Genomic DNA, 72,089 nt, shown 5'->3' with positions numbered 1-72,089 from the left:
GGGCAACCTTGCACACCACTGTTTTTTAGCCCGTCTGCACCATTGCAAAAAGAGTCCAGCCATATGCAAATCAGTCATGTACTGCCACCAATAGGTGAGCTGCTCCCCTTAATCCAAGACATGTGTTTTATCCTGGCAAGGAGACAGACATTTGTGCATTTCACTCATATTTAAACTGTTAAGTATGAACCAATATGCATTATTTTCACATGCTCTAATTCCCTGGTTCAGAAACTTTCTTAAACTTTACATTTTTAAGTTTAAGAAAGTTTCTAAACCAGGGAATTAGAGAATGTGAAAATATGAAAACTTGTTCATACTTAACAGTATAAACAAGAGTTAAATGTACAAATGTTTTCTCTCCAAGCCAGGATTAAAGATATACTAACCACTCCATTCAACAACAATTACCTATAAAGGACTAAAACAGGCACAAAATTAGAAGCGCGTGCCTGTCCATTACATAGGAAATAACTCATTAACCAAAATGGCCACAATGCGCAAAAACGTAGTGATGTCATTGTGCATCGCATCCACGGCATCGCGCTAAGATACGCAATGACGTTGTCGTGTACACGTCATTGCGTACTCGCTTAAATGCCCGCGAAATAAAAGTAATTTCCAGATCGCCGATGAACAGCAAAGGAGGCACATGTATCTCCCAAGGCTAAGGTAAGAGAGGTAATTTTTGGATAAAACAGTAATAGTTAAATGCAGAATTTCTTTGTTGAAAGACTATGGGCCTCATTACGAGGCTGGCGCTCCCGTAATGAAGGGTGCCGGTACGGGACCGGCACCCTTCATTAGGGGACGCCCTATTACGAGGTTCCCTTTGTGGGACCCGGTAAGGATGCCTGGTAAAACTAGGCGTCCTTAGCGGGTCCCGCAAGGGTACCAGGGAGCTAATAACGGGCCCGTTGTTAACGGGCTCGTTATTAGCTCCCTCCCCATTCTCATTGAGCCCTATGGGGGCTCAAATGGGAATGGGGATGGGTTTTTCCAATGAGGACTTTCCGGGTCCTCCAAGTTTGGAATAGTCCGGTAAGTCCTCATTGGAGGAACCTGGTACTGGAAACCGGTATGGAGGCAGCCATGCCCTTATTAAGGGCATCACTACCTCCATACTCGTAATGAGGCCCTATATGTTTAGTAACCATTCAAAGCTTTAAATATGAGCAGTATAATTAACTATTAAGAATATCAGTCTGAGGTTTCAGACTATCAATATATCAAGGATAATCAGAATATAAAAAATACAAGCATCAGCATCCCTCAATCCTTTCTAAAATATATATTAGTATATATGAACACTAACTAGATATAATAATACTTTACAAATCCATTATTGTCTGATTAATTTAAGGATCACAAACCAGCTGTCTACAAAAACTAACAGTCTGGAGTCAGAAGAAATACAAAGTTAATGTTTCTCAGAGGAACCTTCCTTCCAAAAATGTGTATGTAATATTGTTGATTTCAATTTGGTTTTTAGACTCTCTCCCGAAAATCCTTGTCACATACAAGGTCAAACATGTGTTAAGAGGAAGAAATACAGTAACTGCAATATAAATAGAAAAATTAAGCAAAGTGATGAATAACTTGTGCTAAATCAACAACAAAGAAAAAATAAAGTATTATTGAAACTTACAACTATTGTTTGGACAATATGTGTTCTTTCGACTATTGAAATTTACAACTATTGTTTGGACAATATGTGTTCTTTCTTTCGCAAGGGTACCAGGGAGCTAATAACGGGCCCGTTGTTAACGGGCTCGTTATTAGCTCCCTCCCCATTCTCATTGAGCCCTATGGGGGCTCAAATGGGAATGGGGATGGGTTTTTCCAATGAGGACTTTCCGGGTCCTCCAAGTTTGGAATAGTCCGGTAAGTCCTCATTGGAGGAACCTGGTACTGGAAACCGGTATGGAGGCAGCCATGCCCTTATTAAGGGCATCACTACCTCCATACTCGTAATGAGGCCCTATATGTTTAGTAACCATTCAAAGCTTTAAATATGAGCAGTATAATTAACTATTAAGAATATCAGTCTGAGGTTTCAGACTATCAATATATAAAGGATAATCAGAATATAAAAAATACAAGCATCAGCATCCCTCAATCCTTTCTAAAATATATATTAGTATATATGAACACTAACTAGATATAATAATACTTTACAAATCCATTATTGTCTGATTAATTTAAGGATCACAAACCAGCTGTCTACAAAAACTAACAGTCTGGAGTCAGAAGAAATACAAAGTTAATGTTTCTCAGAGGAACCTTCCTTCCAAAAATGTGTATGTAATATTGTTGATTTCAATTTGGTTTTTAGACTCTCTCCCGAAAATCCTTGTCACATACAAGGTCAAACATGTGTTAAGAGGAAGAAATACAGTAACTTGCAATATAAATAGAAAAATTAAGCAAAGTGATGAATAACTTGTGCTAAATCAACAACAAAGAAAAAATAAAGTATTATTGAAACTTACAACTATTGTTTGGACAATATGTGTTCTTTCTAATAACATTCACCCAAATTAAAAAAGGTTTCAAAATTTGGCGCATACCAAAAGATATCATTCGAGACAATACCGTTTACTTCAATATTGTTATGGTCACAATATAGATATCTGGTGTTGGCGACAATTATATAAAAAAGCAAAACGATTCACCCAGGACTAAAGCCTATCACTTTCCAATCTAAAAACCAGATTAATGGCCTATACCCAGGACAGTCAAGAGGTTTTAGAACTCCCGTAACCGTTAAGCCAGAGACCTGCTATTATAAAGGAGTGTGCTGTACAAAAATATTTATTTGGACACTTAGTCCAAACCAGAGAACCATAATAACTGGAGCAAGGTTTAATTGCCTTGCACTCAGAGCCATAACCTCTACATGGATGGGCAATATTAGCATAGACAAATCTTGCTTGGTGTGTCAAGTGCCTATAGAAGACTTGGTGCATCTTGTGTTTATTTGTCCCGCCTATGGCTACAGCAGAAAAACAACTCTGATTCCAATTTTAAGAGAGACTGAATTAAAACAGTATTGCCCCGCTCAAGTACACCTGCTCTCGGCTGACTCTCCAAATGTGGGCTGGGCACTTTTAACATATTTAACATGTGCCTGCTGTAGAAGGAAATTACTATTAGCACCTTAAAGAATTTATAGACAGACAAAATATTGCCGGTTATAATTGAACAGTGTTTTTATCATTATTTCTCTTGACATTTTTAAGATTTGTGTGTCATTGTATTAATGAATTCCTGTGTTTGTTTAGTATTAACCTGCTGTATATTATTATGGAAAGCCTGTTTGTATTTTCTGAAATAAACTTGAATTGATTGATTGATATTGTATACAATCTATCAGATCACAAGTCAACACATATCAGCATTAAACAAAGGAATTTCTTTTGAACCTAGGACACGTATATAAATCTGTTCAAATTTGTTCACAAATTGAAACGTAAGGAATTCTTTCACTACGAAGAAAATGTAATTGTCTATGAAGATTATCATCAGGACACATCTAGTCTAACCATGCAGGATTTTGAAGCCAAGAGTACTCTTATGCAATTGGAACTGGAAGAGGACATACCCCCAAGTAGAATAGCCAGAGACGTAGCCATCTATAAAGACAAACCAACAGATAAACTCTTCAAACCAGCCTCCACATATTTACTGCTTTTACCAACCGAGAACCATATAGATACCTTTTTGAAATAGCTACCCAAGACATAAGAACACAACTAAAGATACTAGCAAAAACAAATCCAACACCAGAAACCCAATCTCAGCTACCAGGAAAGACAAGCACTTAGAAAAATCACAACTACCAAAAATCTAGTAATCAAAGAAGCAGGCAACATGGTAGTGATGAAAATACTAGACTATATTAAAATGACTGAAGAACATCTCTCAATGCCAGGTTGTTACAGAAAAGTAGGCAACAAAACCTTGCGCGTTGCCAAAGAAAACCTAAACTACTAATAATTAAATGGTACCAACAAGATGTTCTGTCATGTCCCACCGTCCCCGCTGGTCCCTGTGGTGGCAGTGGAAGAGGGTCGGGATGGTGTCCCTTTACCCTACCAAGATGGCTTCCCAGAGCTTGTTCTGTGCTCCAGTCTTTCATGGGATTATGGGAAGTTTGTTCCCGCATCCGTTGCCAGGAACCCATTATCAAGCTGCTGGATCCCAGCAACGACGCGTTGCTACTCTTCTCTTAGCCACGCTCCGTAACTTCGTTGCTAGTCTCTTCAGTTTCTTTGTCCATGCTAAACCTCTCCCTGCTGTCCTAACACTTTTCTGCTCTCTATCTGACAGGATCTGTCTCTACCCGAGACAACTGCACTCGCTCTGACATCTCAGAATTATCTATGCTCCATTCAGTTACAGCGTTCTCAGTATGTAGAAACAGTTACACATTCTCATAGACGACTTTTACATGTTTGTCTTACCCGTGTACGAACATTATCACTGTCTTCTTTAACCATGTTTAGCCTCTACTGGCTGACACATCGTGGTATCCACGGCAATGCAGACCTGGAAGTCAGCTCTCGTGTCTGCAGAGCCATCAGCGCCGCGCACAGCTACAGTGTTTGTTTGAAGCTATCGGCAGGAAAGTATCCAGTGAGATACTCGTAGTACTCTACGACCTGTACTAATTCTGCTCTCTGCACCTCTCCTCTTATCTGATCCTCTCATCTTGCCATAGAAACCCACAGCTTGCTGTGGACCCTTCACCACCGCAGAATGGACTTCCCTCTCCACGTAACAGCACAAGCTCATACTGACAGTGTGGTGAGCACAATTCCTTTACGAGTTGGTGCATCTCTAGCGCTACTCTTTCTAAACTACCTCTGCTTTCATTGTTAGACCTGGAATACTGATTACACTTTATTAGCAACATTAGAATGAAAACGTTCCTCCAGCCCCTCTCACCTCCTGACAACCAGCTACCAGGAGAAGACATCAACTCCAGTAACCAGAACAGGGTTTTTTCCCCAGAGGCTTTTCCTGGAAACCCTATGCCTACACGATTGCATTCATTTCACCAGGTATAGTCACATATCTTCGACCACTGCTGCTTCTGTTTCAGGTGTGTGCCTTTTTGTTTTACACAGTCAATTCCGAAGTTGTAAGAATTTAATGCTAACATGTTCTTAATGAGGATGAAAGACAATATTTCATCTAATTCATCCCTAGAACTCCAACGTTATACTTTTTACCCAAACTACATAAACCTTTTGAAAAACATACTGCAGGTTAGATTCATAGTAAGTGGGAATTGGTCTATTACTGTCATTTCTCCAAATTCATAGATTCCTTTCTATATCCAACATTGCTCAAACTAGGCTCCTATGTTAGATATTCTATCCACATTTTTAGAAAATCAAAGAAATAGTTTGGAGAGAAAAATATTTCTCGGTCACACTTGACGTCAATGCTCTCTACACCTCAATAGATCACAACCTAGCTATGACAGCTGTCAAACATTATTTCAATTGAAAGCCAGTCAGATACTACGAACAGTGTAATATTTATATAGAAATATTGGTTTACCATGAAATGATAAAAATAAAAAATTCAAAAGGACAAATTACCAAATTTCTTTTTCTTCTAAGAATGCGGGGGGAACCCCTCTCAAACCCCTACCTTAACTAATACCCTACCCTTGCCCCACCCCACAGCTATTTTTTATTAAAAGCTACCCAAGATTTCGAAGAAAATAGGTAAAATAATTTGGTTATTTTTGTTCGTTTTTTTTGTTCAATCATTTATACGGATACCAGAAATGTTAGACTTTGTAGTCCAACAATTGTTTTCTTTACAATGGCCAACTGTACCAAAAATCTAAATCAGTAGCCATGGAGAGGCCACCAGGGGCGCGCAGATGGTGGAAGCCTAACTGTGAGGCTTGTGCGCCACTGTAATGAATTGGTTTGAGAGCCCCCAATTCCCCCCGGACCAGGTCGAGTGTTGAAGGAGGGTCGCTACCACTGCTGCACGCCCGGGAGCATTTTGGGGCCAATTGCTTTGGTAGCTCGGGAGTTCTGCTTGGTGTCGGGGCCTTGGAGGTGATGCCACCCCGCTCCCTCACTCCAAATTCTGTTGTGCCGGCTGGCACTTGAGCCTTGACATTGCCTTGGCCCGGAGACCTGAGTCACTTGTCAGCTGTCTGAACCCGTGGTGGAGAAGAGGAGCGGGCTGCAGCCTCTCGGCTCTGGCAGGCAGGTTGGAAGCCTGTTTTCCTCCTCTGCTGAGGAGTGGATTTGTTGTGCCCTGCCGAGGGGCGCAGAGGCAGCTGGGACCAGTGCCTTGCTCTGGAAAGGGCCTGGCATACACCTGGAGACTTGGAGGACTGTCTGGGGTGTGGACTGTGGGGTCAGAAGCCAGTAGGGTATTCCTTCTTTTGAGGGATGCTCCCTTGAGGTACTGGCGACAGAGAGGTGTGGGGGTGAGACCCCAGACTTAGACCCCCCTTGCACGCAAGGGGGAGTCTGCACCTGATTTGTTTGCAAGGTCGGTGGGGGCCTGGAGGAGTTGGGGATCACCGTCCCGGCAGGTGGGCTATGCCTCACGGCACGTTAGGGTGTAGCTTGGTTATTGGTTTGCGGTTGCTAAACGGGTGAAGGAGAATGGAACTTTGGCATCTGCTCAGCCCAGCCCTGTCCTCTAGGAGCTATCGAGTGGAATTGCATTTTACCACATGGATGAGTGGACCAGTGGGGGCACTCAGGGGTAAATCCGCTGTCAGAGATAATCTCCTTTCCAGGTGCACGAGGGATGGTAGTTCCAATTGGATGGATTGGAGACCCTCACTTGAGCTGTTCCATTTCATGTTCCATTTCATGTGCTCTAACCAGTTTCAGGAATCGAAGGAGGTGAATTACCTGGGCATTGCTGAGGCACCAGACGATATGGCCTCGACCAAGAAAGACATAGCCGCCCTGTTGGAAGAGATCACAGGGATTTGCCCCGACATAGGGGGTAAACTTGACAAGATGGACAAACGAATACATGATATTGATGACAGACTTCAAGGATTGGGGAACAATCAATCTTTACTGGACACAATGGAGGTGCATATTGATTTGTGGTTGTCGGAACTTGAGAGACGGGAATCAGAAATGACTTTAAAGATGGATGCTTTTGAGAACTGGGAGACAAGGAACAAACTGAAATTTTTTGGGTTTTAGGAGAAAGAAGGAGAAACAGAAAGGGACATAAAGAGAGTCCTCTATGAGGTGATAAAACTCCTGTTTGGTAATGACATGATTCCTGAACCCACGATTGACAGGGCACATAGTGCCCGGGGAGGGGCTAGGGGCCCCACATCTATTTTTGCTCGCTTTCATTATTTTGAGGAGAAAATGAAGATTCTTTATAAGGCACGGAGAGAGGGCCCCGTCATGCTTGCATCCTCCAAAATAGCAATCTTTCAAGACCTTTCCGCCTTCACATTAGAAAGACGGTGGATGTGCGCCTCCCTTACCCAATGGCTCAACAAAAAGAGAGTTTGCAATTGGTGAGGGTTCCCCTTGTCTATATCTTTCGAGTATGAAGGCCATAAATATGAATTGATTACAGAAGACGATATCCAGAGGGTCAAGAGTGAACTCATGGGTGCCTCCGGAGGCCCCATCTCAGGAGGGGAATGAGGCTGATGGAGACAGCTTCCAGAGGGTCAAAGAGAGCAGGTGCCGGCCTGTCCAAGGATCAAGAACATTTAAGAAATCGAACACTCCCCCAAGGGGGTATCTCTGATGCTTAATGTGTTGTGTGACTGCAACTGTGTACAATTTATCCTGAGTGCTTCTAACACCTCATTCGTTGTTGTCCATTTGGTAATTTTTGGGTTGTGGTGGCACCTCAGAGCGGGGCAGTAAGGTGACTAGCGGGGAACGAGTCTGTTGGTGAAGCATGGGGAACAGGAGCCATTTGACACCGGGAGTCGGGAGCACGAGTCGTAGTTGTGCTGGACCCAAACAAGGGTGGCGGGCAAAGGTGGAGGTTTTATGAAAAGTGTTGTTGATGATTATTTGGTTGCAGGGGGAGGGGGGCCTTATAGCAGTGGGACGTGTTGCAATTTCCCAGTGGCCGGGAGTGCTTGGTGGTTCGATCCTAGACCAGTGATGTTAACTGTGAGGGGCTGGATGCCACAGGGAGGGCGAATAGGTTGTAGTTTGGGGGCTTTGAGGGACAGGGGGGATGATGGGAACTGGTATAGGGAATTTGTTTCATGAGACATTTGTGATCTGGAAAGTTGATTCTGTTGAAGGTGCAATGTTTTGTGGACACAACTTTACTATGGCGATGCAGGATGTGAATAAGGTGGAAGGCAGGGCTGCCTGCTGGTTTGTGTGTTAAATGTGAAGGGGTTAAATTTACCGACCATATTATCATTTGTGGCTAGAGAATTTCAGACGGTGGGGATGCATGTCCTCTTTTTGCACGAAACAAGGTTTCTGTTATAATGTACTTGATGCATAGCTGTGAGCTGGCATGGAACACTATGACAGCCTGTGAAATGTTTGGATATGTGTCCAGCTCCAGAGTTCAATTGTAGTCAGTTGAGCCTGGGTGATGGGACCCAGCGGTCTTTCCTAGTTGTTCGCTTATGTAACTTACAATAACTTATTAATAAGCCTAAGAAGTCTACAGAAGCTGCTTTGTAACAATGGCGACAAGGATTTTCAAGAACCTATGCATAAAGATGAAGAAAGATGCGAGGGGGGAGCAGCAGAAGAAGGAGGGAGACCACTGCCCCCCAAACATCCAGAAGTAAGTCCCATAACCCAGGGGCCCACAGCACAGGGGATTAGGAAGAGAAGATTTGGGGAAGTTTAAGAAGTAAAGAAGAAGTTTTAGAAGTAAAGAAGTTAAGCCCCATAAGATAAGGAAGATAATGAAAACCCCAAAGCGCAGGATTCATAGGCATGAAGTGGGTCTGAAGAAGTAATAGTTGGGGAAAGCTGTGAAGCCTCAGGAAGCAAGTTCCAGTATGGGAGTGAATCCCCTCTTAAGACGCATGAAGTAGTAGTTGGGGAAGTTGCAGAAGAGTAACTCCTGAGAAGAACCATGTACTGGGATTTAAGTGCTGGCTATTAACGTTTGCGTGAGCAGAGTGAAGAAGGGGATAAAAAGTTCATGTTGATGCTGGTGGCTGAGCGCGCCGGAGACAGTGAGTGATGCTCACGTTGTTTTGGTAGTGACCCCAAGTGCCAGAGTGGTTGACCCCGAAGTTGGCAGCGGAGCCCTTTTTAAAAAAAGGGAAGAAGTGGGGCTCCAAGAGGCATCCAACGCAAGCACGGCCATATGCACGGTAGCTCGTTGTGAAGTCTAGAGAGAGCTATGAATAAAATGGAGTGGCCAGGGTGTATCTGAGCCTGAGCTTTGTGTATGATTTGTACAGCGTACAGAGATGAATGTTGGGATGGCAGAGCTCCATAAAGCCCTGATGTGTGTGAGCGTCTGATGACGTCACAAGCCCAAGCAGGGAGTTGGTGAAGTGTTGGAATGGACTCACTGTTCCTGATTCCAGCCGGTAACCGAAGGACGAAGTAGTGCGCTGCATGTGAATGAACATTTGAGCAAAGGACCTTGCTACGTGCATTGGCGTGCACAGGAAGGGGAGAGCCTATGGACACAGGAAGAGGAGAGCGGTTGAACGGGATGACAGATTGATGTGTGCGGTGCATCATTTTTACAATGACTGCTCTAATACGCTGCAGTGAAGGAAACTTGCCAATCTTTGTAAGGTATCGGGGTGCCGCGATTGCAGAGGAAACAAGTGAACATCATAGGAAGTTCATGGTGGCAGTGTGATTTCAAGTTGATTGCCACACGTTTTGGATTGCCAGGAGATAACGTTGGATGTTCAGGAGCAGACTCGTGTATCCTTTACTGTTTCTCATTTGGTTTGAACTATTAATGCGAGTATTGTAACAGATTAAGGATTAGTGTGCACAGGTGGTGCGAGAGAAGTGTATGTATGGATGGAAGTGTGCAGGAAGTGAGTTTGAGGTAGTAAATGTATTAGAGTTAACGCATTTGAGACTTTTTAGGTTAAGAAGGACGAATTTGGACTTCCTGAAAATGATCTCAATGTGCGTATGTGTTCAAGTTAGTGGCAAGGCGTGAGAGTGGCTAGAGTAATCCTTTTGAGGCATTTCAGGGCAAGTTGCAGCACAACATGGACTTATAGGAATGAATGGAAATATTTTCTCCTTACTCCACAAAGGCTGTATATTCAAATGTTATTATGGAGTTATGTCGTTAGACAGTGTGGGTGAGTGCCACAATGATATAGGGAGGTAACGCCTCCGAGTGTGGGTGGGTGAGTGCCACAATAGTGTAAGGGAGGTAGCGCCTCCGAGTGTTTGTGGGTGAGTGCCACAATAGGGTGTGGGAGGTAACGCCTTCGAGTGTGTGGGTGAGTGCCACAACAGTGTTACGGAGGTAACGCCTCCGAGTGTTTGTGGGTCAGTGCCACAACAGGCCACAACAGTGTTAGGGAGGTAACGCCTCTGAGTGTTTGTGGGTGAGTACCACAACAGTGTTAGCGAGGTAGCGCCTTCGAGTGTTTGTGGGTGAGTGCCACAACAGTTTAGGGAGGTAGCGCCTCTGAGGGTTTGTGGGTGAGTGCCACAATGTTGTAGGGAGGTAGCGCCTCCGAGTGTGTGTGGGTGAGTGCCACAAAGTGTAGGGAGGTAGTGCCTCTGAGTGTTTGTGGGTGAGTGCCGCAATAGTGTTAGGGAGGTTGTGCCTATGAGTGTTTTTGGGTGAGTGCCACAATAGGGTTAGGGAGGTAACGCCTCTGAGTGTGTGGTTGAGTGCCACAACAGTGTTAGCGGGGTAACGCCTCTGAGTGTTTGTGGGTGAGTGCCACAACAGTGTTAGGGAGGTAACGCCTCCGAGTGTTTGTGGGTGAGTGCCACAACAGTGTTAGGGAGGTAACGCCTCTGAGTGTTTGTGGGTGAGTGCCACAACAGTGTTAGGGAGGTAGCGCCTCCGAGTGTTTGTGGGTGACTGCCACAATGGTGTCAAGGAGGTATTGCCCCCAAGTGATGGTGGGTGAATGCCACATAGGGATTTTTCCCAGACATTTTAATGAGTTGCATCATCTCTAAATGATGCACCGTGTATTTCTTTGGAGTGAGTTTCTCCTTGTATGGATGTTCCTGTCTCGATGGTGCCATGCAAGGAGGGCTGTGTGTTGTGTGGAGGAGGTGGGTGGAGTGTGTTGGAGATCTCATGTTGGGCTTGTCATTGAAAAGGAAGGAGATGTATTGTAATGTACTTGATGCATAGTTGTGAGGAGTGAGTGTGTGGATATCTCATGTTGGGCTTGTCATCGGAAAGGGAGGAGATGTGTTGTAATGTACTTGATGCATAGTTGTGAGGTGTTAGTGTGTGGACATCTCATGTTTGGTTAGGTACAGGCCTGCATAGAACATCTTCAGCTAACTGGAGTCTGTGACAAACAGAAGGACCCATGCCAGACACTGGGCCTCATTACGACCCTGGCGGTAGCCATGCTGGTAAAAACGGCACGGCTGCCGCCAGTGTCTTGTTTTTTTCCGGCGCCTGGCAATGGGGAATTACTGGGGCATTACAGCCCTGGTGCCGGAATATATTACTCCCCATTCGCATTTGAATCCCCTGGGACTCAAATGGGAATGATGAGGATGGAAGCACCGACACTGTGTGCAACAGTGCTGGTGCTTCCGTCAAAGTCTGCTGGCTGGTGATGTACGCCCACCAGGTCAGACCTGGCATGCGGGATGGCACCCACCAGCAGAACTCGGAGTGTGCCTTTCCAGTAACAACGGTGGCAGTAGCTTACCGGCACCGTTGTTATTGCGACCGGCACACTCCTAATGAGGCCCCCTTTCCCCTAGATTAAGCACTGCACTAGAAGAAAGACTTTTACTCCCAGCAGATCTTACATATTGACAAATATCATGGTCTACTAAAGTCTCTGCACACAGGGAGTGCACAGTGTTCACTTCATCAACAAGAGATAAGGTCTGAGGTGTATTCAGTAAAGACTGCAAGGTTTTATTCTCCTCTTGTAAAGAAACAGATTTGTGTCTTAACTCCTCCAGCTTAGCTTTTAGCATGTCATGCATTAACTGTACATCATTATCAGTAGGCACAGTGAGAGGCATGGTAACATCAGGGCTGGATCCTGCACTAGCAATCTGGATGTGCACTGTTTGCACATTGTCATTCACTGGTTGCAGGTTCTGTGATTTCTTCTCTCTTTTACCAACTTGGTCTGTGTTTCCCTTAAGCAAACTATTAACATCAGACCTGTTGGCATTATGGACTACAGCATGCTGTTGTACAGAGGAGTATGCTACAGACAGGGTAGAAAACAGAAGTTATGCAAGGAACCCCTCCATTCTTTATATTTCTATCATGAAACTGTTCAATCTGAGGAGAAGCATAACTGGAAACATGGGGTTCAACAACAGAGGTGCTCTTGTGTAGTAAACCTAACAGTGTGTTGATTTCTACTGCTAAGGCTTGTGCCGATATAAAATCTGTATCGGAATAAAAGACAGAACTAGGATCTGGCAATGTAAAATCTGCCATTCTGTGGGAAAAATACTCTGCACCTAAATGCCCATTTGTGACAAGGAGTTCATTCATGTCAGAACAGGTGATTTGATTGTTGCCAGTAAATGTGGTGGAAACTTTCTGTACAAACTTGTTAGAGGCTTTCCTGCCTTTCATTCTTAAGTTTACCATATTCAATGGGAATAGCGCGCTGGTCATTCTGTCATGAGAGGACAAAGGCAGTGAATATGGCAATGGAAATGTGCACAAGATCACACAGTGAATAGCTTTGAGTCAAACCACATGGACACTAAAGCCCAGGATGTGCAAGTAGAGTGGGATAACAATACAAATATATGAAATGGGATGCTGGGTAAGCACCTGGACACTCCTTATAATTACAAAGAAAGTCAGCAAGCTCCTTACCCACAATTGCTGTTACAGGTACTGACAGCGCTAAGCCCACATACAGGGCAAGCAATGGCAGGATCTGGGAGCTAACACCTTTGACGGTATTGTGTAAGGTAACTTAAAGACAATACTCACAAGGACGAGAAATACCACCTGAAATGTCAGCTTAGCCCACAAACCCTGTTGATCAAACCGGGACCCAGAAAGGCTATAACAGCAATGGGAGGATAACTTAATACGCAAGACTCATAACAAGGGGACGTAGGACTAGTGATTACAGAATAGTGAGGAAAACATAGGCATTCACACAGGAGCTAGCTACAAAGTTACAACATTCACATCACACCTAATAATCAATAGGAAACAAATGGAGAAGTGCAAGGGAAAACCTGGAATAGATTTCAAGAGAAAGTAAAGGAACAGGAGCAGGGAAAACGAAATTACAAAGGCAAAACCTCCCCCTCCCCATCCAGGAAAAAAAAGGCAAAATGCTAAATCTAGAAACGAGGAGAGACTAAAGGATCAAGGTTTCACAGCAGAATAGGACAAAGTCAAAGAAATATAGAACACAGGCAAACTGGGCTGCACAAAAAAAGGAAAGCACTGGGAAGTGCTGCCTGCAAAACAGAGGAAGACAGAAAGGGAATCCAGGAAGCAGAAATCACTAATAAGCACATTAAATTCGAAATCCAGGGAAAAGGAACACGAAAAGAGAAACTAGGAACCAGACACTAAGCTAAGAGCCAGGAACAAGGGACCAGCCACAAACAGGACCACTGCGTCAATGACCAGCGCTGGACTGAAGCAAACTGAGGCTTTTAAAGCTGCTTAACGAGCACATGCCTCAGGTGTGCTGCTTGCTGCACCTGCCAGCCACAGGTGTTGCTTATCCTCCACCCAACCTTGTCCTGCAAGAGTGGAGATGAAGCAGTGGGCCAGGCATTCTGGGAAGCATAGTCTTTTGATTAAAGCAGCATGCAGGCTGCCAAAAACCTGGAATGGATCTGCAAGGGAAGTAGCATTGAAATAAGGATTTAGTGCTCCCAATTCACCAGAGCATTGTAGCATATGTTTCATCAGGAAGGTCCTGTAGGGAATAAAGCCCAAATCATGCCCCCAAGTGGTGGGAACGGGAGCGAAGGGAGTGAATCGTGACAGTGGCTCCCATCTGGTGAGAAGGGATGAATGGTCCAGATTTGTCACAGAAGGATGCAACAATCAAAAACAAAGTCAGTCCCAGCCATATGCACACATAAAGAAGGACAACAATGGATTGAATCAAAATCTAGAAGGTTTTCACAAATGTGGCAATTGCTAAATATACAGCTATGCAATGGATGCAATGGACAAAATTACCCAATTAATTAATGGGTTTGAGATACAAATCAAACAATTCATTAATTGCAAAACCAAACTTGTAATTTATGTGACTTAGTGCATATGTGGACTGTATTACTTAGGCAGCACAAAGAGAGAACTCAAGACAAGAATCATGGAGCATCTTTGAGCAATCGAGAATGCAGACACCAATTATCCATTTGCACAAAAATCATCAAATTGCCAACATTGATGTTATCCGCTTCTTTGGAATTCTGAAGATATTCCAACTTGTAAGAGGAGGAACTATTGAGCATCAATTAAGTCAAAAGGAGGACAGACTTATCTTTAAAACAAAAAAATTGATGTTTGTACATAACATTGATGATGAACTACAGGTGTTCCTTTGAAACAGAGCACAGACATGAACTGCATGAGTACCTGAAAAACAAATTAAAAACAGCAAGCAAATATTACCTGCCCACTATAAATTCATTCATATTTCAATATCACATGAATATCACATTTCATGATGCACTGTACACAACTAAGAATGTATCATAATAATTCATTCAAGTTGCAAATGTTGATCATCAAATGTAATTATGATCCAGATACAATGTTTCTTTCTGATGTTGTTTTGCTTAGCAAAACATACTTGAAAAGTAAAAATGAGCACTCAGTGTGGCCCAGATAATTCAGTGAGTCTAACCAGAAATATTGAGCATTCAGAAATTATTCCCCTGCACAGATACCAACTCAATGACAATGACTACTTGCATCTCAACTTGACAATAACTGATCTATTGTCAGTATCAAGTAAATATTATTGAAAAGATTACTATAATAATGATCACAGTAATTTACATCAGTAAGTCATTGTGTCATGATGTCATTACAGAAAGTTGTCATTAGAAAATGGCAACATTATGTTATGACATCATCATGGAACACCACCATAAAATGGTGAACACCCGCGCTTAGGGAAAAGAACAATCCAGTGAAATCGGTGAGCTAGGAACCACAGGATAGAACCAACTGGTTCTTCCAGGGTAAGAGATTTGAAACTTATTAGCCAATGCCTATCCTTTCTAAATATATAAGACCGCTATTCTTTAAACTTACCAAAACTAGTCTGTCTAGAACCTACAAGTAACACCTGATTTCCTACGACTTAAATAATAGGCAACAACCCTGTAAGGAAGGACGTGTGTGAAGACTAACAGATCTATAAACACCTACAATTAGAAACTATGTTTGTAACTTAAATACCTATGTCCATTTTATCATTTACTATGTTGCATCATAGAGGCATGATAATTGTAGCCTCACACAATATCTCTTCATCGCCGTAGATTAACCAGAGGATTCAAGTTAAAACGCACGCTTAAAATAAGCTTCCAAGCTACATCAGCCAACTTATATCAAGAAACTAATGACTCAGGATTGAGGGGAAGCTTGCCAGAAATGTGAGCACCAAATACATTATTATGCACATACAGTCATAATCATTTATCCAGCACAGGTATATGCTATGTTATCCCTGTTTAGGGCATTTCTCTTATTTACAGGGACTTTTTTTAAATCCATTGATCTAACCCGTCAGTTATTGATGGCTCTGAGACACTTTTAGTTAAATTGAATCTTGACCATAACACTTCTATCAGTACTTGCCTTTGCTACAGGCATCCCCCTGTTACACCTGACTTGGAAGAACAACTGCTGTACCTCCTCTCTGACAATATGAAAGCCAATTCCGGTTTTATTTTAGTGGAGGATTTTAATCACTGGCTTCACAATCAAGCCGACTCTCAAGCTGCATCACTGCTAATGCCTTGGAAGCAATCGGATTTCAGCATTATGTTAAAGTTGCAATCCATTGAGATGGTAACATTCTAGATTGTCTCCTTTCATATAATCTGAACATAGACACCATAAATATTACATCTTGCCCTTGGTCTGACAATTGATAAATTGCCTTGGAGATGCTATTATCATCTATACTGCAGCGAGTTGACATCAACCAGAGAATTGTAAAACAAGTGAGGAATTTGAAAAAGCTCACTCTGTCGGGCATAGAAGCGTTAGTTTTTCAAAGTCTTGGGAAAGTCCACATTATAAGACACTCTAATGACCTTCTGGGGGGCTTCCAACAAGGTTTGCATGAAGCAATTGATACTCTTGCTCCTATCCATTCAGAATTAATCAAAACTGATGCCAGTAAAAGTAGATGGTTCAGTGATGATGTTTTAAGTACTAGGAGGGATAAAAGGCGCTGGGAAAGAGCTTGGCACAAGAATCCTAGTACTGAGAATTTACGGGCATATATGAAATCTGTTAAAGATTATAAACAGACTATTTTATCCACCAAGCAAATAACTTAGAACCACAGAATATCGAACACGAAATCTAGTTCCAGGGAATCATTTGCTATCCTTAGGTTAAGGCACACCAGAAGGATCCTGTTGTCACCAACGCATGGTGCCAAGATATTCAGAATGAATTCAAGGAAAAAATTTCAAAACATCAACAGACAATTTCCTCTCTGAAGCATATGAGACCACCAAGTTACTGAAGATAACGTGCAAGACATTGGGCCTCATTAGGAACCTGGCAGAATACCATGGTGTAATTAGCACCATGGTCCATGACGGTAAGTTACCGACTCCGCCATGGAGAAAGGGGGAATTACCACCCCATTACAAGGTTGGCGGGGTGGTAATTCCCCCTTCCTCCATGGCCCTTCCCCATTCCCATTTTTGCCCCATAGGGCTCAATGGGAATGGGGAAGGCGCTAAGTACGGTGCCGCAAATTGCGGCACCGTAATTAGCACCAAGGTCCCTTTGCGGGTCCCTACTTTAACGGCTGGTCTACACCAGCCGTTAAGGTCGGGTCCCGCAAAGGGACCTCGCAATTAGGCGCTAATAGGTTAACGGCGCAGCAGCCTTTTACGGCGCCGTTAACCCATTAGCGCCTGGGTCGTAATGAGGCCCATTATAAACAAACTTAAACCAACTGCATGTTTAGGAGATGTCTGCCAAGGTCAGATCTTTAAGGATTGTTTGGATTTCCTACTTCCCGCGATCATCCACTTCCAATGTTCCTGCCTCTCTGAAACAAGCCTGGGTCACTCCTTGACTTAAAAAGGAAAAGTTGGTTCCGGCGGTGGCAAGCAATTATAGACCAATAACTAACACCCCTTTCCTCATTAAGATTATCAATAGAATTGCTTTTCTTCAATTACAGGAGAATGTCGAGGAACACAATATCTTGGGTGCTCAACAGTCTGGTTTGAGGGCTACGCATCTAACAGAATCAGCTCTATTTTATCTAAAGGCCAATATGACTAACATCATTTATAAGGGGCGCATGACCATACTAATGTTGCTGGACCGATCTGCGGCCTTCGATCTGGTTGTTCACTCCTTATTGCTAAAGAGGTTGGGCGAAGGGGCCAATTGTTCTACCAGTTCAGCAGCCTGGATTAGGTCGTTTCTGGGGCCTCAGACAGTGAGGGTTGCAGTGGGTGTTGCATATGTTGCATATGCTAGCCCCGTGGACCTCACCAACACTTTTTAATGTATACACAAGACCCCTATTTGATTTGTTGGAGTGCGTCAGCATTATTTACACCAATTATGCTGAGGATTCACAAATCTTATTGTAGCTATCCAATGATTATGACCAGGACTCCCAGGTTTGAATGAGAAGGTCAAGCCTGGATGGCGTCCAACTCCCTTGCGTGTACCGATAACAAAACAGAGTTATTTATTGTAGGCTCAGGGCCTCGACTGAGCAAACTGAATTCTAACTATGAACACTTTGTGATTTCTGGAAGTCAATCAAAGTATCATCTTGTGTGAAAAAGTGTGGAGTTTATTTTGACTCCCAACTACTTTTTTCGGACCATGTGACACATCTTAGCTCCTTGTGTGGCTATATTAAGAAATTACTGTCATGGGTACCAGGCAGGTAGTTGGGGTAAGATGGGTGGAGGCTTGGCAGGCCTGGCATAGGCACACAAAATCCCATAGCAGATACTTTCTTTTCATTCCTTCCTGGTGTTTATAATAACTTCCTGGTTACCACTTCCTGTTGCCAAACAGGAAGTGCATGATAAATCATGAGCTGTCTAGTGTTTGGGTGTGGCTGGCTATATAAACCACACCCAAGATTCTTCCAGTGCTTCGTGTTGTTTACTGTGAGCTGCATCAGCAACACACTCACCGTGCTCCGGATCAACCTGCTCTGCTGACCTGCTCTGAATCATCCTGCTTCTGTTTACCTGCTCCGGATCTTCTTGCTTCTGCTTACCTGCTCCGGATCATCCTGCTTCTGTTTACCTGCTCCGGATCATCTTGCTTCTCCTTACCTGCTCCGGATCTACCCTCGTGCTTTCTCCACGCCACAGCCTTCTCCAGTCAAGAGGGGAATCCTACACCAGCACCTGTAAGCACAAAGAAGAACTTGTTAGCGCACGCACTTGCATACTCACCGAATCTCTTACTATGCTGGAATCCAGGTCAGTAGTCCAAGCGCTCAAAGCCCTGCAAAAGAAAGAAGAGACATTATTCACTGCGCACTCTCCAATAACGCGGTGCGTTCTTACCACAGTTTCTACTTACCAGACCACAAAGTCTCCAGAAGCGCTGAACCCAGTCTCGAGGCGCTAGCACTCCATAAACTATTCCTGCAAGGGAAAGGAGAGACATTACCTGGTGCGCTCGAACCTCTGATGCTGCGCATACCTACCAGCGGCTGACTTCTACACGCAGCGCTACTCACCCAAAACATACCTTGGCAAATGAGGACAATACGGACAATTCTGGACACTCAACATCTACCGCGCAATGTTCACTTTGTGGACAGGACTACTTAGCTAGTGCAGAAGCTGGCCTATTGGACACTCTGCCTCGCTGTGAAGTCACATAACAGCGTGTGGCATCAGAACTCAGCCAACAGATATTGGCACCATCCCTACGAGTGAATCGCGCCCCTGCGAGTGCAGGATGGAGTGCACACCCTACTAAAAATCAATGTAAGCCACTTAAGGAACATCACAGCACAAAGAGAGAGAAGGGAAGGGCAAGGGGAATCTGGTCTGAGTGTACATCTTGTATTTGATAGGTGTTCCTCCAGGCGAAACAGGGGAAGTGAGAACTCGGGGTCAAAGGAGGCTCATCCATCGCTCCTGCATCGACACAGGGGAGTGTGACAGAACACGAAGTCGTCCCCAATACCTCTGCCCGAGCGATGGAAACCTCTTAGGTAGATCAGCTTTCCCTATTGTTAGGCGAACTACGGGCCGAGGTCCATGCAGCCCGTTCTGAGACGAATGCCTTAAGGTACGAACTGGTAGTCAACAGGGATAAAACAGATGACTTGGCAAGACAGCTCTTACAGATCCAATCTGGTCTTGCACCCGTACCAGGTGGTGCCCCTCAGGGGCAGCCTACCATGGCACCTATAGTCACACCCATCCAGGTATTACTTCCAGGCAACATCCCTTTAGCACCCCCGTGAACTGGAAAAACTATTTGCCCATCGGACTCGAGGTCAGGCCTTGGATGATGAGCTACTCTCTATGCGACTGGGTGGTCAGGATCTTATTTCATATATCGCCGCATTCAATCGTCTAATAGCCGAATCAGGTTGGCCAGAAGAGAAAAGAATAACGTTATTTCATCGAGGACTGAGAGGAGAATTAAAAGATGTTCTGGCACAAGTAGTTAATCCTCCCGAAGATTGTAGTGAATACATTGATTCACTATGCAACTTGACCACCGGTTACAGGATTGCAAGGCCGATCGAACCAGATCAGAACATAGACCAGTGTTTGTCCGACCAAAAGAAGCGTTCAATCGCCAGGTCTCCGAAACACACTTAGAGCCCATGCAATTGGGTCTCCTCAGGAGACCACTCACCAAAGCAGAGAGAGAACGGAGGTGTCAGGAAAAACTTTGCTTATATTGCGGCCAATAGGGTCACTTCCTCTGGAACTGCACGGTTAAACCTCCATGGAAGACAATGGGGGTACTAGATAACAAAAGGGAAGACACTGAAGCGGAAAACTCCAATGCCCGGCAGATGTAGAGATCGGTCTGTCGAGCCTGGAACGGAGCACTCAGATCTCACATTTCAGTATTCCTGTGGTTCTGGTAGATCCTTCTCAGCCCACCCAAATGCATGCCCTCAAGTCTTTCATTGACAGCGGGGCTATTGGAAACTACTTGGACATAAACACTGCAAAAACCTTGGGATTGGCATTTCACCGTAAGGACACCGTAGAAAGTGTGACAGCTGTGGATGGCACGCAGCTCCTTTTGGGACCAGTAACACAGTTTACTTCCACTCTCACCTTAATCTGCCAAGATGGCCACAGGGAAAGTATTAGATTCGACCTTATCGCTGCACCTCAATTCCAGCTGATTCTTGGGATGACATGGCTAGAGACGCAGAACCCAAAGATAGATTGGCAAACCCGAACCTTAATCTTTTCCACGGAATGCGCTTCTTGCTACGACAACAAAGGGATCCAAGGAAGCACATTGTTAGCTTCACAGGAAAGGATAGCAGGTTTAGGCTTGGTGGGCAACTTACCAGCCGAATACAAGGAGTTCCAGGATGTGTTCGCGAAGGAGCAAGCTAATACGCTACCACCAGATCGAGTTTATGACTGCCAGATAGATCTGCTACCAGGGGAACAAGTACCGTTCAGCCGTGTTTATGCATTAACAGAGGAAGAAAACACTCATCTACGCACCTACTTGGACCAATACCTGGCCAACGGTTTCATTAGGCCATCTAAGTCACCAGCCGCCTCCCCACTTTTCTTTGTACCGAAGAAAGAGGGGGATATAAGAATGTGTATTGATTACCGGGCCCTAAATCAAGTCACCATAAAAAATAAGTACCCATTACCTCTAATACCAGTACTCATAGACCAGGTGAGGCAAGCGAAGATTTTCACAAAGTTAGACTTACTGGAAGACTGCGTTCCATACCCGCTATGGCTTGTACGAATACCAAGTCATGCCCTTTTGGCTTTGCAATGCCCCGGCTGCGTTCCAGCATTTTATGAATGATGTGTTACGGGAACTGCTCGATGTCTGTGCAGTCATCTACATCAATGACATTCTGATTTACTCCACCACTCCCCAAGAACACATAACCCATGTGCGAGCAGTACTTCGCAAGCTGCGTGAAAACCAACAGTACGCAAAACTTGAAAAATGTTCCTTTCACGTCACTGAGGTAGAGTTTCTGGGCTATGTACTGACCCCGCAGGGAATCAAGATGGACAGTAGAAAAGTGGAGGCAATTCTCACTTGGTCCTCACCCACGTCTGTAAAAGGAGTACAGAGTTTCCTAGGTTTTGCAAATTTCTATCGACGCTTCATGCCAGGATTCTCACCTATTGTACACCCAATTACGTTCTTGCTGCGCAAACATCGAAAGTTCGAATGGACACCACCGGCGGAAGAAGCCTTCTGAGCCTTCAAGGAAATATTTTCCTCAGCCCCAATATGGCAACACCCACAGCCTGATTTACCGTACATCGTGGAAACGGATGCTTCAAGCATTGCCATGGGGGCCGTATTGTCTCAACAAAATCCCGAAACCGGATGCCTTCATCCCATTGCCTTTTGGTCAAGAATATTCTCCCAAGCAGAATTAAACAATGTGATTTCTGAGAAAGAACTCCTAGCAATCAAGAGCGCACTGTACGAATGGCGACATTACTTACTGGGAGCAAAACACACCATCACAATAATAACAGATCATCCGAACTTGCAATACGTAGGCTCAGCAAAAACTCAGTCTTCAAGACAACTACGTTGGGCCCTATCCTTAATGGAATACGACTTTGTGATCACCTACCGCCCCGGAGTTAAGAACGGGAAAGCAGATGCGTTATCCTGCATTGGCACAGGAGAGGAAGTCTACAATTCCCCTAATCTGGTGGAGATCATACCCAGCCATAAGATTCTCGGCCTCTGCATGGGCCCATCTCAGTTAAACACACTGCAGGAAACAATAAAAGTAAATATGACTGAAAAAGACCTACTGGCTTGGGACTGCAAGGGAGATCAATTCACCATTCAAGACAAACTACCATAGTCCGATGTTCCGATGAAAAATCTGCAACAAGCAATTATATCGGACTACCACGACTCGCTATTAGAAGCCCATCCATGTCATGAACCATCGGACTCGTCCCTTCTGGACTTCCTGGTCCCTGACCCATAGAGGCTTACACTCAGTAGTCCATCCAACATGGCCACTGACCGTGGAACGCTGCGCACCAGTTTCCGTGCCGCACGCATCACGTTCTATAAAGTGGCCACGCCCCCGCGCCTCTGCGCGTCTCAACGCTACTGTTTACTGTGGTTGACGTGTGCTGCCGAAGTTCACTCTTGCTAACTTCTTGTTCCTGGTCCCTGGCTCCATTTAACCCTCCACCTATCTCCTTTCCCCTTGCCCTCCTTTCATCCCGGATCTCCACGTACATTCTGCTGAGTGTAAGCTTCGCCGTTTCCAGGAATCCCCGGACATTCTGAACGATCCAGGACTCGGATCGCGGAACACACGCTGGAAGCTGAGGACATTCGCACGGGCTTATATAAGTCCCGTTCCGTACGCAGGAAGACTCCATCGAAGAAAGAACACAAACAGGTGAGAAGGGGGGAAACCTGTGACAGATTGAGACGCCAACAAACCGACAGTGATACGGACATGGAGGCTGCTGTCCAAGACCTCATGCGCGGCATGCAGGAGTTAACAACAGAAGTTCAGAATCTCAAGGCCGAAAATGCTGCACTAAAACAGTTAGTCCTATCACGGGATTCCGCGACCAAAGAAAGTGTATTGCTGGGTGGAATTGTGGATAAATATGATGGCTCATCAAAAAACCTACGCGGATTCCTTGATTCATGTTTAGTCCACTTTACTTTCAAGCCCCATTACTTCTCTACCCCTAGAGCAAAAGTGGGCTTTATGATTTCACATCTTTCAGGGAATGCACTAACTTGGGCTACGCCCCTGGTTAACTCTGGAGATGTCCTCCTGGATGACTATGATGGTTTTGTAGAAGCTTTAAAAGCCATGTTTGACCATCCAGAACAGGTCTACAGCGCCCAGGAGCGGCACCTGGACTTCCAACAAGGTTCCCAGGATATGCTGACCTATGTGACAGGCTTCAAGCAACTGGCCAAGGACGCTGATTGGTCCCCGGAGGCCTGCTTTACCCTTTTTCAAAGAGGATTAAATGAGGAAATCAAAGATGAGCTAGCAAGGGTAGCTTGCCCAAGTTCGTTCCAGGCTCTTATGGATCTCTCCTTACAAATAGACTTCCGTATCCAGGAAAGGAAGGCGGAAAAGAAGAAGACTAAGATGACTTGCCAAAAAGGCTCCATAGAATCTTTCTCTAAACCTGAGCCATTTTCTGCCCCCTCTACAGACCCAGAACCTATGCAATTGGGAGCCTTTCATGGACCCACATCCCTGCAAGAAAGAATGCGACGGATCCACACTGGGTTATGTATGTATTGTGCCTCAGACAAACATCTTGTGAGAGAGTGTCCCTTGGCTCCCCCACGGCGTTCGGGAAATGCCAGCTCCCGATCCTAGATGGAGCGCAGTTTCGGGAGAGAGATGTTTGCTCCACATCTATTCCATCCTTGAACTCTCCTGGACAAAGCAATCTAGTGATCTTACAGGCCTTCCTATCGCCATCCAAGAAAGAAACCTACCCTATCCTGGCATTGGTGGATTGTGGGGCCATGGGGACATTTATAGATCAAGACTGGGTCACTACCCACCACATTCCATATGAAACTCGGGGCATCATGCAGCCTGTAGAAGCTATCGATGGAAGACCTCTCTCCTCAGGACCCATCAATTTACAAACCAAAGAGATCCAGCTCTGCATAAACCATCATCGAGAGAATATCAGATTTGACATCATAAAATCTGCCCATTATCCAATAGTGCTGGGTGTGCCCTGGTTGCAGAAGCATAACCCATACATCAATTGGGCAGCAGGATACTTGTTTCTTGGTTCCGAACATTGTATATCTCATTGTCTATCCATGGATTCCTCGTTATCCTGCCCAGAAGATACGCCCACAAAACAGCAAGGCCCATTCACAGTCTTCATAGTGGAGACGGATGCCACTAACTACACCATTGGAGCAGTTCTCAAGCAGGAACTCGAGGACAAATTAGAACACCCCATTGCTTATCTCTCGCAAACCCTAACTCCCAGCAAGACTCCTTATTCTGTTCTAGAAAAGGAACTGTTAGCCATCCATCAAGCCTTTACAGAGTGGCGTCATTTACTTTTGGGGGCAAAACATCCTGTTCAGGTCCGTACAGACCATTGGAATCTTCAAGTGCTACAATCCCTGGAGTGTAGGAATAGTCGTCAAGCCCACTGGGCTTTCTTCTTCGCGCAGTTTCAGTTCCAAATACAACATGTTCCTGGAACTCACAATATAATTGCTGATGCCTTATCCCGACGTCCCGACTATGAAACTCTTGAAGATCGATCCTTTCCCAAGTTGTTTCCTCACTCAATTTTTGCAGCTCAAGCAATCAGCCTCCTGGAAGTCATTCGTATTCAAACCCAGTCCACCGAGGACTGAAAAGAATCGATGGAATCTCAGAACAAAGGATGGGTATCTGTTTAAAGGCAATGACCTGGTTATTCCCACTCAAAGGCTGCGACAAAGGATCATGAACCTCTGCCACGATACCCTCCATTTAGGACATCGTGGTATCTTCAATACCCTCCATTTGATACAAAGACAGTTTTGGTGGCCTAAAATGAGAGCCGATGTCCAACGCTGTATCCAAACCTGTGCAATCTGCAATCAAAACAAGCATGACAACAAGAGACCGGCGGGGCTCCTACTCCAACCAACATGTCATGATGCCTACTGCCGGGCATCCGGACCAAGCCCATCAGCCCCGGGAGCAGGCATCCAGGTGCTTACAAAAACCCAGCAGCCCCGGATAGGGGCTGTCTGGGTACAGTCCTGGCGCCATTGGCACCAGGCTCATAGAGGAAATCAGTCCTGGCGCCATAGGCGCCAGGCTCATGTACATTACTTACCTCATGCAGACCATGCTGCAATGAAGTCAAGCCAACGTGAGGCCTGAATGGGACTACTTTACTTCAGGGACTATTTTTTACTCAGGTGTGGTTCTGGGGAACTTCTTACCAGGGACTACTTTGAAGGCTATTTAAACCACGCCCGAACAGCAGCACATGCTTCGCGTTATTCTGCATCCAGCAGCGTAACACTCACCGTGCCTGCAGTCAGCATCCAGTCTTCTGCCACGCCCGCCTCGAATCCTGAGCTCCTAGAAAAAGAGGAAAGAAGAAGGAAAGGATAGAACACAGACTTTATTTTAATTCCTTACCTGATTCCGGATCCATCACGTCTTCGAACTTGGAAAATACATTATTTCCGCACGCGTCGCATCGCCAGCTGCAGCGCCGCGCCATACTCACCAGTCTTCACAGCATTTTTCGATTCGGCGCTGCCTCCATCATTTTCCTTGCCGAACTCCAGCATCTAGGGGACAAAGAAATATAAGGTGAGCCGAGAGAGACAAAAAAAACAATCTCTTTTTACCACCATAGACTTACCTGATTTACCACCGGAGGCATTATTCTTTAACATCCCGCAACTTCTTACACCGCACCTGTAAGGAGAGAGAAAACAACAAGTTAAATACACGCATCTTTTACCGGACAGTGTTGGGTAATACAGACTCTTACCTGAACGCCATCAGCTGCCACAAGACAATCTTCTCTTGGACTCGACTGCAACACAAGAAGGGAATGGGACAAGAGTGAACATCGGACATATTGAACTCTTTGGACTTTATACTTACGGGTTCTCGCCAGGAACCTCGGAGTCAATATTCATCCGGAACTCTTCCAACGCCTTCGAACCAGTGAAGTAACTGGTATCTACGCGCCCCTGCATTCCACGCAGGATGGAGAGCTCATCCTTCAAAAACATAAGGTGAGATTACTGAAAGGGAATATCGGAGGTGATTAGTGTGGAGAACAGTGGGGTGCCATTACTAGAATCCACGGGTGGCTAAATCCCTTTCTGCACTTGCAGGAGAATATTTCTACGGGTCAAGCAGACGAGATTAGGCGGGCCAGTCCAGTCTGTCATCTCTGCACTACGCATCACGTTGGAGGAGACCGCAGCTGTCCGGGTCCGATCAGCGCCCCTGTGGGAGCCAGGTGAGCGTAACACAACACTACCAATAAGGCCCTGGGAATTCATTACTACGGATTTTATTGTAGAATTGCCACCTTCCAGGAGATACACAACTATCATGGTTACCATAGACTTGTTCACTCACATGGCTCATTTTACGCCCTTATACAAACTACCATCTTCCTCAGAACTTGCTGGAATGTTCCTGGAACACATACTCCGACTTCACGGACTACCTTCCAAAATCACATCAGACAGGGGACCCCAATACATATCTCAATTTTGGAAACACCTATGCCGTATACTAGGAATCCAACGGGCCCTCTCCTCAGGTTATCATCCCCAGACCAATGGAGCTACTGAACGTGTGAACCAAACCCTGGAGCAATATCTTCGTTGTTTCACCACCTAGGTCCAGGACGATTGGTCACTTTTGATACCTGTGGCTGAATTTGCCTATAACAATTCGGATCACTCGGCTATCAAAACCAGCTCTTTTTTCTGTAACCAAGGGTTCCATCCTTCGGTTCTCCCATCCTTGCTTCCACATCCTACACCAGTCCCTACACTTGACTCCTGGATTGAAAACCTCATCAGCGTGCACAAACTAGCCAAGGAACACCTTGAAAAGGTCTGAGCTACTACCAAGCTCTATGCAGACTCCAAAAGAAGACCAGGGCCCTCCTATGCAGTAGGTGAAAGAGTCTGGCTATCCTCGAAACTACTGCCCCGACATTTACGACCAAATAAGTTGGCCCCCCGGTACAAGGGCCCCTTCTCCATGAAGGATATAATTAACCCAGTGGCCTTCCGACTTAAACTACCAGACTCCTGGAAGAGAGTCCACCCAGTGTTTCATACATCTCTACTGAAACCATACGTCCAGTCCTCCCGGATGGCTCCAAGGTCTACACCAGTGATTGTCAATGACCAACTGGAATACGAAGTGTCCAGAATATGTGACTCCAGGTACAGACGTGGTCAGCTGCAATATCTGGTTGAATGGAAGGGGTACCCTCCCAGCGAACGCACCTGGGAACCATTCACAAACCTTAATGCTCCCAGATTACTCAACAGGTACCACCTTACACACCGCGGCAAAACCCGGAGGAACAGGCCTTCGGAGGAGGCATGCTGTCATGAACCATCGGACTCGTCCCTTCTGGACTTCCTGGTCCCTGACCCATAGAGGCTTACACTCAGTAGTACATCCAACATGGCCCCCGACCGCGGAACGTTGCGCACCAGTTTCCGTGCCGCATGCATCATGTTCTATAAAGCGGCCACGCCCCCGCGGCTCTGCGCATCTCAACGCTACTGTTTACTGTGGTTGACGAGTGCTGCCGAAGTTCGCTCTCGCTAACTTCTTGTTCCTGGTCCCTGGCTCCATTTAGACCTCCTCCTTTCCCCATGCCCTCCTTTCATCCCGGATCACTGCGTACATTCTGCCGAGTGTAAGCTTTGCCGCTTCCAGGAATCCCCGGACATTCTGAACAATCCAGGACTCGGATCATGGAACGCACGCTGGAAACTGAGGACATTTGCGCGGGCTTATATAAGACCCGTAGCGTATGCAGGAAGACTCCATCGAAGAAAGAACACAAACAGGTGAGAAGGGGGGAACCTGTGACAATCCAGGTATAGCAAAGACCATGACGAAAGTAAGCAAATCTTATTGGTGGCCAACTTGGCGAGAGGATATTGCTACCTACATAGGCACTTGTGAGGTGTGTGCACAACACAAGACATCCAGGCAAAAACCAGCCGGCCTCCTTCAGCCAATCACCATTCCAGCAGCGCCCTGGCACACAGTCTCAATGGACTTTGTGACTGACTTACCTCCTAGCTCAGGTTATAATACCATCCTCGTAGTAGTTGACCTCTTCTCTAAAACGGCCCATTTCATAGCTCTGAAAGGTATTCCCTCTGCTCTGACTCTGGCACAGGTTTTTCTAGACCGAATCGTCAAGTTACGTGTATTCCCCACCATAATCGTTTCTGACAGAGGCAGCCAATTTGTATCTCGTTTTTGGAAGAAATGCTGTGCCCTGGCAAGAGTAGAAATCCGTCTGTCTTCTAGTCACCATCCTCAAACAGACGGCCAAACCGAGCGCACAAACCAGACCATGGAACAGTATTTGCGCTGTCTATTACACCAAACAAGCCATAGTTGGACTGAAATACTATGGATGGCAGAGTATGCCTACAACAATTCAACACACTCATCAACCCAAGCACCACCCTTCTTTACTATATTTGGTCGAAACCCCAGAACATCTGTCTACGACCCGCCAGAAAACATAGAGATGCCCGCAGTAAAGAATCTGCATGCCAGCATCATGAAAGCAGCCAGAGAGGCCAGCAAGAACCTACAGCAAGCCAAAGAAACACAGAAAAGAAACGCTGACCGCCATTGCCAAAAAGCCCCAGATTATCAAGTGGGAGATTCGGTCTGGCTGGCAACCGGACACATTGCTTTAAAAGGTCCCAAAAAATGTCAGCCTAGATACATTGGCCCATATACTATTGAGGCAGTGATTAATCCAGCAGCCATGAGACTGGCGTTACCTCAACATATGCTTATACACCCGTATTTAATGTGTCACTATTAAAACCAGCACACCCAGAAACTCGAACTTCCACACCTCCCGCACCCATACAAGTGGGGGAAGAAGAACGAGAATACGAGGTAAAGAATATATTAGATTCAAAACTAGTAAGAAAGACCCTGTATTACTTAATTGATTGGAAGGGTTACGGACCGCAGGAAAGATCATGGGAACCCAGCACACACGTGCATGCCCCTCGATTGGTGCGAAGATTCCATCGGGACTATCCGGATAAACCAAAACCCATACACACACCATTGGGAGGGATCTTGAGGGGGAAAACTGTCATGGGTACCAGGCAGGTAGTTGGGGTAAGATGGGTAGAGGCTTGGCAGGCCTGGCCTAGGCACACAAAAGGCCCATAGCAGATACTTTCTTTTCATTCCTTCCTGGTGTTTATAGTAACTTCCTGGTTACCACTTCCTGTTGCCAAACAGGAAGTGCATGATACATCATGAGCTCTCTAGTGTTTGGGTGTGGCTGGCTATATAAGCCACACCCAAGATTCTTCCAGTGCTTCGTGTTGTTTACTGTGAGCTGCATCAGCAACACACTCGCCGTTCTCTGGATCAACATGCTCTGCTTACCTGCTCTGGATCATCCTGCTTCTGTTTACCTGCACCGGATCATCTTGCTTCTGCTTACCTGCTCCGGATCATCCTGCTTCTGTTTACCTGCTCCGGATCATTTTGCTTCTGCTTACCTGCTCCGGATCTACCCTCGTGCTTTCTCCACGCCACAGCCTTCTCCGGTCAAGAGGGGAATCCTACACCAGCACCTGTAAGCACAAAGAAGAACTTGTTAGCGCGCGCACTTGCATACTCACCGAATCTTCTTACTACGCTGGAATCCAGGTCAGTAGTCCGAGCGCTCAAAGCCCTGCAAAAGAAAGAAGAGACATTATTCATTGCACTCGCTCCAATAATGTGGTGGCATTATTCACTGCGCACTCTCCAATAATGCGGTGCGTTCTTACCACAGTTTCTACTTACCAGACTACCAAGTCTCCAGTAGCGCTGAACCCAGTCTCGAGGCGCTAGCACTCCATAAACCATTCCTGCAAGGAAAAGGAGAGACATTACCTGGTGCGCACGAACCTATGACGCTGCGCATACCTACCAGCGGCTGACTTCTACAGGCAGCGCTACTCACCCAAAACATACCTTGGCAAATAAGGACAATACAGACAATTCTGGACACTCAACATCCACCGCGCAACGTTCACTTTGTGGACAGGACTATTTAGCTACTGAAGAAACTGGCATATTGGACACTCTCCCTCGCTGTGAAGGCACATAACAGCGTGTGGCATCAGAACTCAGCCAACAGATATTGGCACCATCCCTACGAGTGAATCGCGCCCCTGCGATGGAGTGCACACCCTACTAAAAATCAAGGTAAGCCCCTTAAGGGACATCACAGCACAAACAATAAGAAGGGAAGGGCAAGGGGAATCAGGGGATTTCTGGTCTGAGTGTACATCTTGTATTTGACAGGTGTTACTCCGGGCAAAACAGGGGAAGTGAGAACTCGGGGTCAAAGGAGGCTCATCCATCGCTCCTGCAGAGACACAGGTGAGTGTGACAATTACTCCACCAAATTCGGCTGCATCACACATTGGAAAATAGAGCTCTTCCAGCTACAGCTCTAGTCAATTCCAGGCCTGACTATTGTAATAGTATGCTAAAGGGAATTTCTAAGAAGAACCTTAATAAATTGCAAGTTCTTCAGAATGGAGCTGTCTCAGCCACACAAGGAACACGTAACTCCTTTCAGACGTTCCCTTCATTAACTTCCGGTCAAACATTGAATTCACCATAAAGTTATGTCTTTGGCACAGAAATATGTATTTGTGGGCTTGGCCCGCAATAGCTTATGGACCTGCTACAAGTTAAGCCAGTCACCAGAACACTTCGCTCCAACAAAAGTCTTTTGCTTTGTCAACCTGGTTTTAAACTGGTTAAATATGGTGGCACAAGTTTTGATACATGGGCCTCAAGAATTTGGAATGACTTTCCCTCTGAAATTCAGAATCTTTCCTGCCCTATGAAAATTCAAAAACAATTTGAGAACTCCTCTTTTTAATAAAGGTATGGATTAATTAGATCTCCCTTATTGTTTTCTCTTTGTTTTCTTATCTGTTTGTCTGTCTGGGTGCCATGAGACCTTTGGGTGTGTGGAGCCATATATAAAACATAAAATACATTAATTAAATACATACATAGTATAGCACTCAACTGTAAGGTTGAGATAAGGCATATTTTATAAATCTGAAATTTCACACATTTCAATTTTCTATCTACATTTGGTACAAAAAGTATTGTTATAAAATATAATGGAAATGCAATTCTCAATTAGGACCATATCAAACCATCATGAATATTCCATGTAGATACCAGAGCGATAAATACCTTATATCAAAAGCACTATTTGCAACCAAATACAACAAAATGTATCTCAACTAAACAGGAACTAACAGTTCTCACTTGTTTAATTTACTTACTCATTCTGATGCAACATTTTCTCTTTTAATTTGTACAAGATTTTCCTAACTAATCAGCTTTTCAAATCGTTTTCTCTTATTTGTTGTTATTTTTTCTCGGTGTTTGCTCTTTGCCAAACATTTAATTTGAAATCTTAACCTTTTTGTTTCTTCAACATACAATTTCATTATGTCTGAATTAGAACCAATAGACCATACATGGTTTCTAAAAATTATCATTGATCTTAGGCCCCGAAGTAGCTCATATTTTGAGTAGAACAGGTGTTGGACCAATCAATTAATTGAATAGAATGTTAATTTGTGTATGTTTGAAAACATTGCCAGATAAACACCTTTTTTTGAAACATTGCAAGAAGCCTAGTTCTGCCAAGAGCATCATATTGGGGTTTGTACCATAGTACAAACTGTCTGACATTAGGGCAACAAAGTCATATCTGACCCTCTTGCTTGCAGCATGGAAATATGGGACTCATTGTGGCATTCTGAAACTCGCTTGGCAGTGGAATTTTGGCAGGGAAATATTTAAAGTGGCAGGCTGAGACATTCAGCTGAATGCTGATATATTCGAGAGTCATCAGTTAGAAAAACAAACAATTGATACATATTTTCTTGACGCTAATCTGACAAATCTCAATACTGATCATATATATATATATATTACACAGCCTGCGGAAGCGGGCGTGTAATTATGGTTAAGTTGCTCAACTCATAGCATCGCATTTATCTATAAAACAACACTAGAATTAAGAATGATTAACAACCAGCCTCTACCCTCCACTGAACTACTCTCAGCTAAACTATCTACATCTGCCACATATACCATTACCATGCATTTGATTTACCGACCCCCTGGTAATACTACTACATTCGAAGATGATATATCTCATCTACTATCAGCTAACACAAAATGCAAATCCCAAATCATAATTCTAGGAGACTTTAACCTGGGGTTGAATAACCCTAAAGACTCTAAAGCATCTTCCCTTAAGGATACCATTTCTAAACTAGGGTTCACTCACCGTATCACTAGTCTAACTCAGAACAAAGGTCGTACACTTGACTGGCTGGCAGACCTCAATTGCAGCATTAATGTTTTGGCGAACACACCATGTGCGTGGACTGACCACCACTTAATCACCTTCTCCATTGACAAAACTAGACCACAACCTCCACCCGCCCAAGCCCCTGCATCCATGACAAGAAGCAAACGTAATCTCACACTTGAAAACCTGCTACCACTACTACGACCTATAACGCATCCTACAACCATTCTCTCAGATCCATCTGAGCTAGTTAATTTTTACAATGAAACTATCCTCAAAGCCATCAACAAAATAGCCCCACTAAAACTACAGAAATCAAAACCCTGTACCCACATTAATAAATGGTACACACCTCATCTAAAGTTACTTAGGAAAGAGAAACGCTCAGCAGAAACTACCTGGAAAAATTCCCCCTCTAAACAAAATAAAGATGTATTCACAGCAGCCTCCTTCAATTACAAAATAGCTATCATTCAGGGTAAAAAAGATAACTATAGCGACCGAATTGCGAAAGCCATTTCCAATACTAAGGAACTGTTCAACATTCTCAAAGAATTGGAATCACTTGCTCCTACACCTGATTCTTGCACCAAGGACACCTTGTGGTGCACCAATATTCAGAATGCATTACAAGACAAAATCACTCTCCTCAATAAAATGTCTACTAAAAAGAATCTCATAGATCATGCCTTACCACAGAAACCGCCTCCTACCACTGACCAGAGCCTGCCACAATTCAACTTCTAAACCTCTATCCATTAAAGAAGTAGAGTTAATCATACTCAAACTCAAACCATCCAACTGTAAGGGTGATGTCTGCCCAGCTACGATTATTAGGAAGCTACTACTGCACTTGCTACCTTTATCACTACATTTATTAATGTATCCTTCGAATCAAGCATTGTACCTACCAATTTGAAAGATGCTTGGGTACTCCCTCTTTGAAAAATTCTACACTAAATCCAAATAACCCATCTAATTATAGACCTATCACAATGGTACCATTCTTGTTAAAAATATTGGACCGTGCAGCATACCTCCAAATTCAGCAATATTTGGAAACTAACAACTTACTAGGCCTAAGACAATCAGATTTTAGACCAAGACACAGGACTGAAACTGCACTCTTAGACTTAAAGACACAAATTCAAGATAAAGGAAAGTCTTCCCTCCTCCTATTACTCGACCTATCCGCAGCATTCGATCTGGTGAACCATGAAATCCTCTGTAAACACTTGTCATCTGCAGCGCACTTCTCCATGCATGCTAACGATCAAATCTTTCCTTAGCAATAGATCCATGAGGGTCTTTGAAGCCACTGCATCAGCTTCCCCCTCACCAGTCTCCTGTGGAGTCCCTCAAGGGTCCTGTGTGTCCCCGCCACTCTAGAACGTTTTCACCAAGCCTTTATTTGACATACTTGATTACCTGGGTGTTACGTATATAAACTATGCGCACGATACCCAGGTACTCATACCCATCACCGGTGACTACGCTCCAGATAGCAAAAAGTTGAATGACATATATAGTATGATACAAATATGGATGGTCAAGCATGGTTTATGTTTAAACGATGATAAAACTGAACTACTTTTGCTTGGTTCTCCACACAACCTGAACAAACTAGGACAGTCATTCAAAACCTTCAACATTGACGGCAACATCATTAAAGTTGCCAATGATGTGAAAACACTTGGTATCTACCTTGATTCCACACTGTCCCTCACAAGACAAACAAATGCGTTAGCCTCAGCTACATAATACACATGTAAACTTATCACAGCATGTCGCCCATATTTATCTTCAAATAACTGCACTACAGTAGCAAGAGCCTTAGTACTATCGAAGTTAGACTATTGTAATGCACTATACCTAGGACATAACATCAACAAAATACAAGTCATGCAAAATAATGCAGTCAGATCAGCCTGCAATATCCCTAGGAAACAGCATATCACATCAGCTAGACAAAACCTTAAATGGCTCAATATCAAGCAAATGACAGACCTCAAATCCTTATCAATAACACACAAATGCCTCAACAACCAGGCGCCCTCATACCTTTGTGACACCATAGTTCGACACACATCAGCGCGACCTAGTAGATCAGCACAGTCCTACAGTGTCACCATACCAAGATTTAACCAACAACGAGCTGGCGGGGTTAGTTTCCCTGTCCTGGCTGCCAAAACATGGAACACACTACCCGTCTCTATGAGGTCAGAACCCTCCTTCACGGTGTTCCGTAATAAGGCCAAAACTTGGCTTTTAGACCAGGATCATATCCCCCTGACACTAACGTACCTCATTCACCACTGTTACTACTTCTGTACATACTTTTCGCCTATCTGTATACTTTATGCCATTTTCTGTATCAATGTATGATTACTATATCAGCTTTATTATCTAATTGTATAGATGTTTTGCAAACCATTGAACCTGTAATATCGCTATTTCTATTTATAACTAGTGTTATCTGTATAAATGCATATTTTTTCCAAGAACAGCGCTCAGTTGCCTCTGGGCCTTGACACTCTATACAAATAAATAAATACAAATACAAATAGGAAGAACACTTTTTGGCCGGCTTTTAACTTCGCTCCCCCTGGACGAATCCTCACCAAACTTTGCAAAATAAAGTATCTGCCCGCTCTGAATTTTCAGGCCGAAGTTATAGGGGGGTCCCACATTTATTTTTCTTTCATAGACGCAATGGAATAAAATGTTGCTCATGCCTACAGCCTAAACCACTGGACGGATTTTCACCAAATGTACGGCAGCAGCGGCGGCTTGGTCCCGAAAGTGTGCTTTTGTAAATTTGGTGTAAATCCGTCCAGTATTTTTTTTTAAAACGACCAAAAAATAGAACAAAGAATTTGTGATATCTGGGTCCGGTCTGGGCACCCACTTCCCTGTTTGGTCCGCGGATGGGCATCCGATTGGCCTAGAGGGCGACGTGATGTCCCCGGACATCGGATGGGCCGCCTGATTGGAAGGTGAAAAGCGTGAAGTGTGTCCGATTTTTTGAAACGCCCGCTATGTTGGATTCACAGACTTCACGTTGCTTATAACTTTGGCGCCACTCAATGAAACTGCATGAAATTTTGGAATATTATTCTAGACTTGATTTGCAATGGTTTTGGAAAGTGTGGAGCTGTTCTGTCAAGAGGGAACAAATTTAAATGGGGGTCTCAAAATATTGTAAAGGTTTATAAATGTGGTTCCATTTGACGAAGCTGCACAAAAGTTTGCAAAACGATTTTAAATCTAGATATAAATGTTTTTGTAAAGTTTGGTGGGATTTTCTCAAGAGGGGGCAAAATTAGAGGGGGGGTCTCAACATTTTTAGATGGCTTATAACTTTGTTGCTGTTTGACGAATGTGGACAACCGTTTTCAGAAAGTTTATAGACCCACCCTTCAATGTTTGTGTAAAGACTGAATGGATTTTGTTAAGTGGGGGCTATGTTATATGACTATTGTATGTACATCCATTTTGACACTTTTGAAAAAATAAAACATAGGCGGATTTCAAGCAAACTCGTGTAAGGAGCATTGGCAAAGACCGTAAAGCATGGTTTTGCAAATGTGCCCGTGTTTTATTTGTTGACAAGTGTCATAAAGTAGGTACAAAAAAGTAGTGATATACATCTGGTGACTGAGGTATAGCCTCTGGCCATGGACAGTTGCCACATGACCCAGACAATCTGGCTACTGGCCATCACTGTGAGGGACGAAAAATGATGTTAAAGTGGCCATGTCCACCTGGAACCGGCTGTGTGGTAAAGTTATTCGAAAGTGGGATAGGTTTGCAAGGGAAAAAAAAATGTGCTCGTGGTAATATGGTCATAGGGTTCTGTCTTCACCTTCTGCAGGCTGCCCTGGAAATTGATATTGATATTGATGTTTTATTTGTATCGCGCTCGTATGCAAGTGTTCCAGAGCGCGACAAGGTAAGAGAGGGGAACAAGGGAGGAACAAAAAAAAACAACTATCTTACTGGGCCCAGTGACATTGATTACGTGCAAGTGCATGGGAGAGGAAGAAGGGGAAAGTACATGGTAGGGGTGGGGGGTGGATGAAAGTGCTGAGCAAGGAGTACATAAATAAATAAAACAAAAATAATAAATAATAAGAGCAACAACCAGTGGTAGTGCAGCCAGCAACTGGCAAGTGCTAGGTATAAGGCAACAGACAGGGTGTGCCAGGTAAGTGCAGAAAAACAGGCGCGGACTGTAGGGTTACAGATACAGACCCCAGTGCAAGGGATTGCCAGCAGGCAGTGCTGGTGGGTTGCAGGGTGAACGGGTACCAGGGCCGAAAGTCAGAGGGTGAGCAGGTGCACAATGCCAAGACAGAACAGATCAACAGGGGAGAGGAGGAGAGAAGGCAGAAGCAAAGAGGAAGGTATTAAGATGCTTCCGGAACCAGAGATGGTTCTCCTCAAGTTTAAGAGTGGCAGGGAGGCTGTTCCAGAGCGAGGCCCGAGCCTAAGACAGAGATCTCCCCCCAGCTTGTTTCTTTGAAAAAAGACTGAACCTGGGGAAGTTAGAGGTGGAGGAGCAAAGAGCTCAGGAGGGAAGGTATTTGTCGAAGGGAGAGCTGAATGTATTTTGGGCGCAGGCCCCAGAAAGCCTTGTGGACAATGCAAAGGGTCTTGAAGTTAAAATTTGCAGCCACTGGGAGCCAATGGAGAGATTTCAGGGCTGGAGAGATACGATTGCAGGGCTTGAGGCCAAGGACAAGTCTTGCAGTCATGTTCTGGATAAGTTGCAAAGGGTGGAGAGTTGAAGCAGGAAGATTTAGAAAGAGGCTGTTGCAAAAGTCCAAGCCAGACTGAACCAGGGCTTGAGACACATTGAGCTTCTGGGGCAAGGAGAGGAAAGGCAGAATACCTCTGAGGAGGTGCAGTTGGAAGATTGATTTTTTTAGAGACATCAGAGATGTGGGCAGAGAAGGAAAGCGTAGAGTCAAAGATGACCCCAAGGTTCTTAGCCTCGCAGGTGGGGGTAGGAGGAGGGCCGAGGGAGGCCAGCCAAAGAGTGACAGGAAAGGAGGGTGAAGGTGTTCCGATGAGGAGGATCTCGGTCTTGCCTGCATTCAGGCAGAGATCATTGGCGGTGCACCAGTACTGAATGGCAGATAGATAGTCGGAGATGAGAAAAGGAGAAGAGGTGGCCGAGGGAAGCCTGAGAATAAGTTGGGTGTCATCCGCATACCACTGGAAATCGGGGCAGAAAATGGCAATGCAGTGGGCAAGAGTTGCCAGGTATTGGTTGAAATGGAAGAGGGGCTCTGAACAGAGCCCCAACTTCCCTTTCTATGGTGGCCATCTTGTAGGAAGAAAAATCTATTGTTTTTCCTCCTTTGGGAACCAGAGGTGCTAATGGCCTTTATCCCCCATTTCATGGGCTGCAATGGAGGATAATGGTCGGAGGCCTCGTTATTTATTTATTTATAGCGCGCCGAAGACCGCAGGCTTCAGGGCGCACACAGACACACTTCCCTTGGGCCGAAAACTTGGGCTACCGAGCCGTTATCCCCCGTTCCAGTCCCTGGAACGGGTGATGAACGCCACATTATTCCCATAGCATAAGAAAAAATGCTAATGGAAATGTTGGAAAAACGTATTGAGTCTATGCACTTTACTGAGAAATGTGAAATTGATGGAGTCTATAGGATGTTCGTTTTAGTTCTATTTTTTAACTGTGAAAGGTGGTTCCTAAAGGAACCTTTCTTTTGTTGTTTTAAAAAAAACATAATTGCAGGAGAGGTTGGAATGTAAGGCGAGGAGGGAAATGAGGGAAGAGGCACCAAGCTCTAATATGGAGGGGCAGGTGGACAGGTGAAGATGTTGCGCGTATGTTACTTCTAAGGTAGTGGCAGGGCCGGTGCAAGGAATTTTGCCACCATAGGCAAACTGTCAGATTGGTGCCCCCCCACTACACTCAAGATCCTAACCGATCTCAACCAACCGTCCTCATTTTGTTACCGATTGCCGCAAACCCATTACCTCCACCTAACACATTGCTAACGGCTTCTGCTGTGGATGGATTCCATTGCCCTTTCCTCACCCTCACGTCCACTCGCAGTGTTAGGTTTCAGAAGTCAAATTAAAGCCTCTGTGTCTCATAAATACATGTTTATTAAACAAGTCAATGATACTATAGCAACAACAAATGTAATACTGAGGCATGTGGATCTAATCCTTTCTGTAAATATATGTATACAATACAAACAGTAGGAAAACGATTTTGGTAATACATATTAGACACCTGTAAGCACATAAGCAGCACTACCTGGTACAAAATACTAAACATGTCCCAATACTTACTACTTACTATGATATATATAAATGCAGCAATACTTTTCAATATGTTTCTTATTTTTAAAACACATAAAAAAGTGAAAAACAGTGAGTGACTCTCCAAAACCATGCACAAACCCAAGAAACAGAACAGCAGAAGTAGTGGGCGACATGTTGACAAACCATGAAACATTTGTCTGGGTCACCAAAGCCATCATGAATGATACATAATGGCTTTGGTGACCCAGACATATAAAACACACATGTGTCTAGGAATGCATGTGACTTTGTAGAATATGTGTGTTAAAACAAGTGAAAAAGCACATTAGAAATGAACTTTCTGAGCTTTCATTTTCGCAAATGTGGAAACAAGGTTCTTGATATCAATGTGTTGACCAATGCCATGCTCTATTGACAAGGTTGCGAGGCCAACACGTCTTTCTTGCATCATAGAAGATCGAATATAACTTTTGATCAACTTTAGCTTTGAAAAGCTTCTTTCGCCACTTGCCACTGAAACAGGCAGGGTTAAGAGAATCTGGAGAGCGATACATGTGTTGGGCATACCCTTTGCCAGATTATTGTTGTAAACAAATGTCAGTACATCTTGTGGGGATGACCTATTTTGAACTCTTCTTGTTTATGTTTATGTTTATTTATTTCTATAGTGCTCCGGACCCAGGAGTATGTGGGCGCTTGGTACAGGTCACAGGTACAGGTTACTGGTACAGTACAATGGAAACAATAATCGTAAGGTAGCAAGTATATACAGAATATACAATGAGAACAATTATCGTAAGGTGGCAGGTATATACAGAGTATACAGAAATGGGAGTAATAGCAAGCAGAAATAACAAAAGAGACATGTGCAGTTTGTATGCAGTTTGAACTGATTCAGACTTAAGGTTGGCTTTTTGACAGGAGCCATCCAATGGCTTGTTTCCTGAACGACTGGAAGGATTTGGACTCCTTGATATTCAGTGGCAAGGAGTTCCAGAGTTGGGAGGCGAGGACAGTGAAGCTTGAGCCACCGGCTCTTTTGGAAGTAAATCTGGGTACTGTGAGACATAGGGTATTGGACGATCTCGTGGTTCTGATGGAGGTTCTCATGGTGAGTTTGTTAGTAAGGTAAGGGGGGGCTAAGTGGTTGAGAGCTTTGTAGGTGAGGCAGAGGGATTTTAGATCGATTTTATGTTGGATAGTAAGCCATTTGCATGTGGTTCTGGTAGCTGAGATGTGCTCACGCCTAGGAATGTTTAGCGCTGCTCGTAGCACATTATTTTGAAGGACTTGGAGTTTGCTGATTATCGCTTGGTTGGCACCTAAGTAGAGGCTGTTGCAGTAGTCTAACTTGGATTGTATAAGAGCTCTAGCTAGCGTGAGGCAGCTGTTAGGGGAAATAAATGGTCTGCAGGCTCTGATTAGTTTTCCTGTGTAGGCAGTGGCTGAGGCGATCGAATTGACTTGTTTAGTAAGGTTTGTGTTAGCGTCAAGGTAGAAACCGAGTGTTTTCACACTTTTGGCGATCGGGATAGTTTTGCCATCAATTATGATATTGGAATAGTTGTGACTGAGTTTTTGTAGGTTATTTGGTGCACCAACAATGAGCAGTTCAGTCTTCTCGTCATTCAGGCAGAGGCCATGTGTGGCCATCCATGCCTGAATGACAGAGAAGATTTCGTTGATCCTAGCTACATCGATAATGTAGTTGCCCGAGATAGTGAGGAGTATCTGGGTGTCATCCACGTAGTTTGTGTAGGTGACACCCAGACGGTCCAGTTTTTCAAAGAGAGGCTTTGTAAAGATGTTGTATAGGGTCGGTGAAACACATGAGCCTTGTGGGACACCGCAGGTGATAGGGATGGGGTCTGCTGTTGCCACTGGAGAGAAGACTCTCATGGTTCGGTTGGCCAGGAAGGACTGGATCCACGAGACAGCCGATGGAGAGAAGTGGGCGGCAGACGAGAGGTGGTTGTAGAGTATCTTGTGGTCAACCAGGTCGAAGGCTGCTGAGAGATCTAGAAGGAGTAAGATAGCAGCCTTGCCCTTATCTTTGATTTCGTCAATCTGACTTTTAAGATCAACAAGGGCCGTTTCTGTTCCATGCTGTGGCCGGAAGCCAGACTGGCGTGATCCAAGTAGTTGGTTGGCCTCTAGGTAATGCTGAATTTGCAATTAGGCCACTCTGTCAAGGATTTTTAACAAGAAGGGGACGGTTGTGCTGGGCCTGTAATTTGTAGGGATGGCTGGGTCCAGGGTTTGCTTTTTTAGAAGCGGGAGGACAAATGACTGTTTCAGATTGTCGGGTACCGAGTTAGTAGAGAATGACACATTTATGAGCTTGGAAATGAAGGGGGTGAGGTCTCTGGCTGCATCCTTTATAATCTGTGCAGGGCAACTATCCCCTTTACAGTTTGATGGTTTGAGGGAGGTTATGATTTTTTGCACTTCTAATACGGTTACTTTTTTGAAGGTGAAGCCATGGTTAACATTAGGTGTAATGGGTAGGCTAAGGTTAGGGGGGCTAGGTGTGGGGCTACTGTTGGACAATTGAAGTCTTTTATTTTCAATTTTAGTTTGGAGTCCAGTGATTTTATTCGCCAGGGCATCTTGGATGCTAGTGCACCAGCGTTGGTCCTTCACGGATGTGTCCATGGGTGGATTAGGATTTTCTAACTCTTTCAGGATGGAGAATAATTCTTTGTTACTGGAACTAGCATTACTTATTCTTGTGTTATAGGTTTCCTTTTTTGTGCGAATGATTTCCTTTTTGTAATGGGAGGATGCATTGGTAAGATTGGTTTTGTGTTCCTCTGTAGGGTTCATTTTCCAGAGGGCTTCAAATTTGGACTTTTTATTTCTTAATATTTTAAGTTCAGGTGTGTACCAGGCGTTGAGGTGAACTTTGGGTTTACCTTTGCGTAGTTTGAGAGGGGCAACAAGGTCGACAGCTTTGGTCATGGCGTTATTGTAGATGTCTACTAACAAGTTAGGGTCCGATGAATTCGGTATCATGTTTAGGGTGGGTAGAAACAGTGGGATAAGGGCTTCAGCGGTGATATTCCGCTTATTTCTCGTCAGACATACTAGTGCAGGTGGGCACTGTATGTGGAGTGGGTTATTGGTGCTGATGTCGAATGAAAGTAGGAGGTGATCGGTCCAAATGAGTGGTTGGAGGGGTCTTTGCAGATAATGTTGCAGTTGTGGGCAGCGAGCCAGTCTAGGGTTCTGCCTTTCTGATGTGTGGGTAGGGAGTTAAATTGAATGTAGTTCTGCTCGCAAAGGGCATTGGCAATGGAGGATGCTGGCGAGTCGTGAGGATCGTTGTAACCTAAGTTAAAGTCACCTAGGATGATGTTTTGAGATAAAGTTTTAGATTTTTCCGCTATGAGGGAGGTTATATCTTCCTCAAAGGAACCTATCGGACCAGGAGGTCTGTATATTAGTTCCAGGGAAATGGTGTTTTTAGGAGTGGTTTGAATTTTAATGGATAGGTGCTCACAGGAGTTGAGAGGAAGGGAAGTTACAGATCTGATGTCAAGCGAGGATTTGAATATAAGTGCTACACCTCCTCCACAGGCATTAGGTCTGTCAGCCCTAAGGATGGAATAGTTATCTAGAACCGCGAGGGTTAGAGCAGGACCTGCTGCGGCATGAAGCCAGGTTTCAGTAGTGGCGAGGAAATCCAGGTTAGCTGAGCAGATAATGTCGGCAATTTCTGTGGGGTGAGCAACAAGGGATCTAACATTGAGTAGGGCTCCTTTGAGATGTGTAGTATTTGCAGAGATATTTTTGTTAGTGACTTTGGTTATGGTGTTGTTGGTCAATTTGTTGCGTAGCGTGGGGAGTCTGGAGCCTAATCTATTGTTACGGGTCATGAGGTTAGGGTGGGCTGTCGAGAGGGCATCTAGCGTATTCAGTGATTTCCGGATATTGTCAAAATGGTCAATGAGGTTAGGTGTAGGATTACTTGGCGTAATACTGATTTTATTACTGTGGATAGTGGGTGCCCTATGTGGGAAAGGAGGTTGGGAGGGCAGGACGGGTGTAGGGCAGGGAATGGGGTAGTTTCTGGGACAGCCAATCTTGGCGAGTCCATTGCTGAGAGAGATATAGCTATTTCTGCTACAAGGCGTGCACTCGGGCATGATACAGAAGGGTAGCATGATGAGTACTAGCCAGGCTGAGATAGTTCGGATAAGGATGTGTGCAGGCTACTATGGGTATGGTAAAGTCTGTTAGCTGCGCTAATGCTTGTAGGCTCTGGGGTTTATTAGCGGAGATACTAGATTCGGGATGAGAACACTTGCAGAAAGTTTGGGGTTTGTTCGTGGCACAATCAAGGTGGTCTGTTAGCAAGCATAGGGCCTGTTAGCGACCATAAGTCACAACACAATCAAGTGGTCTGTTAGCGACCATAGGGCACAACACAATCAAGTGGTCTGTTAGCGACCATAGGGCACAACACAATCAGGTGGTCTGTTAGCGACCATAAGGCACAACACAGTCAAGTGGTCTGTTAGCGACCATAAGGCACAGCACAATCAAGTGGTCTGTTAGCGACCATAGGCACAACACAATCAAGTGGTCTATTAGCGACCATAGGGCACAACACAATCAAGTGGTCTGTTAGCGACCATAGGGCACAACACAATCAGGTGGTCTGTTAGCGACCATAAGGCACAACACAGTCAAGTGGTCTGTTAGTGACCATAAGGCACAGCACAATCAAGTGGTCTGTTAGCGACCATAGGCACAACACAATCAAGTGGTCTATTAGCGACCATTAGGCACAACACAATCAAGTGGTCTGTTAGCGACCATAAGGCACAACACAATCAAGTTGTCTGTTAGCGACCATAAGGCACAACACAATCAAGTGGTCTGTTAGTGACCATAGGCACAGCACATAGGCAGGTGTGCATTGATGTACTGTTCTCTGTAATAGCAACGGCAGTAGTGACCAACTAAGTTTAAAATCACGATATGGACTAGAATAAAGTATACCAACAGGCACGAGTGATTAAAGCAACTAAGTACTTCTAAGTTCGGAGTTCCCAGACTAGGCTTAAATGCACTGTCCAAGAGGCATGAACGCAAGGTAACGGCAGGAGCAGTGTCCAATTAAATTTAGAATCACAATATGGACTGGAATGCAGTATACTGGCAGACATGTGCGGTTAAGCCAGTATCTATGGTCAGTGATCCTAGTGTATTCTGGGGTGCGCTGTGTAGGCAGGTATAAACATTTTCAATACTGTTGGATAAAAGGTTTGGGTATAACACGTGCAGGCATGGCATGACAAGACGTACCAATGATGCAGAAGAACACACGTGGGGTAATGCGATGCCGGAATCGTAATGTTTTGTTTCCCTCCTTAAGAATGGGATACCCAAGCGGACATAGGCGGGCAGCGTGCAGGTAAGACGATGCGATACCACGGGTGTATGTTATCATGCATACTGTTCCAAAGTTATGCAAAGTGGCATTAGTGTTACGCCAAGAAACTGTGCAAGGCGGTACTTACACGAGGTGGATGCTAGGCTCCTCTGCTGCTCGACGCGGACAGATGCAGACAGGCCCTTTGGCTTGCCCTTCGGCTACCGCCTATCAGTGAGCTGGAGGGCGGGTGATTGGAGATGCAGCCAATAGCAGGCTGCGAACACTGCTAGGCTTCTTGCTGGTGCTGAATGCTGACCGGAGCGGAGGCCATGAATCACGTTGTGGGCAATGGCGGCCGGTGGAGCCCCTGGGCTGATCCTTGTTATTCTGCCTCCAAATTAAGATTTTAGGCAATTTAGCGAGGTCGGGGGCGGATTCACAGAAATGTGGTGCCAAGAGCAGGCAAAGTACAAAAAATTAGCCCACTTTACTCGTTCAGAGCGTGGGGGGGGTGATGGGGTCACAACGATCTCCTGGGTCCTGTAGGTGGGGGGAGAAGGCTCCCTTGTTATTACTTGCAATTCATTGCACAAATCTGATGCATCAATGTCCTTCGAGTCTGTTAGGGAGAATTCTCTGTTTAGGCTGAATTTCCTAACCTAGTGAGTCCCCCAGCAGCTTTGCTGGATTTCTGGAGGTTTTTTTTTTTCCATCCTGCCAAGAGTGAGACTCTTTTTCTCCCACTCTTGGACATGAATGTGGTTAATTCCTTTGAATGTCAATGTGTTCTATGGGCTATGGGGTCTTTTACTCCATAGGGTCTCATATGTTTTTCTATATGTGTTACACCGCACCCTCCGTGCCGTAACACTGGGGCGTCCTAGAGGATCCCCACCATAGACCCCATACCCTGGGACTGACTACTGTCTCCCAGGGCATGTAAAGTCACCATTGGCTTTACTAGACCTAAATTTACTAACAGAACTAGTACAGACCATCCTTTTATAGACGTACTAGTAGGGGTAATTTGACTGCCCCTGGGTCTGTTATTCGAGGGGGCACTGTCCCGTCCCCCCTCGTGGAGTTTTGGCTGGTGGCAGTGGAAACTACTTGTTATATTCGACCCCGAATAGAACTCTATGGGATTCTTCCCATTGTTGGAGGTCAATACTTTTTCTCGTTAATCTCTAACATACCACCGGTTTATTTATCTTAAATAAATCTATCGGTTGGTATTTTCTGCCAGAACTCGGTTTTTAAAATGGCGTCTGTGTTCGTCTCTGTGACTCCTAAACCAAAGGTTGAGCCCTTTGTTCCACTTTTGGAGGGCTTCTGCACAGAGGCCCTCCAAAGTGGTGCCATTCTGTCTGGGTACCACAGGGGGTGTAGGAGGGGGTTTAGGCACCCTGGACTGAGTTGCCTTGCCAACTCAAGTCGCACTCTGGTGTGATTGGCCCAAGTGGTGAGCCACCCCGCTCACCACTTAGCGTGTTTTGAATGACAGCTAGGCTGAATGAATGGGGGTTTTCTGCATAAAAGCAGGGCTTTTGGGACTGGATCTTCAGAATTCGCCAGAGGACCTAAGAATCCGACGAGGGTAAAGCTGAGCCGACCTGCAACGACGACACCTCTGGTGGAGCCCTGCGGAACCGTCTCACCACTTTCCGACGACAGAGGAGATCTCCCGGCTGGAGAGTCTTCTTCCCCTAACTGGTGGGAACAACCAGTCCCCTTTGCTTTTTCTTCGCTTCCAGGGCGTAGTGGTCGAATTGCCCGTGCTGAGCACCCCGGTAACCGGATAGCCACTAGCCCATACCGCTACCAAAAGGTGATTCCTTGTGACGGAGCCCAGGTGAATGGTCAGGAGACTCCTGCCATTAGGGACACTGGGGCCAGCATAACTGTGGTGCATAAATCATTTTTTCAGGCTGAGGATGTTGCTAAGGCACCCAAACGCCTCACCAAGTTAGCTGGAGGGCCTGTGCAGATGCTTCCCCAATTACCAGTTCTCATCCAGTGTAACGACATGACTGTGAAGATACCTGTCAGCATACAGAGTGAGGTACCACGACGCGTTCTGTTGGGTAACGATTTGAAAACTCTCAGAGCTGTGTCGCATACCCCCAGACCTCCTAGTAAATGGTTACAGGAGCTAACCAGACCGGCAAGGGAGAGAACCATGAGATGTACTCTCCAGGAGATGATGAAGAAAGATATCACTCCTGCTCCACTGGAATTGTCAGCTGCTGTCTCAAAGAAACCTAAGACTTCTATACCGAAACCAGCAGCCAGCATTTCAGTGCAGCCAACAAGGACTTCCCCGCGGTTGTCCAAAGTTACACCCGTAACTCCCCCTCCAGCTGAGCTGAGAGGGAGGTACAACCCTGTATGGTAGAATTAGACTCTGAAGAAGAGCTAATGGAATGCCAGGAACTCATTGGAGATCTGGATCCTGTTGACCATCCTGAGCTGCAGTCTTTAATGGCAGAAGGTGGACCCAGCAGGGCAGACTTCAGTAAGGGACAGAGAGAATGTCCAACTCTGGAAGGTCTTCGCCACCAGGCAGCAGCTCAGGCTGAAGGGCAAGAGCCTGGGAAATACAGGTTGCACTGGGAAGATGGCCTCTTCTACAGTGAACCGACCAAGTCTGCACCTGGAGACTACAAACGACTTGTAGTGCCCCAAGAGAACAGACCACAGTTCTTGCAGTTAGCCCACGAGATTCCTTTGGCTGGTCACTTGAGTTTTAAGAAGACTAAGGAAAGGCTCTCTCTCTACTTTTATTGGCCGAAGATGGGGGCCGAAGTAGAAAAACACTGCAGGAGCTGCCACACCTGCCAGACCTCTGGTAAGGTTGGCTCCAAGAATGTGCCACCTTTAGTGCCTCTCCCAGTTGTGGGAGTCCCATTTGAGAGAGTAGGGATTGACATTGTTGGTCCCCTCGATCCTCCAACCTCCTCAGGCAACAGGTTTATACTTGTTGTAGTAGACCATGCTACTAGGTATCCTGAGGCAATTCCTATGAGGACTGTTACAGCTCTGGCTGTGGCTAAGGCCCTCCTTGGTATTTTTACCAGGGTCGGGTTTCCTAAGGAAGTAATCTCTGACAGGGGGTCAAACTTTATGTCCCACTACATGAAAGCTATGTGGAAAACCTGTGGAGTTACTTACAAGTTCTCAACAGCCTACCACCCCCAAACCAATGGGTTGGTACAACGGTTCAACCGAACCATGAAGAGCATGATAGGTGCTTTAGAAGAACCCCTTAAACGCAAGTGGGACCTTCTACTGCCATGCCTTCTCTTTGCTTATAGAGAAGTCCCTCAGGAGGGAGTAGGTTATTCTCCCTTTGAGCTTCTCTATGGTCATCCCGTCAGAGGTCCATTGGCCCTGATTAAGGAGGGGTTGGAGAGTGCTCCTTCCCCCAAGCCAGTCAGAGTGACTGACTACGTGATAGGTCTCCGGAGGAGAATGTCGCACATGATGACAGAAGCAAGCGATAACTTGAAAGCTGGACAAGCATTGGTCAAGCACAGGCATGATCAAAAGGCTAACATGGTTGAGTTCGCTCAAGACCAGCTCGTTCTCGTTATGATCCCAACAAGGCAGAGGGCCTTGCAAGACAAATGGATGGGACCCTTCAGAGTTGTGGGTAAACTCGGAGAGGTCAACTATCTGGTGGACTTGGGCAATCCCAAGGAGGCTCCGACAGTCTTCCACACCAACCGACTCAAAGCGTATGTCTCAAGACCTGATGTAGGAGCGTTGCTTCTAGCATCATCAGAGGAAGAAGAAGAGAGTGAAGCTCTTCCGGATCTCCTCAGAGGCTTACCTTTAGACAAAAAAATTGAAGGAGTAAATCTCTCTTCAAATCTGACACCCGAGTAACAAGAAGAGTGCAAATCTATGTTAAATCAGTTTGCCTCTCTGTTCTCGCTTTCACCAGGCTTGACCCCTTGGGGCCAGCATGACATACTCACTGGTGACTGTCTGCCAGTCAAAAGCAGAGGATACCGAATGTCAGAAATGTACAAACCCACATCAAAGGTGAGGTCAGTAAGATGCTTGATCTCGGGGTAATAGAGCCCTCTACTAGTCCATGGTCTAGCCCAGTAGTGTTAGTACCAAAGGCCGTAACTAAAGAACTTAGATTCTGCGTGGATTATAGAGCTCTTAATGCAGTCACCAAGACTGATGCCCACCCTTTGCCAAGAACAGATGAGTTGGTGGATAAACTTGGCACAGCCAAGTTCCTCAGCACATTTGACTTGACGTCAGGCTATTGGCAAATAGCCCTAACAGACCATGCCAAGGAGAAAACTGCATTTTCTACCCCCGTTGGCTTATACCAGTTTAAGGTAATGCCTTTCGGATTGAAAAATGCACCTGCTACATTTCAACGGATGGTAAACCAGGTTCTGCATGGGATGGAGGACTTCTGCATGGCATACTTGGATGACATAGCAGTGTTTATCAATTCCTGGGAAGAACATGTAACCCACCTGAGAGATGTTTTGCAGGCTCTTGGACGAGCCAATCTGACCATAAAGGTGAGTAAATGCCAAATTGGACAGAGTAAGGTAGTCTATCTTGGACATGAGGTAGGAGGTGGAGAAATAAGGCCTTTGCTCAGTAAGATTGAAGCTGTGCAAAATTGGACAACACCTACTACTCAGACCCAAATGAGAGCCTTCCTAGGCCTCACTGGGTATTACAGGAATTTCATTGAGAACTATGGGACCATAGTTTCTCCTTTGAATGTCACCTCCTCTCCCAAATTTCCTAAAAAGGTTAGATGGAACGAGGAGTGCAATCAGGCTTTTGAAAACCTGAAAAAGGCTCTTTGCCAAGCCCCAGTACTCAGAGCTCCTGATTACCACCAAACTTTCATTGTGCAGACAGATGCTTCAAATGTGGGAATAGGTGCCGTACTCAGTCAACTGGATGGGAAAGGTAGGGAGCACCCCGTTTGCTTCATCAGCCGCAAGCTGAAGGATCCTGAAACAAGGTGGGCAACAATCGAAAGAGAATGCTTTGCTATCGTGTGGGCTCTGAAGAAGTTTAGGCCATACTTGTATGGTTCTACTTTTGTCATTCAGACTGACCACCAACCCTTGAGATGGTTAATGCAAATGAAAGGGGAAAACCCAAAACTACTGAGATGGTCGATCTGCCTGCAAGGGTTTGATTTCACCATTGAGCACAGGTCAGGGTGTCACCACCAAAATGCTGATGGTCTCTCTAGGATGTATGTCATCGACTAGAGGTATGAGACTCATCCAGGAGTGGATTAAATCCTCCTGTCCCTTAGTCTGGGGGAAGAGGGCGAGTGTTAGGGAGAATTCTCTGTTTGGGCTGAATTTCCTAACCTAGTGAGTCCCCCAGCAGCTTTGCTGGATGTCTGGAGTTTGTTTTTTTCCATCCTGCCAAGAGTGAGACTCTTTTTCTCCCACTCAATGAATGTGGTTAATTCCTTTGAATGTCAATGTATTCTATGGGCTATGGGGTCTTTTACTCCATAGGGTCTCATATGTTTTTCTATGTGTGTTACACCACACCCTCCGTGCCGTAACACTGGGGCGTCCTAGAGGATCCCCACCATAGACTCCATACCCTGGGACTGACTACTGTCTCCCAGGGCATGTAAAGTCACCATTGGCTTTACTAGACCTAAATTTACTAACAGAACTAGTACAAACCATCCTATTGTGGACGTACTAGTAGGGGTAATTCGATTGCCCCTGGGTCTGTTATTCGAGGGGGCACTGTCCCGTCCCCCCTCGTCGAGTTTTGGCTGGTGGCAGTGGAAACTACTTGTTATATTCGACCCCGAATATAACTCTATGGGATTCTTCCCATTGTTGGAGGTTAATACTTTTTCTCGTTAATCTCTAACATACCACTGGTTTATTTATCTTAAATAAATCTATCGGTTGGTATTTTCTGCCAGAACTCGGTTTTTAAAATGGCGTCTGTGTTCGTCTCTGTGACTCCTAAACCAAAGGTTGAGCCCTTTGTTTCACTTTTGGCGGGCTTCTGCACAGAGGCCCTCCAAAGTGGTGCCATTCTGTCTGGGTACAACAGCGGGTGTGGGAGGGGGTTTAGGCACCCTGGACTGAGTTGCCTTGCCAACTCAAGTCGCACTCTGGTGTGATTGGCCCAAGTGGTGAGCCACCCCGCTCACCACTTAGTGTGTTTTGAATGACAGCTAGGCTGAATGAATGGGGGTTTTCTGCATAAAAGCAGGGCTTTTGGGACTGGATCTTCAGAAGTCGCCACAGGACCTAAGAATCCGACAAGGGTAAAGCTGAGCCGACCTGCAACGACGACACCTCCGGTGGAGCCCTGCGAAACCGTCTCAACACTTCCCGACGACAGAGGAGATCTCCCGGCTGGAGAGTCTTCTTCCCCTGACTGGTGGGAACAACCAGTCCCCTTTGCTTTTTCTTCGCTTCCAGGGCGTAGTGGTCGAATTGCCCGTGCTGAGCACCCCGGTAACCGGATAGCCACTAGCCCATACCGCGGCCAAAAGGTGTTGCCTTGTGACGGAGCCCTCCGCGGCTGGTCTCTTCCCTGGTGGTGCAACGATCTTCAACTTTCCTTCGACGACGAGATCATCTCTTCTCTTGGCAAAGCCCAACTTGCATCCACCACCAGGAACAACTGCCCCCGCCAGAGCTGTCTCTCCACATACAAGGTACCGTGTCCACTTGGCTTCCCTTTTTGACGGGTAGTGTGAGGTGTCTTAATCCTCGCCTCTCCATTGGGTCGCCTCCAAGCCTTCTTAAACTTTCTGTTCTGAACTGGTCCAATCTTTCGATAACAATTTGCGACAAAGACTCGAAGTGCATTTCCACTGTGATACTTTTTGGGACATATCGCCTTGCCTCTCTCCGAGTGGGCCTGGCCTCTGAACTTTACGATCTACAGTAGACCCTGCCTTACTTGCCTTGCATTTGTTCGTAAAAGTGTTGGTACCGAGTTGATTTCATACCCTGCCTTTTCTCTCCCATCCTAACGAATACTAGAGTGCCATCTAGGTAAAAGCATTCACCTCTGTCTGCAAATAAGTGGTGCCTAGAACCTAGACTTGTCGAACTATTGTTAGGGGGATTGATTTACTTATAGTAATTGTAATTGAAGTTGTTTACCGTATTAGTGCCAGAGTGTTTTTCATAGATGTGTTTTTGTAAATAAATAACTATATATCTTTACACCGAAGCTCTGTTCCGTGTTTGCTTGTTCTATGGTGTAAATTGCCCTATTTTGTATACTCCACATACTGCCTAACTCTTCTTGAGGAACGTCTGACTGCTCAGCCACAGCTACCAAGTGAATCTGTGTGGTACAGACTGCTACCAAGTGGGTTTACTGCCAAACACCTGTAGTCCTAAATCTTTTGCAGTGGTCCCAGAGGGAACTGCACAGGTTTCCGCCTAACAGAGTCCCCATGTTGTCTAGCTTCAAGCAGTGGTCAAAGATTTGATGTGCTGCCTCAGTATTCAAACTGTGTATGTTATAAAGCAAGCCAAACACAGAACTAATTTGATGCATTTGAGTAAATCTCTTTTCTACAGATTGAAGGGCTGTGGCAATGATTGCAAAAAAGAAGTTAACTTTGAAATTTTCCTTGGGGTTTTCAATAGGCTCATCATCTGCTTCATATGTGAACTGCTTCTTCTTTCTTCGAACACATACAGAATTAACAGGTTCAAAGCACGCAGGAATTTCCAACTCTTCTGCAAGTTTACGTGCATTGATAAGTACTTTCTCAAACCCTTCATCACTCCTGCACCCACTAAGAAACTTCTTTGTTTCTTCCAGTTGTTTTACAGCATCACGAACATCAAGTGTTTTTGTCTGAAGTTGTTTGCTTGTCACATTTATCTCAAAGAGAATGTTATGCCACACAACAAGGGAAACTACAGACTTGAAGCTAGAAATACCCTTTGCAAGACATTGGGCATCTATGCGAGAATTATTACCAGATGATCCTGTTTGCGTAGTGTCATTTGATATCTCAACTAGTGCATCATAAACATCACCCAGGTGATATTGGAGCGGATTCAAGGCATGAATTCGATTTTCCCATCTTGTGTCACTCAGTGGTTTCAATGTAGGATTTTTAACATGGCGCTTTAGAACTTCCCAACGGCGTGTTGAACCAGAGAAATACACATAAGTCCATTGTACCATGTCAAAGAAAGCAGTTGCCTCCAAGCAACACTTAGCTGCATCATTAACAACCAAATTTAAAGAATGTGCACTGCAAGGAACATGCAAAGCACAGGGATTTACATCCAAAATTCTACGTTGTACAACATTTTCTTTCCCCTTCATATTACTTCCATTATCATAGCCTTGGCCACGCAAGTTTTCAATGGGCAAAGACATTTCTTGTAATTGGTGGAGAATAGTGTCTGTCATATTAGCTCCAGTTGTCTCTTTTAGTGGCACAAACCCTAAGAAATGTTCTTTTATGCACACAGCATCACAATGATCAGAATCCAACACTGACATGGTGGTCGCGTAGCGTACTATCATTGTCATTTGTTCAACATGACTGACATCTGGTGTGCAATCTAGAATGACTGAAAAGTAGTTGGCAGCCTGAACTGAGGCTAGGATTTCCTCTTTAATAGTTGTGGCTAAAAGCTGAATCAGTTCATTTTCTATATCTTTCCCCAAGTAGTGAATGTGTGTCTTTTCGTCTGTTATTTTACGAAGATGCTCATTCATCAGTGGGTCAAACAAAGCTAGATATTCAACAAATTTCAGGAAGTTTCCATTACCAAATGTATGCAGTTTTTCATGTGTTCCACAAAAGGCCAGATTTTGCATACCCAGAACTCTTACTAAAGCAATCAGTCATTCTAAGATTTGCTGCCAATACTTCTCTTCTTGCTTAATGAGGCACACATTTTCTTCATCAATTGTTTTCTTCTTTTTCATTCGCGGTGACAGTTCCTGCCACTTTTGAATATTTTCTAAATGCTCCTTACCTTCTTCATGCGCTGCTAGAATTGCAGACATGTTTTTCCAGTCCCTTGACCCTTTATTAGCAAGAGATGAGGCATTGGCTGGATTACTGCTAAACAGCTTACAACAGAAACAAAACACTGCGTCCTTTGATATGGAATACTGGAGCCAATGACGGTGCACAGCATTTCCGTTGGGAAGTCTCCATTTGTAAAAGTTTGAGGAAAACTTTCTTTTGTTTCTATCTTTAGGGAAAAGAAACTGCATAACCTGTTCTGGCCCATGTTCTACCAGGATTTGTCGGACATGATCACTGCTTTTGGAGGGAAATGTGTCCCAGGTAGCAGGATCACTATAGCTCACACTGATGGAGGTATCAGCACTTTCACATCTTCTCAAATCTTGAACCGGCAATTCTTCATTCGGTTCATTTTCTACATTGAGAGTTTGCTCTTCCAATTCTGCTTCCACTTGTGAGGCAGTAGCTATATCTGCCATCTCAACTTCAGTTTCAGGAGGATCCTTTGAACGATCTTCATCTCGATCTTGCAGTGGATCGCCTCGAAAATACTTAAGAAAAGACTCTTCCTGTTTTGCTTTTGCTTTTTCCCTTTTTCTTCTGAGTTTACTATACTGTGACCCAGACAATTTCCTTTTATTTGCCATGATGCACACAAGCTGAAAAAAGATAAACCCAATGGATTACTCAAGCTTCCATTAAATAAAAGATAACAATCCAGTGTTCTGCCCAGGTTTCTAAGAGAACATAAACACATAGCCATTGCTTACTGTGGAATGACATTTATAAAATGTATACACCACAGAGAGTCATATCTTCTGATATCTGCACTACAAAGCAACCTTTCCTACTCTGCCCAAATTTAGCCTCATACCCCACCTCCTGCAGAAACACCAGTACTTCCATTCATGTAGTGATGTTATAAACTCATTATATGAAGGGAAGTTTCACCTTTTAAGATAAATTACCAATATATCCGCATTCAGTCCATAAGAACATTTAAAAAAATCTCTCTGCAGTGTGAGTGGGTAGGTGGTATGGGACAAGCACAAGGGTGGTTGGGAGAGAATCGCAATGTATTTTCAAGTTGTTGACAAACTTGCAGCTTTCCCTCTGCAGTCCCCTGGAGGGCCTTGCTAAAGTAGTATTTAGTCAGTCCAACAACCTTACTTTAAGATTATTATGCAAGGTGTTGGGGGCAGCATTATTAGTGCAACACCTCCTACTCCATCATATACATGTGAATGAGGGCTTGGCTCAGTGAAACAGTGTCGCAAAGTCCTCTTCCATCCAATGTGATGAGCTGTAGAAATACCAGATTTGTGGCAGCTATCTACCAATTGTATAAATACTTTTTAAAACTTACCTTCCCACATTTCCTGGGAAGGCTATTGAAATCCCCCTCTAGTTTCTTCCTGCAGGCTATTGGCGAATAGGCTTTTGGGAACAAAATTGGCTAATCATCTACAGAAACTCCTAGAAATGCAACTAAGACATAAAAGTAAGCCATAAGATAGATCAATGGGTTGAGCACTCACTGCTACGATCTGTGTGTGATATGCTTGTGATCTGCAGGTACATGTTGGAATCCCGGCATGGTCAACTCAGCCTTTCATTGTTCCGAAGTCAATAAATGAGTAGAAGCTTTGGTTGGGTGTAGTGCTGCGAGTCCATTGAAAGCTGCAGTTTGTTGTCAAAATGCATATTTCTGTGCCAGACCGTACACGTTTCTTACTCTAAACTGCAATTTTTCAAGAAGAGAGAGCAGGAGTTGCAGGATATTCATCTGTGCAAACTGGTAACAGTTTAAAACAGCATTGGCAAAGGCAACAGTTGGGCTTTTATGTGGGCATGCGATAGGCTGAAACTTGCATTACAACAACGTGACAGTCATACACTGGAGATTGATTAGGCAGTGGACTGTCACCGAGGATGAATGGAGTGAAGACGGAGAGGAGGAATACCATTCAGAGGACAGAAAAGAGTGAAAGTAGTGGAGAGGAAGAAAAGAGGTTCATTAAGTGTAAAATAAGGAGAGACAGGTTGTTGGAGTAACATCAAGGGAGATCGGAAGGTTGTGAAAGGGCCAAATCAAGCCCGAGAAGACTAAGGGGAAAGAAGGTAGTGAAGAGAGAGATAAGAATCCTGAATACAAATGGGGGGAGCCTGACAGGGCTAGAGGAAGGAGCATGTGGTGATGCGCCTAGAAGTACAGGGAAAACACGAGGCGAGAGGAAGAGAGAGGTATAGGAATGGTTTCCCTAGGTGTGAGCAGGTGGCAAGATGTTGTGGAGGAGGTTAATACTGGGTTTGTGGGAAGTAGTCAGGATCCTCAGACGGGGAGCGGGCACGAGGCCAACAGAAAAGCCTGTGGAAACTGTAAGGGGCCCTCCTGTTTGCTTTAGTTGTACCTTTGAGGAAGTCTGGCTCAGCTCTAGCATCATGTGCAGAACCAACTGTCAAGTACAACCCTGGGCCTGCCACCCTGGGAGGCGGTCTGCCCACCGTATGCCTGCTACAAATGATCCAACTAAGAAAACAGGCAGACTAACAACTACACTTCAACTCATGGATTGTGAGTGAAGAGGAGACCGCAAAAATCCAATAGGGGATTTCTTAGCAACATATGTTTGCAAAGTTGAGAACGACAGGCCTTCCTGTTTGTTAGCTTGAGTTTCTTTGCATTTTAATTTCGGCCACGCTTTTAAATCTATCATTTTAATAAATGTCTGCCTGTGTCATGTCAAGACACTGGGAAGGAGCTAAGACTCAGACTCGTAGAATGACAGAGACCTTTCTGTTGCTTAGAGACACTTTGCTTACACCCAAAGGCTACACGCTTAAACACTTGGATGGGACCATAACCCAGGAAAGAATACTGGCCTTTTGGAAAAGCTACGCTGACCATTAAGCTTACAGGATTTTTAGCCTTTTTATTATTTTTTGCCCATAAGTGTAACAATACCCCAAATAAAGATTATTATACCTGTACATGTGGTTGACTGAACTTTTCAATTGATCTCTGTCCACTTTGTGACAGTCTACAATCATCAACAAAAAGGCACCCATCACCAATATTCAGGTGACCACATTTCAGAGCAACACCCTCACATTAGCCCTGTGAAAATATCTGCCTATGACAATAAGAAACAGATTCCATTCTGAGGCAGGTTCATGTCAACGATCATGTATCATATGACATGCACCGCATCTCTGTGAGGGGGCTTGTGGAGGAACTAGGCACAGACGTGCTGCTGTTCTGCCAAGCAGAGGGGGGGTTGGGCGGAGAAACAGTAGTGGGCTCCCTGATTGCACGATATGGCCAGTGGATGTGAAAATCTGGATAGCTCTTTATTCAGTTAATTGTGCGCGGGAAATACTATGGCCCACAACCCAGAGGGGCGAAGAGAGCACAAAGGAGGCAGGCTGAAAGGGAAAGGGACAGGTGGGATGAAGAAGAGCGAAATGGCGAGGATGGGAATCAACAGGATGTGGATGGCTGAGGGAGGCACAGGATAGTGGAAACAGGAGGGGAGGAGTAAGGCACAAGAAGAAGGCGTAATAGCAAAGGGAAAGGAGAGCACAAGCATGGTTAGAGTTTGAAGGTCGGGGGAAGAGTAAAGAATCAGGGAAAAGGGATGATATAAGAGTAAGGAGGCAAGCAGGCTTAGGAGAAGTAAGACAAGCAGAGGAGGGAGTAAGAGTAGTAAGACAGCAGAGGATGGCGCAACGAGGGGGAAGGGCACAGAGACGCCTATGGCTTGAAGGAAGGGGGAAAGAAGTGGAAAGAATTTGGAGAGCCAGAAGGAGTAGGGAGGCAGAGGATGCAGCATGAGGGAAGATTTAGAAGGGCGCCCATGTACAGTGAGGAAAAAGGGGAGCAGGATGAGCAGAGGGACAGGATGGCAGAAGAATGAGTAAGAGGAGAGGCAGCACAGCAGGGTGGAAAGAATGCAAATGTGACAGTCACAAAAATAGTTAGGTTCCGTTCAGTGAGTAATGAATTAAATTTTATTAGAGTACCTCACCTGCCGACTATGTGTTAGTCACTCTGTCGGCAGCAAAGCAGGCCGCTCTTAGCAGAGCCTCCAGCCACAATAAATGATGCATGCTCAACTGCACCCCTCTACTAGAAAAATTCAGCTGTCAACTTCTGGTTTGAGTAAACCAAATAAACGGGATTTGACTCCACCAGTGAGTGTCTTTATGCCCAAGAATCCTACTCAGTGTCCTCTGGCCCAGCTGAAGATGTGTGGGGGCCCAATTCAACAGAGCTGGAGTGTTAGATGAGAAAGGGTGTGGGTGGAGGGAAGGAGAGAGCAATGACACAGGAATGAGGGAGGAGTATGATATGATATGATAGGTTATTTATAACGGTTTATAAGCGCAGACCCGGGGATCGAACCTGTGTCGCTCTGCGTTGTCTTGCTTACAAGGCGAGCGCATTTCCCCTGAGCTATCCTCCCGAGTAGGGGGAGCCTATGTTCTAACACACACTAACTCATGATAACTGTGTGAGTTTGGATGGACTATGAAAGCTTTCCCTAAATGTCACGCAGAAGTGCAGTTTGCTACACTTTGGTGAGCTGTTTTCCTAAGTGATTGCTGTGACTTGGAGCGTGTTGCATTGTGAATGCTGGTGCAATGCTGGTGCAATGCTGGTGCAATGCTGGTGCAGCATGTTTGTGACTGACCTCTCAGGAGACTGTGGCAGACTGCTGCGTGGGTTGGGGGCCTGGGCTGAAGTGGTGAGTGTGGCCACTGGGTGCTCTTCAGACTCCACTGGAGTGTGGCTTTCTATCTTGACTAATGGGTGGCTCCGACTATGCAAGGTTGGACCCCTGGTGGGGGATCAGGTGGCAGGGTGGTGTGAGGTCAGGCTGCTTGGCCTTTGCTGTCTGCTTCTGTGAGGGGGCCTGTGCTCTGGTAGCACAAGGGTCGGTTGGAGAGCCATGTGAGCCCCCCGTTCCAATCTCCCAGCAGCTGCGGGAGGAGAGGTGGAGAGGAGGCATGACCGCTGGATAGGACAATTCACTGGTGAGTGATGTACGCGAGGTGGGGGTTTGGGGGAGAGAGGGCTGCCAGACAGGGCTGCCTGATAAGCTTTTAGGTTGGTGGCGCAGGGTATACCCCTGAGTTGTGGACCCTGCCCCCAACCCAGCAGCTGTGGTTTGGAGTAGCGCATCCCCCGCCCACTTCCGGATGTGTGGATGGACAGATATCCAATATGAGAGTTTCTAATTTTACTGAGCAGCACATAATGCGTTTTCAGGATTGGTCTATATTGTAATGCCCCTCTGATGCACGTAAAGTCCAGGGCACTATTTCTTATCCGTAGTATTTACGATGATTCTCCACTAATACTATTGTTTTACCGTGTCCATTCTAACACTGCATTGTCACCTATTACCCCTCTCCTCGTACGTGCAACAGATAGGATATCCCTGGCATTATTCACCAAACTGCGGATAAGCCTCGGTGCTGGGATACCACTGCAGTGATGATAACCGGCGTAGTATGAAAGGCCATTTGGTTTTAAATATAAGTTTGGAACCCATTGATCTCTCCCAATGAAACCTTTCAAAAATATATATAATCTATGGTCTGATTTTTGCTAGAAGTGCGGTGGAGGTGTTGCCGGACACATGTGTCAATCAACCCATTTGGCCATGATAAAGAGATGCAGTAGAACCCCGGTGACAGGGGAAATTATGTATTGGGATCCTGCAGAACTGTTAATCTGAAAAACAAACTTTGACCAAATTGCACCAAGCTCAATATTTGGGACTTGCGTGTTATATTTCCACAATAGGCTCGGGAGGATAGTTCAGGGGCAACGTGCTCGCCTTGGAAGCAAGACGACGGAGCAACACAGGTTCGATCCCCGGGTTCACGCTTGGAAAGCTCTTGGTATTAAGCGCGTTATAAATAACATATGATATCACAACATGTCTTTAGCATGTACTGTAAAGGTGTGTCATTGCATGTTGATTCTTTAAGTGGCTGCTTAATGGGATCCTTTAGTAGCGCCTCATCTAGTGCTTGGCAAAATACATGTTCTTGTTACTTTCTCCTTACAAAAGCGCTATTATTCATGAATGAATTTACAATGTTTACTTTGTGCACACGTAGGCATGCCGACCAGGGTGCATTTAGGAGAGTGCATTTTGGCATCTGTCTCTATCAGTGACATGGGACTTATTTTGGGTAGTCAAGAACTTTTGGGAGCATTTGGTTGCTGTGAAAGCCATCATGAGGCGGGTGCACCTCCAACAGAGTCTGACATTGGGTTGCAATTCCTTTTTTTGCACATTCTTTGTTTCAAGCAATACATAGTACTTCTAGTACCAGCTTCACTAGATAGTGTACGAGTGGCCATTTCTTATGACAAGTTCTCACCCCTGTTAAGTTTCAATGTCTGCGGCCTTACGCCTGGATAGAACATCTGGTTTTCCAAACCCCCAATTGGCTTTTCAATCTGCATTGCATCCTAAGTAAAACGAATCACAAAGTAAAACAACTTCTGGTTGATAACGACTGCTTGTTTCATGTCCAAAGAACGTGGTTTCCTTTTTGGGCAGTTTTTTGGAACCTCAAATGTCCCACGTTGGGGGGGTGAAGGTATCGACCATGCTTTGCTTTTAAGCACAGAGCATCTTTCTTTCTGGTATTTGTAGTCCTGTAGTTGTAATGTGTTCAGGCATGCCCAATGACTTGCGGTAAAAATGCCTGAACTCACAGCACATGCTTTAAGGGCTTACTGTCTGCATTTATTTGATAAACAAGAATGCTAATAAAGTACTGATGTTAGGTAAGAAAAGTGGCCAGTGGGTGGTCTGCATTGCGAGATTCAGCGGACTATAGCATGTTCATACTGTGTAGTTCTTTTGCACGCAGATTACTGCTGTGCTGCAGTGAATGTTGTTTCGTTCCCATAGAGCCAGCCTCTTTCCTCTAAAGTGTGCTCTTGGCCTTTCATTGAAGGAGCTGATGTATTGTGGGGACTGTGGTTTTCTTGGAGGCAATTTCAACAGTTGGACTCACAGCCAAGTGGGCTGTAAAATGGCTGAGACACTGCATACCCTACTCTTCCCCATTGCTCCCGATAAAGGCAGGAAGTGACACTTCCATGTGGGCTAACTTGCCAGCACAATTGCTGCTCTGTTCTGTACCCCCAATCCAATGTATCTGCATTGGTTATTTTGCTAATGAAACATTGTTACCTCACTGTCCTAGGAAAGGCGCCCCCATCTCTCCCCCACCAGCAAGCCCAACCCACTTGTCCCCCAACAAATGGCGAAGTGCGCCACTGCCTGACTTTCCAGTGGCTTCCCAGGGACCCCGCCCCCAACACCTCCCAATTCGCACCATCTCGCCCACTCCCCTCGTGTTCCCCTCTAGTGCCCCCTGCATTCTGGTATCCGTGTTTCCTTGGTCCCCAGGATGTGCTGGCACCAGGCCGCCCCACCCTCCATTTCACCCCAATGATAATCTCGACAGACAGACCCGGTGAACTGTGATTCCTTCCTCGAGCCATGTCCTCATGCACACATTACGGCATGGCCAAGTACATTGTGGCAAGGCGGCCACCCATGCGCGTGGATGCCTTGCACTTAGAGGATAACCACGCCACCCGCGCGTGCTATTTTGTCCACTAATCAGTTCAAGTTGACCCTTCAACATAACCATTTTAGTTCTGAACCCTACTTGTATACGTTGTTCCAGTTTGCGCAAGGTGCATTGACTAACTGAGCCTTCCCAGCTCAACTTTTAAGGGCACATATCCCTTAACTTTCACTCGCCCCTATATCAAGACCCAAACTATGTCGCACGGCCAACCCACGCGGAGACAACCCCCCCGCCCCAAGGTCACAATAACTCCTGTTAAACACTTCCTGCCATCCAATACCAACAGCACTGCATTTACAGCAGCCCTGTTCCATTTTCAAAATATACAAGCGCTGTATTCTTTTTTGCACATAAGTTTTGGCCTAGCAAGCAAAGTTTATCAAGCAACCTCTGAAAAGTTGTATTCCACTCTATTTTAATAACCATAGGTTTGCAAGGAAAGTCCCCCTGGCAGGGCAGCCAGTCCATAAACTAAAGGTCAGCAAAGCGTTGGTAACACGGGCAGCAGCACTCAACATGGCCCTCCCGCATGGGAGGCCCGAGGGCATAAACTGGGAGGGGGGGCTGTGTGGGACCTTCCGGGGCAGCACCTTGTAGGTGCTCGCCCCATTACCATGCAGGTGCCAGGGCGGGCGCCCCGTCACCACTACAATGGTGACCCAGACAGCCGGGCGCCCGCCACCAAAGAGAGGTGGCAGGGCAGGTGACGACAGGCAGTGCCTGTCCCTGACACCCACATCAAAGGCCCCGCTCCCATCTGGGCGGATGGGAGGCAGGGGCCAGGCGGCCAGCTGATGCTTCAAAGGGAAAGGTGGCTGCCTGCCCTCGGGCCAAGTCTGATTTTGAAAAGCGAAAGAGGGATTGCTAAAAGGTGGTGCCTTAATCAGTACCACTGGCAGTGTTTGCGCAATCATCCAGTATTGGCATTTCCACCTGTCATGACACCAGAGGAAAGGCCATCACTCTTGAGTTTTGCAAGTCACCCTGAGAGGCACAGGTTTGCCAAGATGTGGGCCCAGAGTTTGCTGTGCATGGAGACCCAGGAAACCCTAAATGAGGACTCCCCAAGTGGGAAAAACAACATGTTGGGGGGTGCACTTGATGTTGGGCAAAAGGGATGTGACTTCATTTATGGGGTGGGCTCCCCCCTTTGATTTGCGTATTGTCTTTCCCCTTCTGTAGTAGCATGGCAGAATGAAAAGGGTGCTCTGTGGGGTCGCCACGTGCAATACCAGAGGTTCAAAATGAAAACGTGGTTATGCTTTTTTGTACCTGCTACAGTGAAAGTGCGCTGCTTCAAGGCTCAGTGAGGCACGGTGTAGAACGGGCCCCTCTGCGCCAGTGACCTCGAGTGACCTGGGGAGAACGTCTCAGGTTTAGGGGAAGGTTGCCTGCCCTATAGGTATGGGAGAGGAGGTGCAATTTAATGCCAGCGGGGGATGGCAGAGAGAGGTTATTACAGAGTTGAGGTCCAATGGCCCGGATTGTTTTCCAGACTTTTCTGGTTTTCCTGGAGCTAAGGCTCCTTGGAGATGTGCACCGCTCTTTATAGTTTTCATGATATGGCCAGGGTCCAGGGTGGAGAAGGATGCTGCCCACCGATGAGGCCGAGGGTCCTAAAGGAAGCCTGCTGCTATACCGGGAGCCAGCGTGGGGCTTCCAGGACGGGCTGACCAGGATTCGAGGGCTCCCCCAGAAGCAGGGGGACAGCCAGGGACCTCTGAGGCTCGCTAAGTTATCCATGCTAGGCAGGCCAGTCCCAGCATATTTTTTTGCCCAAAGCAAACAGCCAAAGAAATGTACCTTGACTGTTGACTTTCCGTACGTACTGCCGCCAGGATGAGTGGCCTACTGGGCTGGCCTGGCAGCACACACACAGCAGAAGGCTGCTGCGGGCTTGCAGGCTGCAGCTAGTGCAGGGCCGGCCCAGGACAGGTCACAGGCCAGGTCAGCAGCTCAGAAGCAGGCCGCCCATCAGATGGACGATCGGACCTGGGCTGGGGCAATTTAAAAATAAGAAGAGCAGACTGCATTCAGGACAGGGGGCAGTGGCACGTGCGAGGCTCAGTTCGTGTATCTTGTTACTGGATCTCTGATAATGCGCATGTGCCAGCAGTGTTTGAGCGAGCGCTGCCACGCCCATGCCCACGCTGGCACGCTCATGAGTGACCCTTAGCCGACCCCTGTCATTTCACGAGGCCTGGTGCCGCGGCCGCTCTGCTTGGCATGCTACTACAGCCAGCCAGCTGCCTCATCCTGCAGGCTGCAAGACAGTGTGATTTACAGGGCCGATGCTATGACAGGCAGTGTTAGCGTTTTACCGCTCTAACATTTGCTAATATAGGCAAACGCCTAACCTTGCCTAGTGATAGCACCGGCCCTGGGTAGTGGGCAGTGTTTCTCACACTTCTTGATTAAAGCTTCAAAAGCACTTTCGAAATTGCTTCCCCCTGTAGAGTGGTGTGTTGCAGTATATACAGAGGACTGTTGTCTTCCAATGATATGGATAAACAGCCTCTTTTATTGCTTGCAAGGTAGTTGGTGGATTTTTGTGTCCCACAGAAGTAGGCTTTGTGGTTACAGTATTGGTTGAGGAAGATGATGTGGTCGAAGACAGCCTACTATTTGCTAAGAAAGGAACAATCTTTCTGAGAGCATTGCGGTAGTTGAATTTGGTGTGGCGGCGCATGGAGGTGGTCCTGTAGGAGTAATGCCCAGGTAGTCCGCGGCTGAGTACACTCATTGCATTTCACTTTTGTAGTTTTAGCCTTTGGTACATTCCCAACAGTGGTAAAGAACTGCCACACCCATGATTCTCTCTGGGTGCTAGAGATAGGCACTTCCCCATCCTCATCTTCTTGGTCCTCTTCATTGTCTTTGGAAATACTGTGCTATTTGTGTAGTTTATCTGATCCTCCAGCTGGTGGTGGCACTTGGGGAGGAGGGATGGCAATAGCTGATGCCATTTTTAAGATAAATAGCAGTTTTGCTACTATTCTTCCAAGTATCTACTTTGTACTAGATTGTTAATGGATAATGAGTAAGAATAGGTGTAGGAGCTGTGCAAGGGTACATTTTGAGCTAGATCAGTAGAAAATGCAGTTCCGAACTGTCCTCTAGGTAAGGACCCAAACGCAAAGTGCAAACCCGTTCATGGACACGTCATCATGCTGCGCGCGAGCGCATGGTCATGTGGCACTGTCCGGTAGGTCCGCGATGATTTCAGACATTCGCTGACCTCGACGGAAGCAAAAACAGTGGAAAATGTGTAGAAGTGTTAAAAATGATGCTAGAAGGTGGGAAACGGCAGAGTTTTAAGGTGAAACTTTGTAAACTGGATACAAATGTTGCTATATTGCGGTAAGTAAGATATTAGGAAGTTGTAGGGAAATAGCATGCACTGGTAAAAACCCCTGAAATTCTCTGAAACATCTTTGTTAAAGAGACATTATAGTTAAGTTGCACTGATAAAAACCTGTACAATTTACTGAAAAAACTTTTTTAAAGGGACATTATGGTTAAGTTGCACTAACAAAACCCTATGAAATTCAATGAAAACACTTTTTTAAAGGGACGTTATGGTTAAGTTGCACTAATAAAAACCTATGAAATTCAATGAAAAAACATTATGGTTAAGTTGCACCAATAAAAACCTATAAAATTCACTGAAAAAACGTTAAAGGGATGTTATGGTCAAGTTGCACTAATAAAAACCTATGAAATTCAATGAACAAACTATGGCTGGCAGAGAAGCAGTCAGGGATGATGGAAGGTGCAAGGGCGTCCGCAGGAAGTCTGAAAAAGTGTTGTGTGTCATCAGCATAGCTCTGGAAGTTGGGGAAGAAGGAGGAGATGAGACGTGCCAACAGAGTAAGGTAGATGTTAAAGAGCCAAGGTGAGATAATAGAGCCCTGGGGGATGCCACAGGTGAAGAAGGAAGTAGGCGAGAAGAAGGTGCACAGAATGACTTGGGATGAGCGGTCAGTTAGGAAGGAGGTCAGCCAGTCCAGTGCCCGTTCCATGATGCCAAGGGTGTCATGGAGCCTTTTTATGAGGATGGAGTGATTGACCGTGTCAAGTGCAGCGGAGAGATCAAGAAGGATGAGGACAGCAGGGTAGTTGGAATCCAGGGATAAGAGAAATTCATCACGGGTGTTCAGAAGAGCAGTTTCCGTGCCTCTGGATGCTCGTATGAGAGTTTAGTTGGGGCAGGGCCAGCTTCTGAAGCATTTTCCCCAGGAAAGGGGTGCTTCAAATGGGGCAATAGTTGGAAGGACAGGAAGGGTCTGCTGACGGTTTTTTAAGGAGGGGGTGAACAAGGGAGTGCTTGAATGAAGATGGAAAAGAGCCAGTAGTAAAGGAGTAGTTACAGAGATCAGCAAGTGCAGGGGTGAGAGAGGAAATGTTGGTTGATGGTTCTGGATGAGAAAGGGGCAACCTGTTTGAAAGAGAACTTCATGGAGTTGACAGCTTTGGTGACTTCTTCCAGTGAGACAAGGGTGAAGGAGGAAGGTGAGTGGCCAAGGAAGGCAAGGGGGTGAGGTATGGGCTGGGGGAGTTGGTGACAACACTGTTCAGGATTTCCTGAGTTTTGGTGGTGAAATGGGAGGCAAGTGCGTTGCAGAGGGCCTGAGAAGGGATAGGGGAGGTGGATACTGCGGAAGGGTTGGCAAGTTCCCTGCAGATTTTTGAAAGTTCAGCTGTGTTGTTAGAAGCACCAGATACTGTGTCTGAATGTGGGCCCTTTTCTTGGTATGGATAAGAGAGTCTGTAATGCCTTTGGAGCAGGCAGCAGGCCAGTTCGTCAGAGGATGAACCTGAGGGTTGCCACTTCCGTTCAGCAGCTCTGCACTTAGGTTTCAGGTCTGCAAGTACGGAGTCGTACCAAGTGTTACGGTTAAGAGGCAGGTTTCAGGCGGATCCTCCTGACTGGGACAAGAATGTCAAGGGTTTTGGTGATGGACAGGTGGAGGTTGCTGAGAGCAGAGTCAGTGGAAGAGACTGAGTTGGGCGTGCCAGGGAGGATAAAGGTGGTAGCAGAGGCAGCAGCTGACACGCGTTTCGTTGAACGGATGTTCATGAATGAGGTTGGTAGGGCTTTTGGAGGAGTTGTCGCAAGGCCATAGCGACTCAGGTGGGAGGAGAGAATAGAGTGGTCAGACCAAGAGAGAGGGGTGAAGCAGAGTAGATGAGAGAGGGAGGTCGCAGGGGATGAGGGCATCCAGAGTATGTCCGGCAGAGTGGGTCGGACCAGAAGGGAGAATGGAGAGGGCTAGAGAGGTGCAATGAAGAGAGTGGATGATGTGCGTCCATTTGGATGTTAAAGTCACCCAGGAGTAGCAGGTTGGAAGTAGTTGAGAGTAAGGAAGAACAGAAATCATCCCATTCAGAGAGGAATAGGGAGATAGCGCTGGGAGGCCGGTAAATGGTAGCAATGGTCAGGGTGTAGGACGGAGAGAGAACCAATTTGCATACCAGGCTCTCAAAGGACAAGTACAGGACAAGTACAGCTGAGTGGGTAAGATGGAAGAAGGAACCCACTCAGGAAAGATTAAGGCAACTCCACCGCCAGTGCAGTGGGGTTGAGGCTTGGAAACAATCCTAAAGCCGTCAGGTAAGATAGAGTCAAAAGCAGTGACTGAGTGACTGAGCTGGCATTGAACCAAGTCTCGGTGAGTGCGAGAATGTCATGGTCAGTGTCTTCAAGAAGGAAGCAAATGTCAGCAGAGTGTTTGTTGGCTGAGCGGGCGTTGAGGGTCACCAGATGGAGATGATCTCTGACTTTGAAGGTTTTATCAGGTGCAGTTCAAGGGTTTAGTACTTCGGTCAGAGGTGGTGGGGCAGAGAGGGAAGTCGGGGGAGAGGCAGGAGAAGGAAGGAAGTTCATGAGAGACAGCAAGATCCGGTCAAAGAGAAGGAGGTTGGCCAGGGGGCCCTGAACCAGAATGGTGCCAGTGTGATAAACAAGAATGCAGCATCGAGATGAGAAGAAGCCCCCAAGAGGACTTCCCACTTGGTGCGACCATTAATGGGAGAGGACGAGAACGAGGAGAGAGTAGATATGAGATGAGATGTCCATAGTTCTGAAGAGGGGACATAGAAAAGGATATCCGTGAAGACCTCTCTGGGGGTTGCCTTGACATAGGTGTCCGCAATTGCAAGGCCAGGGTTTGCACGCAGGATGTCTTTTTTGTGCTTTTTGATTCCAGACTTAGTGAGCGAGGGGGGTAGTAATTAGAGAAGATAGGAGAGATGGTGAGTGCCATTAGGGTGGCAGAAGGGAGTAGAAAGGAGAGGGGTGACTGCACTGCACAGTTCTGGGCTAAACTCACAGGTGGCCTAGTAGTAGCAAAGGGGGAACAGGACGGAAGAGGCACAAGTGAAAATACACACAGCTGAAATCGGTTTCCAAGGGAATGGCACAAATGCAGTGAATTTAGGGTGCAGGATTGAGATACACACACAGCTAAAATTGGTTCCAAGGGAAAGGCACAAATACAGTGAATTTGGGGTGCAGGATTGAAATACACACACAGCTAAAATCGGTTTCCAGGGGAAAGGCACAAATGCAGTGAATTTAGGGTGCAATATTGAAATACACACACATCATCTAGTGTCTTTTTTGTGCCTTGTGGCTTGTGTCCTTTTGACTAACTTCACTCGGGACCCATCACTCCCTTGGGGTTCACCATTCTTTTACAATATCTTACAATTTTTTAATAATGTTTTGACATTTGTGTACATGTGGGATTGAACCTCCCCTGGCCATACCTCATCATTTGAAAAATCAGATTTCCAGACAGATAAATGAATATTAAAAATACATTGACATAATACCTAATATATGCAAGCATGCTAGTGAGACTTAAGAGATACTATACCAGCTGTCTTTGATTAATCAGAGGAGGGAGGTTAGTCACTTCAGGACATAGCTCCCCTAGTGAATTGCATGATGTATTCACCCCAGTGGTGGGGAATGATTTAGCCCCATTGATAAAAACATTTTCAGAGCTGGAATAGTCTAAGGTAGGGTAATTAATTTCACCATTAACTTTGTGTATAACTACTGCCATTGTAAGTACTGTCTCTCAAACAGCCTTAAAAACTATTAGTGCTCTCTAATTCAAATTATTGTAGATGTATCTGTTTCCCCACCTGTGTACATTACCCCTGAATAGATGCCATTTGACGCTTGATGAAGTTCCATCAGCACCCTAAGGGAAGAAACATGTTAGGCATGAGCTCCTCTGGTGAACATTAGGACATATTCAAGATCTACCTTGCACATTGATATGGCCAGCCAGCTATTTGAAGATCTGAAATGTTTAAACAGGAGGGTTTTTACACATCTAAAATTTGATTTATATCAGGCAATGTGTACTTGAAGGTTTCTGGCATTTGTTGTAAGTAGAATGGGACACTAGCTTTGTATTTTAATGTATTTGTAGTCATAGTGTTTGTGGGCCAATACAATGTTAATAAAAAAGTACTAGATTCCTACATTGAAGCTGTGATTTTCTAAAACGCATGGTGGGTAATGTACCACACGACCATAAGTAATTTGTTGCAGTTATGTTTGGGTGAGGCACTGATGTGAAAGATGGGGCAGTGTTCTGAAGGAGAATATCTGTGTAGCTTGTTTTGTTCTACTCCGTAGCATACAAGTTCAAGATGTAACCCTGGTAGACTGCCCGATACAACTTATGAACAATCGGATAAAGGCCAAAATTGTGTGGATCAGGAAAGGCAATATGTTTGTCCTCGGAAGTTAAGCAACATCTCATAACTGACCTGCAGCTCCCTCACATCAATGCCCACATCGTGCTGCTCCTCCCATCTGTTCTCCTTCTGCAGACACCATATACATGTTTACATGGTTAACTGCCTGCTTGGTTCTCCTCATATATTCATCAGCGGACCCTTCATGCTCCTCCGGACCCCAACATCTATAGGTAATTTACTATGTAACCACCCTGGTATTTTCTTTCCAAACAAGATTTCTTATGAGCTCACCTCACTCGTGGCCTGTTCCTGCAATCACAGCTGTTGTAGAGCAATTAGTAACTTGGTGTCCTAACCTCCCTCTGAGTTGTCCATTCATTTCTTCATGCCCATTGTTAATTCCGCATTCAACTTTTCTACCTTTCGACACTCTGTAAAGTTAATGTCACTTGAAACATGCGATCTGATGTCAGACGTGCTCAATCTGAGCATGCCAAATAGAGCAATATGTCCCATATTCATATTTTACAAGTGTTAATAGCAGTGTTTTTCTAGTAGGGAAAGCCTTGGATGATCTACTGAACATATCTACAACTACACAACTACAAACACGTACTTGTTCCCACTTCTAGTTCTTGTCAATGGACTCACTTAGTCATTCAATGTGATACCCATTTGTCTTGTGGGGGCCGTTCTCTGTAATAGTTCCCTTCTCATATTCCAAAATGGTCAGTCATGTCTCAAACAAATCACACAAGTATGAACATGTTCTTGCAAGTCCCTTTTCCACCCTGGTCACCACCCCGAACTCAACAAACTGTCCCCAACTAGTCCCCTCTTGGGGTGCTGACAGTTCAGCGTCTTCCTAGTATGTGGTGTCCCCATGATTATGCCCAATAACCTATCACAGTCTTTGGCTGTATCTGGGGTGGGGTTCCTGCCATCTTAATTCTATAATACCTTGCAGCTTTAAACAATGAAATTAATGCAGCATGTTGACAACTACAATACCATGCTCTCGTCCGGTGGCCACTTTTGCATGTCAAACACACTGCCTCCCCAGTGCATTCTCTCATTTTCGACCAATTGAATTGCTGATACCTTTATTCCTTGCAGGCAAACCATTTTCAGTGTGTGCTGTTGCTGCTCCCATATTGCATAAAAGAGTTTCTCCACCTCCTTCCACCTTAGCCTTTACCACAAGTCCATTCCAAGCATCATATAAAATATCAGTCACATGTCACAATGTTCGAAGCTCACTCAGTCCTTGTGGTGCACCCTCGTTTTTCTCTGAGGAGGAGGTTTGTCCTTGGCTCAGAATGTCTCAATTCTGCGTTTGTTATTACTCATTCTATCACCTCTTTTCTCTATCAAAACTAACCTGAGTGGTTATGGGCTTGATCCTCTGTTGAGCCAGCTGTTGCCTTAACTTCAGAGATCATCCCGTTCTCGCGATACATGTATTGCTGCTCCGCTGGGTCCCAATACTTGCCTGACCTCTCATTGTCTCCCACTTTATCCCTTTTCTATTGACACATCCACCTCCCCTTCCTCGACCACCTTAGAACCTTCCTCTGCTATTAATTTGCCCATAATACTTCTGATATAACTGCTGACCCCCCAAAAGCCCCTCATGCTCACTACCTGCTGCACCTTCCTTTAAATCATTTAATGGCACACTCTCCCTCTTCTGCCTCCAATAATCATAACCCCTCTTTGAAAAATGTGCTTGTATTTCTTCACCTGACTTTCCTGTCTTCTCCAGGTCCATGGTAGCATTCATGCGATCCCTTATTTCCAGTTTCATTTTACAAAATATGAGCTGGGTGTTCTGCTTTACCTGATCTAACCTCATCCCCAATCACAACCAAGAATCTGTCTTTCTTTGATTACATTCACTGGGTATCTGTCAACTCTCTCAAACATTTTCTCACACTTTCTTGATCTGACAATATCTTACATCTATGCTTGCAAAATGTCCCCAATTCCTCTAGCTTGAGCCTCCATTTAGGACCTCAACCTCCTTTACTCTGATCCTTGAGCGGCAATACAGATGCTTTCCCCTGTGGCCTTTTGTCTTCAGGGTTCAGTGCTAGTGATAGCACGTTCTGCCTCTCATCTTCCCCAGGTGTGTCCCATCTATTGTCTTATACACATCATGCAAATGCTTCATTAACCAATTAAAGGAATTATATCGCTATTTTGGTAAAATATTGATCAGATTATGCTTCTCCAGCACGTCACTCATACCAGCTTTGACAAGGTGCCTTGGTGCTCCATCATCATAGTCCCTTACTTTATCCTGCAAGTGTTCACTGTTGCCTGCATCTCTTAAGTTTCCACTCCTGGAAATTATTGTACCCCTTAATCGTAACCACCACCCTCTTTGCTGTACTACTCACTCGCACCAATAGATCCTTATCCAAATTCTTGGCCACTCTCTGTTCATCCTATATCCCAGTGCCTTAAGCTCTCCGTCCAACCATATTTACACTGGCTGGAGGTGGATGAGTCTTGTCACAGTGCTTTCCATCAGCCCTCATCAGTACCACATTTTTCTTTCCAAGATCCTGGCTGCACCATATATGTGCCCAAAATAGGAGTGGCAATGCTTGACCAAATAATCTGCTCCTTTCACGGCCAGTTCTAAGGTTAGGTCTACAGTTGGTGTACTATTTCACGGTATTACCCAAATTGTTCGAACACAATTGTTCGAATGACCTAATTGACCGAAAGTCAAGGGTCCGAATTGACCTTTGTACAATTGACTGCATATATATATATATATATGTATATATATATTGGTTTGGTTTTTATATATATATATATATATATATATATATATATATATATATATATATATATATATATATATATATATATATATATATATATATACACACACACATATATATATATATATATATATACACACACATATATATATATATACACACATATATATATTTATATATATAATGGAGGTTGCGGGGGGTTTCCCCCGCATATATGTAACAATTGACCTTCACAATTCGGTCAATTGTGCAAAGGTCAATTGTGATTCGAACAATTGTAGGTCAAACGATTCGTATACAAACCTATTTCACAGTGCCATCAATGATTTCAGGTTCCGGCTTTCTGCTATTTCAAGTTTGGGCATGTTCCACAACCACAGAGCTCAGCCCATAGAGCACTGCAGGAAACACCTGTGTACGGTATACCTTCAGTGCTGGCCTAATCGCACAACCCTCATAATGGCAGGTTAAGGTACCACTCACCCGCCCCGTCAAGTAAGAAATAGGGAACTTTTAGTCATTTAGGCACTCCATCTAGTATAGGCAGTGAT

The 72,089-nt window shown here is 45.3% G+C and overlaps 1 protein-coding gene across 1 annotated transcript; it reads right to left on the bottom strand.

Moving 5' to 3' along the window:
- Nucleotides 1–30,014: 30,014 nt before the first annotated feature.
- LOC138514715 (zinc finger MYM-type protein 1-like) lies at nt 30,015–53,235 on the bottom strand. Its single transcript, XM_069630117.1, has 4 exons — nt 52,730–53,235; nt 51,777–52,441; nt 30,152–30,216; nt 30,015–30,038 (listed from the first exon to the last, which is right to left on the bottom strand). Exons 1-4 carry the CDS (start codon nt 53,233–53,235, stop codon nt 30,015–30,017), a joined length of 1,260 nt encoding a protein of 419 aa, XP_069486218.1.
- Nucleotides 53,236–72,089: the final 18,854 nt, after the last annotated feature.

This window comes from Ambystoma mexicanum, chromosome 12 (assembly GCF_040938575.1).
Source record: "Ambystoma mexicanum isolate Mex_15411 chromosome 12, UKY_AmexF1_1, whole genome shotgun sequence".
NCBI lineage: Eukaryota > Metazoa > Chordata > Amphibia > Caudata > Ambystomatidae > Ambystoma > Ambystoma mexicanum.
This window is presented reverse-complemented; position numbering and strand designations above follow the sequence as displayed.

What these genes read in the sequence shown, in the direction of transcription:
- LOC138514715 (XM_069630117.1), bottom strand. Translation starts at nt 53,235, where the DNA reads ATGCAAAATCTGGCCTTTTGTGGAACACATGAAAAACTGCATACATTT. An exon ending in GATAATGGAAGTAATATGAA is followed by an intron (nt 52,442 to 52,729) that starts GGGGAAAGAAAA and finishes CCAATATCACCT; the next exon opens with GGGTGATGTTTATGATGCAC. An exon ending in ACTGGAGACTTGGTAGTCTG is followed by an intron (nt 30,039 to 30,151) that starts GTAAGTAGAAAC and finishes TTTCTTTTGCAG; the next exon opens with GGCTTTGAGCGCTCGGACTA.